Source organism: Hyaena hyaena, unplaced genomic scaffold (genome assembly GCF_003009895.1).
Source record: "Hyaena hyaena isolate Hyena2069 unplaced genomic scaffold, ASM300989v1 scaffold_413, whole genome shotgun sequence".
NCBI lineage: Eukaryota > Metazoa > Chordata > Mammalia > Carnivora > Hyaenidae > Hyaena > Hyaena hyaena.
The window spans coordinates 608,371-680,459 of record NW_024081047.1 but is presented as its reverse complement, the minus strand read 5'-3'; the positions used below and the strand labels follow the sequence as shown (position 1 = coordinate 680,459).

Below are 72,089 nucleotides of genomic sequence, written 5' to 3'. Positions count from 1 at the left end.
CTTGTGGTGTAATATCTCAGTTCTTGACAAGGTGCATGGAAGAGGGGGGGCATTTTTCTGAAAAGCAAAAAAAGGCCCTCTATGAACTGTCAGGAGCCAGAGAGGAGGTAAGTCCAGAGCATAAATATAAAGAAGGGAGAAGGTGGGGATTATAAGCAGGGACTGTGGTGTTTTTTTGTTTTGTTTTGTTTTGTTTTAGCCATTTCATTTGTCATCTATGTACAGTTAGGCCCCTCACAACTTCTAAGATCAATGCTGACTGGAGTGTAAGATGCTTAACCCATGCTATCTAAAAAACTCAGGGGAGATTTTAGAAATCTGCTTCCCAGGTAGGGCCCCAAACTGATGAAACGGACCCTCTAGGGGTAATACACAGGCATTAGCATTTTTTTAATGCTCTCCAGATGATTCCATTTGTAGCCAATGTGAAAGCCTAAAATCTTGAGATTGCCAATGACGTTACTATCCTTGTGGGTGGTCAGTGCTTATGGGTCTCCTGACTTATGTTCTGGGATTTAAGTCTTGCTCCTTTTCCTGATATGTACCTGGCTTTGTTCAGCACCCCATGGTTTTTCTAGTTCTATCCTGCTCTTTCTCAGTTTTTCCCTGGGCCCCACAGATCTCTCCAGTTATGTCTCTTGTTTCCATGCGTTTCTGACTTTTGTTTGATTTCTCCCACACTGTGTCAGTCTTCATTGGGAAAGAAATTAATCCTTTGAAGACCCTAAGCACTGAAAAAAAAATGTAAGATCCTTCTGCCCTTTCCACCTACTTATAATAAAAATTAATACTTGTGAAGCACCAACTGAATATTAGGCACTTTTCTAAGAGCTTTACATATATTAATGCAGTGTTTAATTCTCACAAAACATCATTATCTCCATTTTGCAGGTGAGAAAACTGAGGCAATGAGAGTTGAGTAACTTGCCTGAGGTTACTCGGCTAGGACAGGGTATAGCCAGGACTGAGAGACAGGCAGTCAGGCTCCAGAGACCACAGGGAGCCATGCTAAACAGTAAAATGAGTATAGAGAAGTTGAATAGTATGAGTTTTCCCACGGTATTCTTGGTGCTTTTTCTGGAAAATATAAAATTATTTCAAAACCTTTTCTTATTTTTTTTGCCGTCCCTGCTTAGCAGATGCCTATTTCCTCTGTTGGGCGATGTAGCACTGCTGTGTTACCTCATGTCAGACGTCCCTGGTGCTGAGTGTGCACTTTAATGCTGCCTGTGCATTCGGATGTAGAGAATGTACCTGCTGGACAAGTTTTCAGGTGGCGCCCTGGCAGGTACTGCTCCCCCACAGCCCACTCCCCAGCGTGGCTGGGTCTGTTAAATGCTCGTTTCCAGCAGTTAACTGAAGACTGGCTGTCTGTCGTTGTTGTCTTAGCCCAAAGACAGCTTTGTTGTCTTAACCCAAAGACATCCTTCCTTGTGGGATATAACCCAGTACTAAGTTCATCGAGGCAAGTAGATTTACTTGTTTACAATGGTGGTTCTCAAACTGTGTACATCAGAGTGACCTGGAGGGCTTGTCCCTAGAGTTTCTCATCTAGGATGAGGTGTGAGAATTAGCATTGCTGACAAGTTCCCAGGTGGTGCCCGTGCTACTGGTGCCATTACCACACTCTGAGAACCACGGCCTTACCCTCGTACTGCTGTCTGGAGGTGCCAGACCAGGGGGACCCGTGTCACCTGGCGGCTTGCTGAAAACGCACAATTCCAAGCCACAGCCCAGACCTATCAAATCAGAATCTGTGTTCAACAAGTTTCTCAAGATGTGGTTTGTGTGTACATTTAAGTATGAGAAATGTTAGCTTAGATCATGTGTTTTGATCCCATTTAGGAACCTCACGGTCAAACAAAGATAAACCTTGATATGTCCAAAGTAACCAGTACATTATACTATATTCTGGCCAAATGAGACCAAATAAGATTTTATGGGTGATTTAGGGCAAATCTATCACAACTCACTCCAGATGACTCAACATTATGTCCTCCTAACAAAGAGAAGGTAACGTCTTCAAATTGATAGCAATTTAAAAGATTGTTAATACCCATATGCTCAATGCAGCCTGGTGCCACAGGGGAAAAATGAGCTTTCATACCCCTTCTTTTTCAGTAAAACAATGGATGACATAAAATATACACTCATTTTAAAGGTTATTTAGAGTTTGAATACTGTGAAAATCAGTCAGTTAGAAATAAAAACTGTTAGTTCTGGGTCACTGATGGTCAGAGATTTGCTATTTTCACAGCTACTTGTGATACAGAGGATGCTATTTTCACAGTTACTCGTACATGTTGGGAAAAAAAGGATAGGCCGACAAGATAAAGTACATCAAGTTTGCTTTCTAAAAAGTGGGAAAGAATTATCGAGATTATTATTATTTTCCCCAAGTCTTGGTGAAGGTTTTTGAATCCTGAAAGTCAAAGGAAGATCAGATAAGTGTCCAAGCACAGCAAGAGAAAATCATTTGTACTTGTCAATAAATCCTGATAAGCTGCATGAGAATAATCCGGCAATACCGACAAAGCTGCTACTTCAAACCAAAACTATGCAAAATGGAAGCATATAGTAAATGTCTCTGAAGTATAACATCTATATGCTACAAAAGTTTGAAACTTAATAATCAAGATAGCTATCTTTCTGGTGTGTTTATTACAGGCTAGGAACCGTGCAAAGTGCTTGATCTATGTTCTACACAGTCTCATTAACCCTTGCCAAAAGCTTATGGTTCCGTGGTTGTCTGTGTTTTGCAGATGAGGAAACCAGAGCCCATGGAGTGAAAAGTACGTATGCCTATTTATGTACCTGTGCTGTAATTATGGGCACTCTGCAAGAACCTCTTGAAATAATGATTAGCTTCTTTTGCCTGAATGTTGCCGGTAGGAGGACAAAGTGGAAAACCTTCACAGATTTACTTAATTTGCTTTTTATTAAGCTGAAGAATTCTTTCTGTGACCAACTCTCTTGGTTTAACTAGGATGAGTCATTTCATTGCTAAACCCAAGAAATTCCCAGGCAAACTGGGATGTTGGTTAGTCTATGGGAAATTCAGGGCAGTGGATGAACTGAAGCTAAGGCTTTAAAAGCAGTTGGGTCCAGTTTTTCTCTAGTTTCAGTAAACAAGTAGTTCTTAGTGAGAAAAGGGAATGAAAAGCTCTGAAGTGCCTTAAGGTCTAGTCTTAATGGATTAACAAATGCTGAACCTGCTGTCACTGGAACCAGCTTTTTTGTGTTGCTTTCCCCACTTAGTAGTGGTGCTGGATTTGTATGAGATGGTTGGCGAGACAAGAATACAGTCTGAAGTCATAGAACTGGGTACTTGATTTGCCTCCCTAAAGGAACACAGCCAACTAATCTGCTTTGAGCATCTCTGGATGTGTTTCAAAGACTTTTTGCCCTTTGACTTTTTTTTTTTTAATGTTTATTTATTTTTGAGACAGAGTCAGAGCATGAGCAGGGGAGAGGCAGAGAGAGAAGGAGACCCAGAATCTGAAACAGGCTCTGAGCTGTCGGCACAGAGCCCGACACGGGGCTCGAACCCACGGACTGTGAGATCATGACCTGAGCCGAAGTCGGACACTTAAATGACTGAGCCACTCAGGTGCCCTGCTGTTTGACTTTTCTAACTGGTGAGCGAAAGGGCCAGTCTTCCTTGCTGTATACAAGTAACCCCCATGTTTTGTAATTTTGGGTTGTGAGCTCATCTTTAGTGAGGTTTTGTCTGTGGACCTCCACAGTGGCTTGAATTGAGTGTGAGACCTCTCCCCACCCAGAGCAGGTTTTATTTCCTTTTGCTGGGAATTCTGGGGTATCATGGTCTTGGCAGGGGGAGGGAGAAAAGGGAAGGGTGGGAGCATTTTTTTATGCTAAGTGAATTCTAAATCCATGGAAGAGCAGACCTATGATTGTTAATTCTTTTTTTTATTTTTTATTTTTATTTATTTATTTTTAAAATTTAAATCCAAGTTAGTTAACATATCGTGTATTAATAATTTCAGGAATAGAATTTAGTGATTCATCACTTACGTGTAACACTCAATGCTCATACCAACAAGTGTCCTCCTTAATGCCCATCACCCATTTACACCATCCCCCTACCCAATACCACACCAGCAACACTCAATTTGTTCTCTGTATTTAAGAGACTCTTATGGTTTGTCTCTCTCTCTGTTTTTCTCTTTTTTTTTTGCTTCCCTTCCCCTAAGTTCATCTGTTATGTTTCTTAAATAACACATATGAGTGAAATCATATATTTGTCTTTCTCTGACTGACTTATTTCACTTAGCATAATACACTCCAGTTCCATCCACATTGTTGCAAATGGCAAGATTTCAGTTGTTTTGATGGTGGACTAATAGTCCATTGGAGGTAGATAGATAGATAGATAGATAGATAGATAGATATCTCACATCTTCTTTACCCATTCATCAGTCGATGGTCATTTGGTCTCTTTCCCTACTTTGGCTCTTGTCAATACCACTGCTATAAACATTGAGGTGCAGTTGCCCCTTTGAATCAGCATACCTGTATCCTTTAGATAAATTCCTAGTAATGCAGTTGCTGGTCATAGGGTAGTTCTATTTTTAATTTTGGGTGGAAGCTCCATACTCTTTTCCAGGGTGGCTGCACCAGTTTGTATTCCCACCATCAATGCAAAAAGGGATTATCTTTCTCCACATTCTTACCAACATCTGTTGTTGCCTGAGTCATTAATTTTAGCCATTCTGGATTGTTAATTCTTGCAGGGGATACTTTCCTGGCCCAATTCAGAGGCCACATGGAGATAGGCAAACATTCTTGTTGACTCCCTATACTGGTGGGTAATTTTTCTGGTGTATCTAGGGTTGTCAGGTAAAATACAGGGCTCCCAGTTAAATCTGAGTTTCAATAGACAACAAATAATTTTCTAATGTAAGTGTGTCCCAAATAACTATACTGGACATACCTATATTAAAATTTTATTTGTTGTTCGTTCACATTATACCGATTTAACTGGATGTCCTATATTATTATTTGTTACATATGTCAATCCTGGGCATAGCTTTTTCTTAGGCTGAGGTCTTTTGGGGAGTCAAGCTTTATTTGGGGTCTCAGTTGTAACTTCTCAACTTGACTGGGGTATTCTCCTTCCATGAAGACTTTAAAATTTCAACCCTGTGTTTGTGAGGCTGGTATCAACTGGAAACTCCCATTAACCATATGATTGCTACATTCTTGGCTCTTTGGCTTCCTGTTGTAGTTTTCAGTTTTATTCTCATTTTTGGCCCTTGGAGTTTCTTATTTTCTCCCAAGCTCAGACATGTCTTTAAGAGAATGTTTGTTATATTTAGTCCAGGATTTTCAGGTGTTTTAAAGTGGAAGGGTTTCAGGTTATTTGAGCTATCCTATTATAGAACGTGGAAACTCTGATATCAACTCAGTAAAAGTCAACTAAGGTCTCTGAAACTATAGCGGTGTTGGGAAAAGTTAGTATGCAGCTCTCTAGACTTCTGGAGCTGTTTGAAAGAGGGAGATATTCTGCATGGTGAAGTATATTTGACCTAAATATAAACAAATCAACGGTATAGTGAGATACTTTGAAATCAAGCTATTATAAAACAAGCAAGTTTAAAATGTGCCAAAGGCTAAATATACATGGGCAGGAATAATTAAACAGCCCCTAGCTAATTTGAGAAAATGTGATTTGTAAGTCTAGATGAATTAATTTTCTAGAATAGCATTATAGATGGTATTACCAATCACCAAATTCCCTTACTGTAAGAGCCCTCCCTGGCCATGTGATTGGAGTTTGGCTACTCAAGAGGAAGTGCTAGCAAGTGATTTGTGGCTTCTCATATCTCTTTTCTTTGTCATGATGATCTTCCAGTGGATATGAAGCAGAGAACACCCATAGCTGATTGCTATGGGTATGTAGAGTAAGCAAGAAAAAAACCACTTTGTTCTTAGGGGTTTTCAGGCTCTATGTTCATGCTGCACAATTTGGTCTATCTTGACTGATACAGGTATGAAAGGCCCTCAGGCATGATGCCAGGGACTGAAGATACCTCAGTGAGCAGATAAAATGGAGTCTTTCCCCTCATGAAACTGAGATTCTGATATAGGGTACAGGGATTAGTCAAGCAGAAAAATTAACATAAAACTAAAACTGAGATAGAAGTTTTTAAGGAAACTGATTTTTGGTAAAATTAAAGTGCATTTCTTTAAAATGATACCCCACCTATATCTAGAAAAGCCGGAGGCTGTTTACAAAATCAAACACAATGCACCATTTAGACCAGAGATACATTAATATAGCAGAGGAATCAATGTTACAGGGCCCTTGAGGTAAATCAATTACTGCAGTAGAGCACAATAATTTTTACTTTTCTGGAGCTGAGGCAAAAAGGGAAACAGTTGAGTAATGCAATTCACATTGCTTTACAGGAAGATGCAGACTAGCTCTTAGAGGAACTGAAGTTTTTCTCTCCCTGAATCAAGAAGCAGTTTATCAACTGGGTTTTCCATGAGGGACAGTTCATAACTTAATGGGCAGTGACTCTAATTTTGGAAAAATCACAGGGACATTGTTTAAGTGGATATTTCTTGTATATTCTTGTATACACCATCTATAAAAACTGAAGAGAAGAAAAATCTTGATTAAGGGAAGCCATTTCTGCAGGGAGCTTAGGTAGTACAAACCAGATTGGTTTCTTTGTGCTGTCTAACCCACTGGTGGCTGGGGAGTGCTCCAGGAAGGGGAAGAGATAGTGGAGCATTACATGAGCCTCAGGGCCCTAAATGTCAGAGGCCTCACAGTATCCTTTGGAAAGGGCTGGTTTTATTTATTTGTTTATTTGTTTGTTTTCTATTCAGTTAGTTAACATATAGTTTAATGATGGTTTAGGAGTAGAATTTAGTGATTCATCACTTACATATAACACTCAGTGGTCATCCCAACAAGTGTCCTCCTTAATGCCCATCACCCCACCCAACACCCCGTCAGCAACCCTCAGTTTGTTCTCTATTTAGGAGACTTATAGTTTGCCTCCCTCTTTGTTTTTATTTTATTTTCCCTTCCCTTTCCCCTTTGTTCATCTATTTTGTTTCTTTAATTACACATATGAGTGAGATCATATGTTATTTGTCTTTCTCTGACTTACTTTACTTAGCATAATACATTCTAGTTCCAACCACGTTGTTGCAAATGGCAAGATTTCATTCTTTTTGATCACAGAGTAACTTTCCATTGTATACATATACTACATCTTCTTTATCCATTTGGAAAGGGTGGTTTTAAATTGGTTTGTGGTTGGGTTTTTCAACTTGGACCTTAACTTATGTTCTGTGTTGTTGGCAGAAGAATCCATCTATTTACTTTAGAGCCCAGAAGGAGGTAGAATTGCCAACATGTTGAAATTGAAGAGCCTGATTTCTGTCTTTTGTCATGTAAGTCACACAGGGTCCTGTGGGAAGAATCAATATTTTCCTTAAAAAAGAGCATTAAACTTCCTCAGATACTTTAATAGGTTAGTTAAGATCAGAATTTAGCATCATAATCATATGAAAGATTATTTAGGTCTGAAAAATTTAAGGCTTTTGTTTCTAATGCACTACTTTGGCCAAACAGGAACCTGCCAGGCCATACCTGGCTCATTAAATGTAGGGATTGTAAACACTCGGGTCTAGGTCCCTGCTGGTTCTAGGAGAAAAGGTCTACTGCAGTCAAGGTCATGCCACTTACTTCTTGGAATGCTGACAAGACTGTAGATGTGAGCACAAGACTGTGTGACTTTAGCAGGACGTTCATCAGAGCCTCCTATGATTTGTGTAGCAGGCACAGATCTCTACCCAGAAACACAGATTTAAAAGTGTATCTTTTGTAGAATTTTTGTAACTGAATATAGTTGATGTCTTTTCTTGTTGACTCTCTAATCTGCTGAATGGTAGAGTTAAGTCTCAGCTGGCCCCAGGATCTCCCTCTCCATCATCATCCTGCATATTGTGGGGAGGAGGAGGTACTTATGTTGTCTCGGTGTACTGGCTGGGGGAACACATATCCAATATCGGGGCCAGATTGTCATTGTCCATCTAAACTGGCTTTGGCAGAGATATCTTTGTTCCTTCTAGGCTCCCGTCTCTGGTCCACCTAAGCCTAGGGATCTGCTGTACAACATTTGTGCCTGTAGTTAACAAAACAGTACTGTGCACTTACACATTGGTTAACAGAGGAGAGGTCTCGTTAAGTATTCTTACTGTATACACACACTCACACACATGGATACAAGGAAACTTTTGGAGGTGATGGACATTTCTATTACTTCAATTGCGGTGATGTTTTCATGTGTGTAGGCATATGTACAAACTCACCAAATTATATATATAAAATATGTGCAGGTTTTTGCACATTAACCTGTCATGAGTGTGCTAGGAAGGCGCACACACGAGTTGTGTCTTTCCACGATGTCAGTCATAAAGCAAAGTGAATCAGTTTAAAGCAGATTCAGGATTCCAAACTCAATGACATTTCACCATGTGATCACACTTGGCTTCTTACACAAAACTCAGAGCAGGATGTAAGCGAACCACACAACAAACAAGGTAACAGAAGGGTGTAGGAAGTTAACGAACCAAACGCTAAGTCAGTCTGTGGGGAGCAGTTGAGATGAGGCTTCAGTTGGGTCTGTGTCAGCTCTCGGCACTTACTGCTTGTTATGTTGAAGCAGTGAAGGATATCAGTTCTGTTGGTAAATCAATAGGCCAGAGCCTCTGGTGGCAGTTGCCTTTTTTAAGTGGTCAGACACAGAGAGGTCATGTCTGAAGAATTCTAATTTGCTGCAAAAATCCTCCTCTTTTTCAAAGGATTTAATCACTTAGGCTCCTGCAGACGTCCTCTGTTTCTGCCTGGCATCACTTCTGGGGTGTCAGCTGATGCTGGTCCTGGTGAGATTGCATAGCTGCAGTACCTTTACATGCTTATGTCGTTGCTTGAAACGGGCCTCTGCTTGACATGAGAGACTCCATCTTACTCTGCAACTATGCCTCAATAAAGCTGTTTATTTATTTATTATTATTTAAAAATTTTTTTCATCTTTTTTTAATGTTTATTTCTGAGAGAGGGAGAGACAGAAACAGAGAGAGAGTCAGGTGTGAGTGGGGGAGGGGCAGAGAGAGAGGGAGACAAAGAATCTGAAGTAGGTTCCAGTCTCTGAGCTGTCGGCACAGAGCCTGATGTGGGGCTTGAACTCATGAACTGTGAGATCGTGACCTGAGCCTAAGTCAGACACTTAAACGACTGAGCTCCCCAAGCTCCCCAATAAAGCTGGGTTTTTTTGTTTGTTTGTTTGTTTGTTTTAGAAAATAACCTCATATGTGGTAGGTCATACATAGCCTAAATGCTTTTTTATATCAACTAACTTCATCATCAGAATAACCCGATGAGATGGGTCCCCGTCAGTATGCCCATTTTACAGATGATGGAACTGAGACAGAGAGTAAAAGATAATGCTCCATTTTACCCAACTAGTAAGTACTGGAACAGTCTGACTTCAGAACCCTTAATCCCAGCACTGTGCTCCCTCCTGAGGTTTCCCTTCTTTGGGTCTGATACCTCATGCTCTCCTGGTCTGCCATGGTTCATCCTTCCCAGCTAGTCCATTTCACCTGGTGCTCCCTGGAGGTCTGCCTAGGCTTTCTTCTTCTCATGCTGAATGCTCTCATAGGGGCTGTTTCTCAGTCTCATGGTCCCCGACCAGCGACAGGGGCAGACTATTTCCAGATCTGTCTCCTGGGCTCATTCTGCTCTCCCAAGCTTCAGGCTCACACATTCAGCTCTCTGAGCACTCTGCCTGGATGTCCCCAGGCACCGGCTGCTCTGTATGAAAATCATAGTCTTCCCCTAACTTGCCTTCACCTGTGTGTCCTCCCTGTCTCACTTGGGGCCCGGTCATGCTGGGAAGCCAGGAGCCATCTCCTCTCATCCTCTGGTCTATCTAATCACCAGGCTTGGGGAATTTCATTTTCCCCAGAACTATTGCTCTGGTTGGGACCCCTACCATTTCTTCCTTTGACTACAGAATAGGCCTCCTAAGTGGACTCTCTGCTTCCAGTCTCATTCTCTTAATTGCATCCTCCTTTAAACCACAAAAGTGTTCTCTCTAAAACACAACTCTCTGTTATTTGTTTGTATAAATTCCTCAAGGGCTTCCCATCATTTATAGAAGTGTTTCTTTAAAATGTGGTTCTTGGGCAAATGCATTGCCGCTACCTGAGCATTTGTTAAAATGGCAGATTTCTGGCCCTTGCCCAGACCTACTAACTAAATCGGGGGGGTGTATTTTTATGATGCTACCAGGGTGATTCTAATATGCCATCTGAATGAAATATAAGCATCCTAAAGGGACGGGAATGTTCTAATCTCTACTCTTCTTATCTTACCTGCCTTATCTCTTGTCAATCTCTGAGTTCCCCCAAACACCCAAGTGCTCGTAGGTTCTTCCCCAAGCGCAGCACGCCTAACTCACGGGCCTTTCCACTGTGGCTGCTGCCCAGAGTGCCCTCGCCTTCCTTGGCGTCAACTGCACCTTGCATGTCATCCTGGGCACCCCCTAAGGCATCTCCACCCTGTCCCCTCCCCTCCCCAGGCTCCCCTTGCTTCCCTAACTCTTCCCTGGCACATCCCCGTCCATCCTTAGTGTATCATCCTGGAATCACGTTTCTGTCCTCTCTCCGGCTGGCCAGCTTTGTGACAGCAGACCCCACGCACCACACATCTTTCTGTTTCCAGGCTGGACACAGTGTCTGATCCAGAGCAGCTGATCGATAACTATTTGTTGAAGAAATACATGAGCAAATATAGAGCATTACTGCTGTGCAACAGAAGGCATCGATGGAGCACTGAGGTCCCACTGATGCGGGTGTTACAGATTCTGCTTGGAGGCCTGAAGTGGGTGTCTTGGGGGCAGGGGTGACATTTCATGAAGGCCATATGGAAAAGGATGAATAGAGATTTTCCAGGGAGAGCAAAGAGGAAAGGGCATTGCTGGTGGCGGGAAACTTCAGGGAGAGGCCGGTGACTGGAGGGGAGTGGCAGGGAGGACTTGAGAGGCAGCAAGACAAAGGGTCCCTGTCGCCTGTGCTCCTTAGGGAAGGCTCTGAGTGGCCAAGAGACCCCAGCTGAGAAACCCAAGGGAGACAGTGCCACCTGCTGTGGCAAATTGGTTTCTCAGCCCCTTGCATGGGGGAGAAGCCAGTAAGTCACTCATTTTCTATCCAACCCAATGGGAGTTTTAAGCTGAAATCTCTCAGAGAATTAGAAAATCCACACATGTGACATAAGCAACACACTCAACAAATAATGAGCATGGTCCTGACTTGTGACATTTTCTTGCCATCAAGTGTTTACAAAAGTTAATTATTTGATGGAATGTGCCTCACTTGCTTTCATGGTTTCCCTGTTGTCCTTCTTGATGTTTTCATTCTAAAGTGAGGCTTCATTGCTGCTGCTCCTTTTAATAACTTCCATTCACTGTTCAGATTTTTATTTCCATATAACAGCAACATACCAAGAATTATACCACAACTATTGGTAAAGTTAATTGGAACCCAGCTCTTGCAATGTTTCTTGTTTGATCAGGAATGCCCACAGTTGTAACTGTTGCAGTCTGTATAGCATCTGACCCAGTTCCCAGCACCTAGTGGGTGCTGTAGTGTGTAGAAGGAGAGCAATGCTTTCAGTCAGTTGGATCCTGCGATCCACAGTGCTATTTCAGTTAAAGGCTACTTCTTCCTTCACAATTTCAGAGTTAAATCCTTAAGACTCTTCTGGAGGGAAGAACAGGCAACTGTGCAGCCTAATTCACTGTTCGAGTCTTTCCACAGAATCAAAAGCTATGGTGGCTCAGAGGAACTCCAGACGGAGGCACTGGCTCCTCTGTGCTCAGACCCCCAAGCTTATGGGGATCCCTGTCACCTTCCCTTACACAGGTAAGAAGGTGGGAGTGGGTGCCGCAAACATGCTTAAACAATTTTTTTATAGCTCTATGCAGGGAATTGCAAAAAAACCAGATTCTCCCTCATTGTGCCTACTCCCAAATCTTTCGCTCTCACAAGGAGACGGGTTGACATTACTCTAAAGCCAAGCACTCGATCACTTTATTCTTGCATTTCTCCTGCTTTTCCACACAGAGGTAGGTCACATGGTTAAATCAAGTTCAGGAAAGCCCACAACAGCAGTTTAGGAGCATCCCACACTTTGGGGAAGTGTTGTCATGGGAACAGAGGAGGTCAGCCGGGTGGGATGTGGAGCCGTGCTCCTTAAACGTTAGGGAACATTAGACTCACCTAGAGAGTTGTTAAAATGCAGATTGTAGGCCCCATCTCCAGACTTTCAGTAGTGATGAGGTTGTGGAGTGATGGTGGGGCTCGGGGGGTTTGGAGCTGATGGACAAGAAAGAATTCTTGAAGACATTTTTGGTGCAAACAGGTGATTTTATTAAATCACAGGGGCAGGACCCGTGGACAGGAAGGGCTGCACTGGGGTTGTGGCTCATCATATACTATGAAGTTGGGGAAGGTAAAGTCAAAAGGGAGGCCTCCAGTGGGACTTTGATATGCCAAAGAGGTCTCCTAAGATACCTGAGGCCTTGCTGTTGTCAAGATGAGGTTATTTTTTCCTCTAGCCAGGCATTAACAGTAGGGCAGTAGGGGTTCCTGGAGAAATGTTGTGCTCTGTATTTGCTTCAAGTATTCGCCAATGGGCTGCAGGTTATGAGGAAATGTAATTTTAGCTGCCATTTCCTTCTCGCCTTTGTTCCCCACATCACTATGGAGGGTGATGTGGGGACTCCAGGCAACTAATCACCAGGTTACTGGAGATAAGGCGTTTTATAAGATTGCCTTTTCCTTGTAATTTACTGATATTTGTACACTGATGGAGACTCTATCAGCTTAACCATTTGTTTTCTGTCCTTTCCTTTGTCCTTGGGCAGCCAGGAGTGCCTGAGGAATATCACACACATCCCACCTGGGTGGGGGAGGGGGTGCTAGCTTGTATTTGGCCCTCAGCCTGCCCCATGCTCCCTCATTAAATAGGACTCTGACAGAGACTGCTAATTTGCATTTAGGACTGTAAGATTTAGCAAATTAAAAAAAAAGCAAGATGTCTAATTAAATTTGAATTTCAGAGAAACAACATTTTTTAAAGGATAAGTATGCCCCCAAATTACATGGGACATACTCACCCTAAATATTTTTTATTTTTATCATAAAATTCATTCATTGCCAAAATTCCAGCTGAACTGGGTATTTTTAATTCTATCTTGCAACATAATTTGCATTTCTTTTTAAAAGTTTTTTAATGTTTATTTATTTTTGAGAGAGAGAGAGAGCAAGCGGGGAAGGGACACAGAGAGAGGGAGACACAGAATCTGAAGCAGGCTCCAGGCTCTGAGTTGTCAGCGCAGAGCCCAACGAGGGGCTCGAACTCACGAGTCACAAGATAGTGACCTGAACAGAGAAGTCAGATGATTAACTAACTGAGACACCCAGGTGCCCCTCTTTTTTTATGTTTATTTTTGTGAGAAAGAGAGCATGTGTGCACAGGATCCCAACCAGGCTCTGTGCTTACAGCAGAGAGAATGAAGCAGAGCTCAATCCCATGAACCTTGAGGTCATGACCTGAGCTGGAATCAAGAGTTCCACGTTCAACCGACCAAACCATCCTGGCGCCCCCATAACTGGCATTTCTAACAAGGCCCACTGGGGATAAGGATGTTCCTAGTCTGGATACCACAGTTGGAGCCACAGGTATAGACAGGGATGAAGGCGGAGCCCTAGGGAACACCAAGATTTAACGAGAGAAAAAAAAATCTGAGCAGGAATGTAAGCAAGGCAACAGAATCAGGAGTGTATTCTCAAAACCCAAAGGAGGAAAAAGTTTTAAAGACACGGACTGATCAACAGGGTCACATGTCAGAGTTTGGCGGACGCTGAGGGTTGAAAACAAGAAATCACGTTTGGCAACAAAGAGTGCTGTGCCCGATTCACGAGTCCCCTGAGACCACCAAGGAGCCGGCACCGATGCAAGTACAAAAGGGTCTTTATTACAAGCTTGAGCAGGGGCTCACCTGCCTACCAGTGCAGCAGCAGAAGGTGAAGCCCCGAACAGTAGTGAGCAGGGTTTTTAAGGGGTAAGGGACGGGGGTGTTACAGTGCACACGTTGTACATATACCATCATCACATAAGCACCAATTACAATTATACGGCACCCATGGTAACAGCTTTGACCATTCAGTATCTGTGAGGTGTTCATTACTTTTGGTGGGACCCAATCATGACTTTTGAAAATCCTTTGAAAATGACCAATTATGGGGTGAGTTCAAAGGGCCCACGTGGGGTTCAGGCAAGTGGTGAGAAACTGGCTAGTTTGTGCAGAATAACTGTCTACAGTTCCCAGCCTTGACTCAGACCATAGGAATGTTTTTTTGATTAGCTGATCTGAGGGCGGTCCGAGGATGGCTTTAGCCTTGAGCAATCTGAGGAACTGGGCTACATGCTCTTAATGGAGGACTTAATTTCAAAATGACGTTACTTAGGCTCTTCAGGAGGACTTCAGGGATCTTCGTGAAAGCATTTTCAGAGCAGGGATGGGGCAGAGGCCAGCATGGGTGGCAAACCGTGGGGGCATCATGGTGGAGATGACAGCTTGCCTATGATTATTTAGAGGGCCTTTTTGTGAGGCAAAATAAAGGGGAGTTGCAGGGGCACTAGAAGGTGTTTTTGTTAAGGGAGAGGGCGACTGGGGTACCTGAGTGGCTCATTCGGTTCAGTGTCCCACTGTGGCTCAAGTGAAGATCTGATGGTTCCTGAGTTTGAGCCCCGCATTGGACTCTTTGCTGTCAGTGTGGAGCGCGCTTTGGATCCTCTGTCTGCCTCTGTCTGCCTCTCTCTCTGCTCTTCTCCCTGCTCACATGCCCTCTCTCTCTTTCTTAAAAATAAATAAGCATTAAAAATTAATTTTTTGAGGGGTGCCTGGGTGGCTTAGTTGGTTAAGCGTCCGACTTTCGCTTAGGTCATGATCTCACGGTTCGTGGGTTCGAGCCCCGTGTCAGGCTCTGTGCTGACTGCCAGCTCAGAGCCTGGAGCCTATTTCAGTCTGTGACTCCCTCTCTCTCTGACCCTCCCCTGCTCACGCTGTCTCTCTCTCTGTCTCCTAGAAATAAATAAACATAAAGAAAAAAAATTAATTTTTTGAAAAAGGGAGATGGTGACTATAGTTTAAGGCCATAGAAAAAGTTAGTAGAAGGAACACCTGAGATTACAGATTCTAGAGAATAGCAAATAGGGCACAGGTCTGAGAGATCTCCAGCTGTGGAAGCAGAAAGAAGATGCAAGTAGGGGAAAAAAGCAGGGTGGGGGTAGTGGCTGGACTGGCTGCAGACTCAGCATCTCCGCCTGGGGCAAGGAATCATGTCAATTTGACAATATGGCCCTTAAAGGAGAAAGAACATCTACTTAGAGAAATCTCTGCTGATATCGATGGTTACCATTGCAAAGCATCTGTGTGTGTGTGTGTGTGTGTGTGTGTAGGGGTGTTGAGCAGTATATTAAAAAATTCCTTGTGCTTAAAAGAATTACTTTTGCAGTAATTTATTCATTGAACCCCCCTTTTGTATTCATGGGGCCATTTTCACAATTTGCCCAAATTGTTTTTTCTTCCTCGGGACTTGCTTTCTCTTAGGGAATAAGCCGTTTTAATTTGCATTTTGGAGCTTCAGGTTCTGACTTAGTTTGTACCTCATGCATTTCTTCCCAGGACCATACTTCACTGGCTGTGCTTTATCCGTGAGCGTCCCCACCAGCCGCACTGGATCGCCTCTGATGCCTTTCGTCTCGGCCTCCCCACTTACTTCAGTGTTAACTAAGTAGCAGAAAAAATAGGCATTATACATTTAATAACCTGACCCCACCATCAAGGCATTGTTTTACTCTATTGTGTTAAAACCATCTCAGGTTCAGTTTGCTTAAAAGGCCAGATTTTGTCACATTGCTGTCTTGGGAGCATCTGGCCCACAGTGCTGACTGTCCGGGAGCATCGGGGAGCTAGCCGATGTCTTCTGAGCCAGAGAGAACCATCTTGAGAAATCCCAGAAGGAATGGGGGGGAGGGGCTCTGAGGCAGAGCCACCAAACTTCTCCTCTGTTTACTGGTTTGCTTTTTCTCTTCTGGGCTCAACATGGACTATATATCTCTTGGCCCAGAGAACGTGGAGGTGGGTCTGTGACAAAAAGAGCTAGAACCCAGAAAAGGGGAGGAGGTGCCCCTGGGAGACTTCTAGGCAACTTGTCTAACACCCTTCCCCATTCCCCATACCACGGTGGAAAATGTTAGGTTTACAGTGAACACATATATGTCTTATCCTCACTGTTGCAAATGTTAACTCCAGAATACACCCTCTTTATTCTTTTTCCATTTGCATTGACTTAACTGTTTATATTTAACACGTTGGAAATTGGAAGCTTAATTTTAAAATTGAATACATCATCATTTAATAACATTTATTCAGGGCATATTTCTATTATATTTTTAATAAGTATTATGTAATGCATGACATTCATGAAGTATTATTTAGTAAATAATCCTGAGATTAACATTTATTAAAAGTTATTTAATAAATAACATTCAATTTCTATGAATATGAATTTAAAATCTAGAAATGACTTAATTTTGAAATGTACAATCCATGATCCATGTTTTCTTCACAATGAAGTAAACAAGTATTGCACTTGAGAATGTCCATACATTAACACTGTGCTTGTCATGGCCAGTGTCCTGGATCTTTATTGTGAATGTGTGAGCAGAGGGTCATGCCTTCTGGGCCTACCACAGTCTAGTGAGCATGAACATTTTCTGTTTCTGCCTCCTCCCCAGCTTAATTGATGAGGTATTTGGGGAAACCAAGTGTCAGAATTACATAAAATCATAACTACTACTACTACCTGCATCTCTCTGCCCTCTTCTGGAAATGTCCCACTGGTGCTCACTCTGTAATGGGTGAATTTGCACAGACCCAAAAGTAGAAAGGCACTACAAGTTGCCTGTACAGAAAGATCTGATGATAGAGTTGCCTGGACGGTAAGATCTGATGGTAATTTGATGTCCTTTGTTACAGAGGGAGGTTACATAATGAATGCATTGAATGAATATTCCATTATCAGATTTTTGAGACAGTGTGTTTTCAACTATCTGTTGAAATATAGTCTCAAAAGAATTTCCAGGATGGGGTTTTTGTGTGCCCCCTACCCCTTGCTCTTGGTTAACCTAGCCTGCTTATTCTAAAGAAGGTGAGAATTCTTTGTTCATATGCCTCCACGGGATAGATGGAGCACTTGAACATTGATAAAATGTTGGGCCTTATGCCTCCAAACTAATGTTGAGCACAAGAAAAAGAAACCCTAACAATCTTTCTGTCCATTAAAGATAACTGAAAGATTATTTCTCACTTTTAAGAAATTTTTTTCAATTTCTGTTCCTAAGTCACCCAGTTTATTACTGAGTGAACAATGGCTTGATTTTGGCTCACACCTGGTAAAGCTCACCAGTGTGCGAGGAGATGGTTCATTCATGGCCAGACTTTTCAGGCCAGAACTGTGGCCTGATGTTGATACCGGGTTGGGGCACCTGAGAGCAGAGAACAGCGTAAGTAAGGTTCTTTCTCTTTGCATCTCAGAAGTAGCACAGGAAGTACAGATCTCTCCATCTCAAAACAGTTCAACAAAGCAAGTTCTGTAGTTACTTATTATACTTAATTTTTTTTAGAAAGATAAATCAAGGTCACTGAGCTCCACAGGTATGTCAAAAGTAAAGAAATACTTTTGGGTGCAAACGTATTTTGCAAAATTAAACAAATAAAGACATAGGTATGTCAAAAGTAAAAAATAGTACAGAAAAAGTAAAGAAAGGGCTCCATTGGTATGTCAAAAGTATGTCAAATAGTAAAGAAAAGAAAAAATACCCAATTATATCTGTATAATTGTCATAGTAATGGATAAACTTATAGTAACTAATAAAGTTAAACAAAATTTTAAAAAAATATTTATTTTGAGAGAGAGAGAGACAGAAACAGAGTGGGGATGGGGAGAACTTGAGTTGGGGAAGGGGAGAGAGAGAATCCCAAGCAGGCTCCATACTGTCAACGCAGAGCCTGATAAGGGGCTTGATTTCATGAACTCTGAGATCATGACCTGAGCTAAAAGCAAAAGTCAGACACTCAAATGACTGAGCCACCCAGGAATCCCAAAGTTAAAATTTAATAAAACTAAAATGTCTGCAAAAATTAGGCACCTATTAAATTGACCATTGATGTGATGTCTCATTTTCTGAATTTGTTCATTAGTTGAGAAATAACTAACAATTGAACAAGAAGAAAGGGGCACTTGGCTGGCTCAGTCGGCGGAGCACGTGACTCTTGATCTCAAGGTCATGAGGTCGCTTCACGTTGGGCATAGAGCCTACTTTAAAAAAAGAAGACAATATTTAAAAATTTTAAATCATCACAAAATGAAATATTTCATGTATAAGTTAGAATTCGCAGTTACCAAAAAAATCAAAAATACTCCTCACAGTTTGCTCTCTCTTTGGTTGTTTTTTAAAAATTTTTTTTTAACATTTATTTATTTTGAGAGACAGACAGAGCATGAGTGGGGGGCAGGGGCAGAGAGGGAGGGAGACACAGAATCCAAAGCAGGCTCCAGGCTCTAAACTGTCAGCACTGAACCCAAGGTGAGCCAAACTCACAAGCCTCGAGATGAGATTCGGATGCTCAACTGACTGAGCCACTCAGGTGCCCCTCTCTTTTGTTGTTTTAAATTTAAACACAACCTAACAACTCTAAGTGGTTACAAAGAATGAAAGGATTGAGGCAATTCTGTTGAGGGAGGATGGCAGGACTGAAGACAAAGTGCAAGCTATCACCCCTCCCCTCACCCCCAGCAGGTGGCATATGTGTGATATTCCTCAGGCACTCCTGGCTGCCCAAGGGCAAAGGAAAAGAGGAAAACAAGTGGCCAACTGAGAGATCAGCCATACAGGACTTGGGTCTCCATCAGTTTACAAATATCAGTAAACTGCAAGAAAAGGCAATCTTTTCTTGTCAATAGTCTAATCTCCAGTAAACTGTAGACTCAGTCTCCTGGAGCCCCAACATCACCCTCCATAGTGATGTGGGGAACAAGGGCGAGAAGGAAATGGCAGGTAAAATTACATTTCCTCATAACCTGCAGCCCATTGACAAATACAGGGTATGGCATTTCTCTAAGAACGCCATACCGTCCTAATGTTAATAACTTACTAGAGGAAAAACAATCTTAGCTTGATAACAGCAAGGTCTCAGGTATCTTAGGAATCCTCTTTGGCATATCAAAGTCGCCTCTGGCGGCCTCCTTTTTGACTTTAGCTCCCCAACTTCGTAGTATATAATAAGCCACTCTTCACAACCCCAGTGCAGCTTTTCATGCCCATGGGTCCTGTCCCCAGGCTTTAATAAAATCACCTGTTTGCACCAAAGACGTCTTCAAGAATTCTTTCTTGGTTGTTGGCTCTGGAGTCCCCACCATCACCCCAAAACCTCATCAATTCCATCTCTGTGTCTTTCCTGTACTGTCATAGTTTATTTGGAATCTAATGTTTCAGTGTAGGGATATGACTTCCAAATGGAACTGGAGGCACAAACTGTGCCTGGGGTGGGGGGTACGTGGAAGATTCTAGACCGTTATGAACATACTCTTGAAATAGGTGGTTTCTCCTGTGCTGGGAGGTGAATGGGGAGTTCTTTGAGTTAACTCCCAAGTAGAATACCATGTTATTAGAGGATGAGTAATAAAACTGTGCTAATTTGAAACTTCCACATATATTATTAAAACTCCACCATAATCACACCAATTGTTTAGAAATTAGACCACCACAAATGTTTTTTGAGGAGAAGTATTCTATCACTGGATTGCTTAGAATTGCTGGTGAATGGTGACAGTAAAAAGCAGACTGACTTTAAATTTGTTTCATTGCTTCTTAATAACTCTTTTACAGATGATGTGTGTCCTTATTGCCAGAGTCTGAGGCTAAAGAGATTTCAGTGAACATGTAGGACTCCTGTAAAGCCAACTTACAGGCAGCTGAACCAGTTAGGAGGACTACAACTACAACAACTACTACTTTCTTGATCTATTTCTTTCCTCCTTTCTGTAGGGTGTTAGATGGATATGATGGGTAGATCTCTACCACCTTCTTGGACCATGAGGGGGACTTGAGGATGGAAGCTAGTAAAAGGATAGAGCAGAAAAACTGGGGACCCAGGTCCCTGATTGTATGGACAACACCAAGGTAACCCCCAATGAATCACACCCTTGTAAGAATCCCCTCTCGTTGGGTTTGGATGGAACCCATGATGTGCTTCTTCTAATCAATAGAATGTGGTAAAGGAGAGGAGATATCGCTCCGCGATTATGCTTCATTAAATAGCAAGGGTGAAGGACTTCTGTAGATGTAATTAAGGTCCCTAATCAGTTGACTTTGAGCTCATCAAAAGGGAGATTATTCCGGGTAGGTTTTCCCTAATCAGGCTTGCCTTTAAAAGAGGTCCTGCGCTTTCCCTGAATTCAGACACTCTCAAGCAGCAGAGACTCTTCTTCTCTGTTGCTGGCCTTGGAACAGTAATGCTCCAGGAATTTTACAGCCACAAAGAAATTAATGCTGAGGGAGCTTGGAAGTAGATTTTCCCCCTAGTCTCCCAATGAGAATATAGCCCAGCCCACACCTTGATTTCAGCCTTGTGAGGCCAACCAGCTAAGCCATAGCCAGATACTTTGCTTGCAGAAACTGAGAGATAATAAAAATGTGTTGTTTTAAACTGTTAAGTTTTTGCTAACCTGTTATGTAGCATAGAACACAAATACGTTGATGTCTGTGTTGTTATTGCTGTAAAACCCTGGGAATGACTCCCTCTAGACTTCTTTTACATAAGCGAGAATTATATTTCTCACTTCTTTAAACCATTATAATTTTAGATTTTCATCTACAGGCAGCTGACCCTTACTGATTCATGGAATAATGAGGAAGGATTTATAGAAGATGAATCATTTGTGGCTGATCTTAAAAGTGGCTGATCTCACAATTTCAGAAGGTGGAAACTGGGGTATCTGGAGGTAGAAAGTAATTTTCATGGGGCAGAGTGAATAAGGGTCAATAGTAGGTGTTTTGAAGAAATAAAGAATTATTCAGTTTCACTAGAAACTGAGTGAGATGAGACTGGAAAGGTAGATTAGGCAAATCATAAAGCCAAATGAACTTGGAGATGATTTTTCAAGCAATGGAGATTTTCTGACCAGCACGGCAGCATGCACAGAGCTAAGCCTTATTTTAGAAATGCAGTATGAGTCACTTCTCTTTAGGTTGCAGAAGCATATCTCAAAGTAGATTTTGTCTCAAAGAGATTTATGGGAAGAGAAACTGGTGAAGAGAAGCAGGAACTTAAAACAGGAGCCCCGGACCTCAGCAACCAGAACAGGAGACTCCTGCTGTAAGGGCTATTTGTCCTCTCTGTTATTTGACTTCATTCTCTGTTGCAATAAGCTTCTTGTGCTGGGGCACGGCCCCTACAGCTGGCCACCTTAGGGGAGAGAAGGGACTTCCCTTCCAGCTCTGCTTTACGATATCTCTGCTGGAAGCCGCACTTAGTTCGGACAATCTTGGAACAATCCCAAAGGCCAAGGGGAGGGATATGATGATTGGCCTCTGTGTGTGTGTGTGTGTGTGTGTGTGTGTGTGTGTGTGTGTGAGAGAGAGAGAGAGAGAGAGAGAGAAAGAGAGAGAGAGAGAGAGAGATTCCTGCTATTAGAAAAAGTAGCCTTTGGGTTCTGGGCGGTGCGGTCAGTTAAGTGTCTGATAGTTTGTGAGTTCAAGCCCTGTGTCAGGCTCTGTGCTGACAGCTCAGAGCTGAAGCCTGCTTCAGATTCTGTGTCTCCTCTTTCTGCCCCTCTCCTGTTCACACTCTGTCTCTCTGTCTCTGTCTCTCTCTCTTCTCTCTCTCAAAAATTAATAAAAATATTTTTAAAAATTAAAAAAAAAAGAAAAAAAGTAGCCGGGGGAATCAAAATAAAATGGTTATATAAATGCAATTTGAATTTCATGATTCTGTCTTTTCCTATCAGAGACTCAAGGACAAATGACATACTCATATGATTACACTGATGGAATAAAATTTCAGTTGAATTTACATTTAATTTAGGAATCAATGCTTATACAAATGATTATTCATAATTTTACCAATGATTTCTCCCTACCTCTGTCAATGTCAACCAAATGATAAGCTATATAATTAAAATTAGTTTCCATTATAAAAGTTTTTAAATGCTCAATTTTTAACTTATTGTATATGCAAAGGGTGTAAAATACTGTTGTGCTTATCCGTCACTGAAGAAAAGAGAATTTCAGAGTAGCTATTTAAATGTACTTTCAAATAATCATTAGTTCTTCAAATAATCTCAATGAAATACTTCTTTCCTGTTTAAGCAGGTAGTACTCTTTTGCTCAGATGTACTAGTGGACATAGATGGATAATTATTAAATAAAATCTCAGGTCACACAAGAAAAACACTATTTTAACCTGCACCTTTTACCATTCTTACTTTAGGTGCCTGTGAAATGTTTGGAAAGTTGAGGGTCTTTTTCTAAATTCTTGGAAATGTTGATCATCTCTGCATTTTATCTGGAGATACTCAAGCATGTAAAGTTGACTCAAATCTATAATTGACATGATAAACACCCATCTGACGAATCGAAGATGCCAGCATTTAAAATACCTGAAATGCAAAATGGATTTTTAGGGGCACCTGGGTGGCTCATTCTGTTGAGCATCTGGCTCTTCCTTTCAGCTCAGGTCATGATTTCCCTGTTTCTGAAAGCCTGCTTGGGATTCTTTCTCTTTTTCTCTCTGTGCCCCTCCTCCACTTGCGCGCTCTCTGTCTCTGTCTCTCTCTCTCTCAAAATAAATGAATAAACTGGAAAAAAAAAAGGCATTTTAAAAAATGTGGCTGAACTTTCTGGAACACTTGGTCAGCTCCTTGGTGAGTGCAGCTGATACTTTTTACCACTAGGTGCTGCTCTTCCTCCACCACATGCATTTCTATCTTCAGGCTCAAAAAACAAGCTGGTCCCAAAACTAACTTAGTTCATCTCCTACTATTTAAATACAAGCTAAACCTCCACCTTGCATGTTTACTCATCACTGTAACAATACAATATTTTGAAAGTGGTTGGCTAAGCATTCAACATTTTATAGAAAGTGAAACTTCTACCTGCTTTCTGTGGTATCATCCCACACCACCTTTTAGAAAACTAGACTATCAGTATGTTGCTATTAATTTATATTAATGGAAAGAAACTACAGGTTTATCATTTCATTTAAAAGACGGTTGACATGCCTGTGATTTCTCCTCGAAAATGTGACATATTACTCGAGAGACCATAAAAAACACAAAATTTTAAGTTATTGGTTATTTAATACAAATCACCCAAAGGCATTATTATTATAAATATGCTACGTATCCATGAAGGAGGAAAATGTATGGAATCTGTTTATGGTCTCATGCTAAATGTCTTGAGAGAGATGGGAAGCAGCTGATAGGAACCCCTGTTTGTGTAGCTTTCCCGGAAGGATTTTTCCTACCCAGTGTGTGATAAACACATAGTAAACATTTTTGAAGATAAAGAGGACATAAAGCACCCTCATATTTATGTCTACTGGACCTTTTTGAGAAACAATTTTACCAAGGCATTTGATTTAAAATTTAGCAATTCTAAATATTAAAATTTAAAAATGTTCTCTCCTCAATGGATAAAAAATATGAGGCAGGAGACAATTAAAAGCTAAATAAATTATAATTTTATTTTTTATTTATTTTTAAAAATTCTTATTAATGTTTTATTTATTTCTGAGAGAGAGAGGCAGCATGAGCAGGGGAGGGTCAGAGAGAGAGGGAGATACAGAATCCGAAACAGGCTCCAGGCTCTGAGCTAGCTGTCAGCACAGAGCCCGACGCAGGGCTCGAACCCACAAACTGTGAGATAGTGACCTGAGCTGAAGTCAGCCGCTTAACTGACTGAGCCACCCAGGTGCCCCAATAAATTATAATTTTAAAAAACAAAATAAGCCAATTGGACAAATTAGACACTTGGAACATATTTATTCACTTCTTCCCTCAGATTCACCCATCCAGTTCAGTTGTTCATTCGCTGACTCATCCATTCACTGAACAAACTTTTATTGAGCAAGCTTAGGTATTTCGTGTATTGGAAATGAAATGGGATGACCTCTATGTTGTGAAGGCTTAAAGTTTAGGGTGAAGTGGGGCTGGTAAGGAAGAGGAGGAGAGTCAGATGTAAACAGAATCAGCATAGTGATGGCTCATGGGATCATCTTTCATTTGAGCATGATGGCAGATATGAATAGAAGGACCTTTTGGTGACTTTAACATACCTTGAGACTAAGCGGACAAAAATGTCCCCTGTCTGGATAGATGTGTTCTTGAACCTGTTGGTGGCTTGCTGTCCATTGCCTGGTGGTCCTCTGGGTAGATTCTTGTTCGGCCACTGCGGTGGATGTGGCTGCCTGATTGGGTTTTGGCCCAAGAGACTGATGTGAAAATGTTGGGTGGGACATCTGGGACAGGTGAGTTGCCAGGTGCTGTCTGCCTTCCTCTGGGTCACCAGCACATGTCACCATCAGAGGTGGTGATGTCACTCCTCATTGTAACTGGGTCATTGGAAATATAATCAACACTGGTTTCTGTTTTACTCCTATCTCTGAAGTCTAGCTTCCCTGTTAAGGAACTATTTGGTTATAGGAACAAGAGCCTGCTTTTTGTTCTAACTTTGGAGATAGGATATTAGTGTTTAGTGAGACAGAAATAGACAGAAATAACAGGTTGAGCAAATCCAGCAGTTCAACCCCTTTCACACAAGCGAGAATGTAAGTCACTCCCAAAGGTTACGTTTGAAGGTCAAAAGAATTTAAGTGAAAGGAATATTGATTAATCCAGGGGAAGCTGAAAAGGCTCTGTTCCTATGGTTGACTCGAAGCTGTAGGATCCAGACGTGTAGTGTTAATAAAGGAGGCTAGAGACACACTGAGAGACAGTAAAGGCGGGAGGTGGGGAATGATCTCTCCATTATTCTCTCTTGGTTGGAAACCTCACTATATGCTTTATTGGCTCCCTGAACTCCTCCTTTGAGGAGAAAAGAATATTGAAGCATAATCCCGTGTCTTTAAGTGCTATTTTGAGAAGGCTCCACTCATGTCCTCGTTTCCCTCCTCAAACGGCTTAAATTTGTTTCATCATTTCATCACTCTCGTGCCTACACCTTCAACTCCCTCCCTGGGTAAATCCAACTCTTAGCTTCACCTGAGTAGCTGAAAATAGGTGGGGGACAAACCAACCAACCAACCAACCAACCAACCAACCAACCAACCAACCAACATATGCCTTTTGATGTTCTTGTAGGGGTTGCACTGTTATTGCCTTATCCTGCTGACAGAACAAAAAGAGAGAGTTCCCTCACTACTTCTCTGGACTGAACATCCAGAGAACATTTAAATACCTAATGCATGTATTTAGCTTTCCTAAAGTCCTCTGACCAAGCACTCAGAATAACATCTGGTCGGTTGCAGCTGCTAACTAAGGAAAAAAAAATTATTCTTAAATAAAAAAAAAAGGGGGGGCTTCTTTGAAACTTATAACATCAAATAAGTGATTATACCAATGTTTTAAAGATATTAAGTTTCAGCAGTTTGGAAATACATACATTATTCTGTGTATGCTATTGTTTTAATTTCTTAGTAAGGGCTTTCTAGGTAGTAGGGAGGAAAAGTTTAATGGAATCCAAGTTACTTTCTTAATCAGTTGAATTCATTCCTTAATTCAGTCAATATTTCTTGCCTGAACCCTATGAATGTGGTAAACATAGGGTTGTTTATTTATTGTAAAATTCATTTATTGTTTGCGTTCTTCGCTGAGGCTAGGAACATTGCCTGCCTTCTACACAGCTGTGTCCCCATTACCCACCACAGTGGCTTGCACGTGATAGGCACACAATGACTGGCCAGAGATATTTGCACTGCCCCAAACAACACAAATACTTGAGGCAGTTTGGGATGGGTTGATATAACATCTAGCGTGAGGTCTAGAAGAGTTAGAAGGGTGATGGAGAGTCTGCCATGGAAACAGACTGGAGAGTTCAAATACATATGAAATTCATGAAATAACTCTTCCACTGTTCTTGTATTAAAGCACCTTGTCCTGTGTTAAGCTGGGTAGTGTAAGTCTAAGCTTCCAGATTGTGATTATGTCATACACTGGGAAATTCCTGAGGTAAATGAAAGCTTTCTATCTTTAGTATCTCTATACTTCTCTGGGTGAGATATTTGCAAACAGTGGTAAGTGCAGGGCAATAGATCCTTATGGGGCATGGCTCAAGGGTAAATAATCGAAGATCTGATGAAAGTTTGCTTCAATTTTTTTTTAAGTCAATAGACTCCATTTCTTAGAGCAGCTTTAGGTTTACAGAAAAACTGAATAGAAAGTACAGGAAGTTCCCATATATAGTAAAACTTAGACGGCAAGTAATTTGTTCTGCGAATGTTCTGCAAGACGAGCAAACATTTCTAATAAATTTTAACTTGATAAACGAGCAAAGTCTTGCAATATGAGTGGTATGTGACACCGGACATCACATGATCACTGAGCCAATGGTTCTTCTCTCTCTCTCTCCCTCTCTCTCTCTCTCTCACACACACACACACACACACACACACTGCTGGATTATGGGTGACGGTCTCCCACACTCAGATGCTCTGTCTCCGGCTGCGTTGGGCAGAAATCAGTGCTCTTCAACATTGGAAGATGCCCACAACTGGCACTAGTGTATTTTTTGTCACTTCAAAGCACCTGTGGACAGTCCTTTGCTTTTCCATAAAAGAGTAAGCTTAGGATCACTTTGCTTCATTCTAGATCAGGTTGCCTGCAGATATAGAGTTAGACTCAATTATTGCCAGTTACACTAGAGTATATGACAAGAGTTTATTAATACTGTACTGTAGCCAACATCTGTGTAGGCATATAGAATGGCGTCCATGCAGAAGAAGATTCCAATGAGCCAACAGATACCAGTGATTCCATTAGTGATAGTGAAAGTTATCCTGCATAATAATCCTCCTTTCTCCTCTCCCTCACACCAGCCACAAAACTTTTCAAAGGTAAGTTTAGGTTAACTTGTTTATTTTCCTTTATATTTTGTATTTTCTTCATTATTTTGTATTTTATTACAATATTGTAATCCTTTTTATATGAATATTTTTGGATGGTGGAACCAATAATCTGAGTTTCCATTTCCCCCCTTCTGGGGAAATTCGCTTTGCTTTACAAGTGCTTTGGATTACAAGCATGTTTCTGGAATGAGTTATGCTCGCAAACCAAGGTTTCACTGTACTCCCTACCTGCAGTTTCTTCTGTGTCTCCAATTAGTGTAGTGCATTTGTTAACTGATGAAGCGATCCGGATACATTATTTTAAACTGAAGTCCATATTTTACATTAGGATTTATTCTGCATTATACAGTTCTATAGAGTTTGCCAAATGCATAATGACTGCCTCAATTTTTATCCAGCAGAAGGGCTCAATAATATAAGATTTTCGTAGAATGAACAGGTGAAAAACAAATATAATTAGAAAATCAACTTATGGAATAAAATGATTTAAATTATATAAATTGGTGCTGTATTATTTAATAGATTTTTACTTCCTCTGTAATGAGTAAAAAGTAGATTTATTAGTAAATGTTCACTTGTTATACTTGTGTGGTTGGATTTATTTAAATAAATGAACAAAACTGATTATATAAAACACTTTGGAAATATTCGATAATAATGAGAGTATTGCCCTCACATTTAGTCAATGGTTTAACACCAAGAAGAAAATTATGCCATTTTTTCCCCCAAATCTGGTAATCACTGGATATTCGGACATTTAAGGCATCATTGGTCTACTGTTTGCCATGTATCCTGGAACACAGGGAATGTATAAGACATATTTGCTATTGATTATGATTGTTAAGTTCTCTAATATCAGAGGTGTGACATCAGGTTTCGATCCCTGAAAATGGGAGAGATTAGAAAAAAACCTGTTTGTTTTTGCATAAGAAGTCAATGAGGCGAATTGTTCTCTGAAATTATAGAATCTTAGAAATATAAAGGAAGTGGATCATCTCATGCAGCTTCTTAACACAGATTATAAATATCTTTCATGTTACTTGTCTTCGGTGGGCCTGCAACTTAGATCTATAGCAGGGACGGGCCCACGGCTCTTAAAATGGCTTCGGTTGGTCCAAAGGTGTTCACAGGCTAAGTCCACACTTTTCCTTTTTAGCTTCTACCTGTAGGCCCTCACTTTGCTGTTTGGTGTTGGAAAGAATACAGCTGCCATGGTGCCTCAAACTGTACTCCCTTCTAGGCTATTCTATTACATTCCAGGCTAAACTAAAAAAAAAAACTCTTTGACATTGTATTTTTGAATTCCTCAAAATCTTGCTCATACATCTTGACCTAACCTTTGCCAATCAAAATAACTCTTTTTTCTTTCTTTATTGTTGTTATTATTATTTGTGATAACACTTAACATAAGACCTATTCTCTTAGCAAAATTTGAGTACACAGTACGGGATTGGTAGCTATGGGCACTATGCTGTCCTGTAGATCTCTAGGACTTACTCATCTTGTATAATGAACTATTGTGCCTTTGACTAATGCCTCTCTGTTTCTCCCTACTCCCAGCCTCTAGCAACCATGATTCTGCTCCTTGTTTCTATGAGTCTGACTGTCTTAGATTCCTTATGTAAGTGACATCATGTAGTATTTTGTGTCTAGCTTACTTCACTTAGCATGCCTCACCCATGTCCCACATGACATGATTTCCTTCTTTTCTTACAGCTGAATAACATTCCATTTTATTATATACCACACTTTATTTGTCCATTGATGGCTATTTAGACAATAACAACAAAATAGACAATTAGGACTCCATCAAACTAAAAAGCCTCTGCACAGAAAAGGAAACAATCGCAAAATGAAAAGGCAACCTATGGAATGGGTGAAAATATTTGTAAATCATATATCTCATAAAGGATTAATATCCAAAACACCATGAGCAACTTGTTTACCCTAATAGCAAAAACAAACAAACAAACAAACAAAAAACAACCTGACTAAAAAATGGGCAAACGAATTGAATGGACATTTCTCCAAGATGTCTGGATGTCTATCCAGACGGCCAACAGGTATATGAAAAAGTGCTCAACACCAGGGAAATGCAAATCAGGACCACAATACAAATAACTCAAGATTGTGATGTTTATAATAAGACATAAATACCAGCTTTACTATCAGTTATTGTGTTTCTATGATTGTCGCTCAGCTTTTCTCTGTAAAGTGAGGGATTTGACTTGAATTATTTGTGAGGTCCTTTCCAACATTTAAAAGCTGTTGTATTTTGCACGTGTGTTACAGACATTCCATCTTATTGGTTTCTTGAACTTGTAATTGATGGAGGGCAGAGCCCCAGATAAGTTTTCGCATGAACTTCTGCTAAGCTGCATCTTAAGCAACTTTACATTTATGCTCACTACATTCTCTCTTGCTTGTTTCTTTTTGTTACTGAAGCCTATGTGGATGATTTTGAATGTTAATTCCATATCTGTTGGATTAGTTAGCCCAGCAAGATATGTGTCCTCCATAAATTTTGTTAACATGATTCTCACATTTTCATTTAATTTCCTGATAAAAGCTGGGTAGAAAAGAGCGAAAACAACCTGGTCCTGCCCCCTTTCTCTTCAGTTTGACATTGTTCCATTCGTCAACAATCTTGAAAAGACCTGTATTATCAACAACGTGCCCATCTAATTGATATTATAACCCAGCATCACTTTTCCTAAAGTGTCCAAAAAGATATTATGATTGAGCTGTCCAACACTTTATAAAAATATAATACACTGTGATACAGTATTACTATATTGCATGACATTAGCAAAGCAGCCCAAGCAGGAAAAGGGTTTTGTTAGAGGTGACGTACTTGAGGTGAGCTCCTATTGTTTCCAGAGGTCAGTTCTCTCCCTCACTAAAAAGTCCATAAACAACCTATTTAATAATCCCTTCTGGAAGTTTTTGGAGGAGGAGTGTCTTTATTTTCTGGGAACTATTTTCTCTCTCTCCTTGGAAAGCAGAACAGCATTAGTTTGTCTCTCATTCGTGGGCAGAAAAGGTCAGTTCTTTAACACTTTGTTCATAGACAGCCCAGAGACTGAAGATCTAGCAAGGTACATAGGTGGGTGTGAAATGTGATTTTTGGAGGACACTGGGTATTGTCAGTTTAGTTATGAAATTCTTTCTTCCTCTATGATCTTCTCATGCCTCCTTAATAGAGTCATGAATAAATTATACATAATAGATTAATTAATAATAGAGAACATCTTCATTAATAAATGCAGTGTGTCCACACAGCTAGTTTCCCTGGGTCTATGGTACTGTAAATACAGTAGAGGGCCTCCACGTCACGAAGCTGAGAGTGAGACTACCTGCTCCTCTATTCACAAACAGCTTGGACTGTCTGAAGAGCATTTGATCATAAGAACGAATGACGAAGTGGGGCTAAACTTGTAATTGCAGATGCTCTTACACTAGCATGAATGGATGAATGAATATCAGTTCTTTATAGTTTGTGAAGCTATGGCTTCTTGTTGATGGACAGCCATATTTCCCCCAAAGAAGCTCAGTTTCACCTCTCATAGGACACTGTTTGGAAACTATGATGGTTAATTTTTTGTCAACTTGGCTAGCCTGTGGTGCCCAACTGTTCAGTCACACACAGGTCCAGATGTTGCTTTGATGGTTATTTTGAAGATATGATTAACATTTACAACTATTTGGTTTTATGTAAAGGAAGTTACCTTCCATAATGTGGATGGGCCTAGTCCAATCAAGGGAAAGCCAAAAGAACAAAAAACAGGTTTCCCAGAAAAGAAGGAATTCCATCTCAAGACTGTAACAGAAACCTCTTTTGGGTTTCCAGCTTGCCGGACCTACAGATTTAGACTCAAGATGGAGACTTCAAATCTTTTCTGCATTTCCAGTCAACTGGCTTACCCTACAGATTTCAGACTTACCAGCCCCCACAATCACATGAACTAATTCATTAAAATCAGTCAATCTCTGTCTTTATCTATCAATGGATACACATTTTGGTGTAGATATACATACATACAGATACCCATACTATTGGTTCTTTTCCTTTGGAGAACCCTGACTGACACAGAAGGTAACCTCCCTCCCTGTCATGATCCTATGTGACATATGGAACTCTTGATGGCCCCACTGGTGGCCATTCACTCTGATATTATGCAGATTCTCATGGCCATGGACCTATAGAGCCATCATGACTTCTGGCAAGATCAGGCACATAGCAGGCGCTTCATAAATATTTAAAGGGATGTTGAATACAATGTAAAGAGGAGATAACCTTCTCATATTGTTGATTCCTCTTCCAGTAATATCTGCTACAAAGATGTAAAACTTCTGTTTCCTTTGCAGTGTACTTACGAGTTCTTCCTCTTGTGGATCCCCTGTAGCATGGGAGCTACATGGGAAACATCACAGTTGTCATTTGGGTTGGTGCTCTTGAGGCTCTGTCCTCTTTAGGCTCGTTTCTTCATCATTTCCTGACTTGGGCTCCTGGGTTGGGCACAGAGAGGAAGTCACTTTCTTCAGATTTTAAGGACACCTAGATTTTCTTTAGATTCCCTTTATTCCCCCTTACCTCTACACCACCAGCTAGACTTTCCCTCCCAGATGTTGCCAATGGCTGAACTTATAATTCTGAGTCAAACTAAGCTGCTTTATTAATTGTCACTTGAGTGCAAGGTCTAGGATTACAAATAAGCTCTAAAACTAAGACTTCCAAACGGTCTAGATTTTGACCAAATCTTTTAACCAGAGAGCAAATTTGTGTTGGAAATGACTGACTTCTGGGAAGAAGAGGGAATAGCAGATGAAATGCATTTGCCTTGCCCATTTTAGATACTACGGACACTACTAGAGATGTCATCCAAGAGAAAAAGTGATAAAATTCTCAAGGTAAGTGTATTTGGCAGGGAACTACTGGGTTTATAGAAGCCCAGTGGAGACAGGAAGGGGAAGGTGGTGGTAGAAACTTATGTTTATGATGTGCTCATTAGATGGCAGATACTGTGAAATGAAATGCTTAATATCATTCACTTAATCTCTCAAGGGTCTGATGAGGTGGGTGTTTTTACTCCATTTTAAGATAAGGAACTGAAATTCAGAATATTTTAAGTAACTTTGCCTCAAACTTTAGATTTCATTTTATTTTTGAAACATTTTTATTTATTTCTAGAAGAGAGAGAGAGAGAGAGAGAGAGACAGCGTGAGCAGGGGAGGGTCAGAGAGAGAGGGAGTCACAGACTCTGAAACAGGCTCCAGGCTCTGAGCTGGCAGTCAGCAGAGAGCCTGACGCGGGGCTCGAACCCACGAACTGTGAGATCATGACCTAAGCAAAAGTCGGACGCTTAACCGACTAAGCCACCCAGGCGCCCCTCAAACCTTAGATTTTAAATAACAAAGCCAGGAGAAGAATACAGGTTCATCCAACCCTAAAGTGTATGATTTTTCTCATCTATACTTTAGGAGAAAACCACTTATTTTCTAAAACTAAATCATATTAGGTGATATAAATTTAAAGTTTAGCAGAGTTTGAAGCCATTTCCCTACTGTGAAATATCATGCATATTTCTGCGGTAACTGGAAAGCAAATTAGGGAAAGGTCCCTCCCTCCACTTAATTATATCAAACAAATGATCTTACAATTACATAAGAGGCCGCCCATTACAGTCTAGCCAGTGGCTTGGCTTCTTGTCCAAACCTCACAGTGAAATATGCAGACTTTCTGGAACCACATATTAAAATCTCTGCGGTTGAATCAGCCTTTCTTTCTGCATAACCTAAACTCAATACTATTCAGCATATTAGAGAGCTGCAGGGATGAGATCCTTAAAGCCCAATGTCAAAAGGTGAATACCTGATAATCATCACCTAAGTTTCACACTCATGAAAACTGGCTCTGTCCTCATTTATTCTCGGACATCTGGGCCTGTCCTGCAGTGAGGTCCCTCGTTCTATAGTCTTGTAAAGAGATCGATCCCACATTTGGCATAATTATAAAGTAATGCAGTGATGTTCCTGCGTAAGCTGGCTCTGAAGGAAATTCCTAAACAGATATGCCAACAATGGTGAGTGATTCTGACATTTCTCAAATAAGCACACAGTCTCCAAGGTGATTATTTTGAATGACAACCCTCGTGTGGGGCCTTAAATTGAGCAGATTTGACAGGGCTGCTGAAGAGCTGGAAGACCACTGAGTGTCAGGACACAGGAGGCCTCTGTTTGCAGCCCTGCACTGCATCCAGTTACCTGACAGGCATGTTTGCACTGCGCTGTTACCAGAGGGGCAGTGGAAATCGCCTGCCCTTTCTGAGCGCCTTTCTGCATTTGTGACACTGTTGAATGACACCTCCCGACACCGTTGTGAAAATTAAGTGAAGCTGACAACATGAAAGCCCTCAAATCCATGAGGCACTAGAATAGAATGTGTTAACTCATTCATAGTTAACCTCTAGGCAAAGTACCACAATCTGAAACCAAGGCAGTGATGTTAATAATTAGCCTTGGTGAGAAATTCCAGAATCACTCGTGTGTGTGAGGTCCGGCTATTTTTGTGCTCAGCTTGATATGTAAAGCCACAAGGAGAATACATTTGTTCAATTTCACAAGTCCCAGAAGACCAGTAGATACTGCTTGCCTTTGAAAACTAGAGTCTGGATCTCAGCAGTTGCCAGGGAGTCACTTTATCCTTGTCTAGAGTTAATGAGATCAGAATAAAACTAAGTAAACCTACTAAGAACCTGGTGCTTTGCAAACCCTTATGGTATTTTAGAGGGCCAGAAATAAAATCATATTTACCACGTGTAGGACCGGCTTGGGCGAAGAGGAGTCCATTCCGTCTGTGGGCTCAAATATGTCCTTGGAGATTCCTCCTGGAGGCGAGATTGTGCTATCGATAGAAGACAGAAGCCAGAGCCAAGGACTTAACTCCTTCCTAATCCTACTTCTTTGACAGCAGCTACTTTGAGTTTTCAGTCACCAACCCTGTGGCTCACAAGCACAGGATGGTAGAGTGCCGTTTTCTCCCCAAGCAGGGATAAACAGCTGCATCACACTGGTCAGGTTACTCAACCTCTCTTGTCTTGGGTCCTCCATCAGTAAAGTGGGGGAAATTAATAGAACCTGTTTCCTTCATACATCTAAAGCATTTGTAGAAGTGAGAGGCTGGAAAATGCAGCATTTCAAAGCATCAATTTTAAAGAGAGATTGCTGGGTTCAAACCCAGCTCTACCGCTAATTTGCCCATCTGGTCTTCTAACAGTTGGGTAGCAGTAGAACTAACCTCATAGATTAAAGGTGCTAATGCAGGGAGCGATCTAGCAGGGACAGCACCTAGCAAGTGCTCCATGGATGCCTGCTATTATATTATTACTTGTTCCCTGGAAAAGTCTCAGACACTGTATCTAAGGATATGGAAATAAAACATTAACATTTCCAACATTATTAACTTTTATTTCTGTGTTTGGTTCTACTAAGTATAAAAGTCATATCATTGTGATGTTGGGATTTTCTTCATTTTCTTGGCCCAATATTTTGGCCATGTCCCTCATTTAGCATTTTCTGTCTCTCTTTTTAGGATTAGATATTGGGATCTATTTTACCTATTCTTTATTAAGACCATTTTATTCCCTGATTTACTTCAAGTTTGGTATCCAATTCTTTTCTTCATCTGAAAGTGACAAGTCAATGAATTTTAAAGCCCGTGTACAGAAGGGACTCACACGCTGGGAGGATGATAAATGAGCCAAACATTTGTTTGGGACAATATTTGATTCTGTCTCTTCTCCCCTTTCCTCCTAGCATTCATTTCAATGTTTTTGCCATTCATTTATTCCTCCAGTATTTACTGCGTAGGCTTGCCAGGCACTATGACAGGCGGTGGAAAATCACAATTCTGACACTTGAATGGTGTTTTACAGCTTACAGATCGTTTATGTTAAATTCATAGGTTAAATTCATTCAATCCTCCTAGGCGCTCATTTCATTTCACCCAGTTCTTCCTTCCCTTTTAACTTTATATTATTCTTTTAAACTTTCTCATTTCTTGCTCAAATCTTTAGTGTGCAGAATATTTATCAAGTGCATGGGGTGGGGTGGGAAGTTGACTAGAAGAGAAGGTAGTGGAGGGGGGAGGAGATACAAATCAGATGAGAATGTAGGTCAGAGGTGTTTCCAATGCCCGGCACTTGAGGATAAAAGGAGAGCACTGTCTCTTATTGGAAAAGTACAGAGTCGCTTGCAAAGGAACAATGATCAATTTATCCATCACTAGAAACTGGATTGAGACTAGACAGGGCTGGCAATTTCCAGACTCCTCCCTTACCTCATGCATATTTAACATACGGAAGAAGCCAGAGTTATGGCCCTCCCTTCCCCCATAAAATCAGGCCTTAAGTCCCAACACTGAAGTTCCCCCAATTACACTTCCTCTTGAATTTTGTGACACCAGTCAGTAGATGAGGAAGAGAACATACCAAATTGACCAGAATATCATTCTTTCAGTCTCAGGTCCCGTTTCATTCATTATGATGACCCTCATGCACAACCTAGACTTCTATAAGAAAATACCAATGGCTTCCTGCGGTGGAATAGCTTGTAGTGGGTGAACAGGTTGTGACAGCTGGTAGAGAATGGTTCTCTTTCCTGTTATTCAGCTCAAATGTCACCAGCACGGAGAGGCCCTCCCACTCAGTTTATATAAAGTAGTATCCCCGTGCGCCGCCCTCTGTCTCATTTCACAATTCTATTTACTTCACGGCATTTATCTCTACCTAAACTGGACTTACGTATCTATATATTTATTATCTGTCTTCCTCACAAGACTGAGCTCCAAGAAGGCAGACATTATTTTCTAACACACTGCCTGGAACACAGTAGCAGGCACTTTATATTGGTGGAATAAGCGAGTGAGCAATAGAGACTTATGGAATGCCGATTACATGTGAGGACTGTTCTAGGCACGGGGGATGTGGTAATGAATCAAGCAGACAAACTCCATGAACTCTTGGAGATTACATTCTAATGCAGGGAAACAGAAAACAAAGCGGAGAAGGGGAAGCAGCTTGGGTGAGGCTGTGCTATATTAAATAAAGTGATCAAGGGAAGGTCTTGCGGCAGAGTCCCGAAGAAGAAGGCAAGGAAGATAAGGCAGGGAAAGGTAAGTGTTTTAGAAAGGGGATAGGAAGTGCAAAGGTTTTGAGAAAACAGTAGGAGGGGGGGCTAAGGTGGCTCAAGCCAGCAAGCTCTTGGGTAAGTGGCAGCAGAGAGGTGGGGGGGGAGGCGCCAGTGGGGCGGCTCCAATCCTGTGGAGTCTTGTAGGCCAATGAAAGGAGTTTGGTTTTTACTCTTTTGTGAAATGGGAAACCACTGGGAGGCTTTGAGCAGAGTGGCATGATTTGATTTAGGTTATAACAGGATCCCTCTCTTTGTTGTGGTGATGAAAGATTGTAGGGGGCAAAGGTGAATGCAGTTAGAAGACGGATGCAATAATCCAGTAAGGGATAATGGGTGGCTTGGTCCAGTGTGGGGGCAGGGAGGTGGTGAAGCGCGTTAATTGTCAGGAAATATTTTGAAGGCAGAACTGAAAGGATTTGCTGGTACCATGAACAAAGTAATGATATAAAACGATATATAGAAAGAAGGCTTTTCTTTGATTTATAGAAAAGAGACTGGTTTTGTCAGGCTTGTGACACGGATACACCAAATAGTAGCATCACCACCTAGAAATTCAGCATTGCCAAACTGGGAACTTTTGTGTCATTTATTATTTCTCCCAAAGAACAAATGGAGTGGTCAAATATATACAGTATCAGAATCTGTACTTGCAATTAAGTGAGCTGGTTTCGGGCCACTCTGACATGAATGACACAATTGTTCAGCCAACATAAACATTTCAAAATAATAATGACATTTATCCCTGAGGAGACTGTGAAGCCCATTGGGCAGTTACAGGGAAGGGTAAACATCAAGAACATAGATCTCTGCTAATTTGTCCTGCATGAGGGTCTGTTCTTCAGACTGATCGGTTAACTGCTCAGACTTCTGCCCCTCTGCATAGTGGGCTCCATGGAAAGCACTTTGGGTCGTTGTACTTCACTTTGCATTCATCGAGGTCTGGCCCTGGCAACAGCAGTGCAAAACGAATGTTCATTGGCATGGTGGTTTCTTTCTCATTTCTCTTCACTTTTGAAAGAGAGAGAGCATGAGCACTGGAGGTGCAAGAGGGGGGACAGAGGATCCAAAGCGGTCCCTGGCTGACAGCAGAGAGCCCGATGTGGGGCTCGAACTCACACACCTGAGATCACGACCTGAATCTAAGTTGGAGGCTCAACTGACTGGGCCACACAGGCGTCCCGCGTGGTGATTTCTTAACACTCTTCACCTCCCTCTCTTTGTTTTATTTACCCAAGCCAGGATCAGATAATCACTCACAAATGTGAAATTTCAGCATGTACTGGGCTTCGTGAGGCGGGCACGTGGCGGGTCAATCCGGAGAGCTCTTCGGCCCGGAAAGCCCGTGGAGGCTTGCGGGTGGTGATGGAGAAGTTTTCCGGGCTGCACTGCGCCAGATGAATGCAACGTGGAGGGAGGAGTTACCGCACCACGTGGGATCTAGAAGCGCCTTCAAAAGTACAACGGCCCTGACAGAAGACGGAACCTGGGGAGAACCGTCTGGACGACCGAGGTGCGCGGGAGACCACGGGCACCTGCGCTTCTGGGAGCGTAAACACACAGGGTCTGAAAGGTGGTTTTTACTCATTATTGGTTTCTGGCGCGGTTCAGCGGACGTTGAAAGGGAGGCGGGGCAGTTGCTTCGGCCTCCCTGTGTCCCCTGCAGCCTGGCCTCGAAGGCGCTGTGCCCGGAGGCCGCGTCCTCCACGCTGCTGGGAAGGCGCCAGAAGTCACTCCTTCAGTGCCCCCAAGTTCTCTGTCGCCACCGCAGCACATTCCCTCCTACTTTCAGTCCTCTCAACCAGTGAGTTTGCCTCTTCACCCATAAAAGAAACTATCAGTGACAGTTCTACGGCCGGATACTGAGGTTAGTTTTTTTTTTTTTTTCCTCTCGGCCTTTTTCGAGGCTACTTGTTACCGGCAACAAGTCCGGAGGCGGCCCCCTGGACCTCAGGTGTTTTTGTGTGTCTTAAAACGTTCAGCAGCACGACGACCGGCCAGGGCAGCGCCACAGCTCCAGTGTTTAAAGCGGCCAGTTCTGGCGGCGGCCGCGCACTTCTGCCCGGGCGGGGGCGAGCCGGAAAGTTTACGTTCTCCTCGCGGACGGCGTTAGGAGGGGAGAGGGCGCCGTGACTGCCCTTCCAAAGGAGGCTCGTCTTCCGAAGCGGCCCGTCCCAGGCTCTGTCCGCCTTGGAGGGGAAGACAGTTGGGCGGGAGCGGGCAGCGTTCGAGCGCGGGCCCGGCGTGGCGGAGGGGGGCGGAGGGTGCAGTCGGGTCGTCCCCGACGCGCGCGAGCCGGGGTGGAGCCAGCAGTCGGGCGCGGCGTCAGCGTTCAGGATGCAAATCGATTCCCCGCTCTGCCGTCCCCCCCCCCCACTCCCCTCCCCCTCCCCCTCCCCCTCCCCCTCCCGCCCGGGGAGCAAGGCTCCGCCGCTCCGCAGCCGCCCACGCCTCCTGCGCGCCGCGGCGCCGGAGCGGGCGGCTCTACTTAAGCCGCGCGCCGACCGAGACCCGGCACTCGCCTGGAGCGCGCGGGTGAGGCGGGCGGAGCGCACCGCGGCTCTCGGGGGCGCAGAGCAGCGCGCTCGCACCGCGCGACTCGCGGCGGCGGCGGCGGCCAGGCGCAGGGCTGAGCCAGCGTCCGGGAAAGGCGGCTGCCACCACCCCAGACCGGCCACCTCTTCGCCATGGCTCTGGCGGACAGCACACGTGGATTACCCAACGGGGGCGGCGGCGGGGGAGGCAGCGGCTCCTCGTCGTCCTCGGCCGATCCGCCGCTCTTCCCCGACATCGTGGAGCTGAACGTGGGGGGCCAGGTGTATGTGACCCGGCGCTGCACCGTGGTGTCGGTGCCCGACTCGCTGCTCTGGCGCATGTTCACGCAGCAGCAGCCGCAGGAGCTGGCCCGGGACAGCAAAGGCCGCTTCTTTCTGGACCGAGACGGTTTCCTCTTCCGCTACATCCTGGATTACCTGCGGGACTTGCAGCTAGTGCTGCCCGACTACTTCCCCGAGCGCAGCCGGCTGCAGCGCGAGGCGGAGTACTTCGAGCTGCCCGAGCTCGTGCGCCGCCTCGGGGCTCCCCAGCAGCCCGGCCCCGGGCCGCCGCCGCCGCACTCGCGGCGCGGGGTGCAGAAGGAGGGCTCGCTGGGCGACGAGCTGCTGCCGCTCGGCTACGCGGAGCCCGAGCAGCAGGAGGGCTCGTCGGCCGGGGCGCCGTCGCCCACGCTGGAGCTGGCTAGCCGCAGCCCGTCCGGGGGCGCGGCGGGCCCGCTGCTCACGCCGTCCCAGTCGTTGGACGGCAGCCGGCGCTCGGGGTACATCACCATCGGCTACCGCGGCTCCTACACTATCGGGCGCGACGCGCAGGCGGACGCCAAGTTCCGGCGAGTGGCACGCATCACCGTGTGCGGCAAGACGTCGCTGGCCAAGGAGGTGTTCGGCGACACCCTGAACGAGAGCCGGGACCCGGACCGTCCTCCGGAGCGCTACACGTCGCGCTATTACCTCAAGTTCAACTTCCTAGAGCAGGCCTTCGACAAGCTGTCCGAGTCGGGCTTCCACATGGTGGCGTGCAGTTCCACGGGCACCTGCGCCTTCGCCAGCAGCACCGACCAGAGCGAGGACAAGATCTGGACCAGCTACACGGAGTACGTCTTCTGCCGGGAGTGAGCTCCCCAGACCCCCTCGCGACTTCAGCGCGCCCATCCCCCGTCCTTCCTGTTAGGGAGAGGATTCTCCATCTCCCCTCCTACGCCACGCCCCCCCCCATTCCCTTGTCTCCCACCTTTAGTAGCTGGACCAGACCCACTCACCCCCTACTTGGGAACCTGCAGCCGCAAATCCTCTCGGCTTCTTCGCCTTTTTTGGACCCCGCCAACCGAGAGAGCCCAAGGTGTATCCCCTCCAGGGCTTCCTCTGTCCCCTGACTCTAACCACCCCTCCCCCGGATTGCCCTTTCAGTCTGGATCTAGTGGGACAGTGTGGCCACAAAGTCACCAAATAACTGGTGGTGATTGAATTGTTCAGAACCTGATTGGACTCTGTCCAGTGTGTAGACGATTCCTTGAAATCCCAAGCCCCTTTCTCTCATTAGCTGTTTAAGAGATCAGATTGATAACACTGTCTGGGAATAGTTAGTGTCCTAAAAGGTCGTTATGTAGCCTTTTGACCCTCTTTAAAGGGAGAGTTTTTTAGAGGGCTGGATGGAAGACTCCGGACCTGGAAGGAGGATCCCATGGAGGCAGTTCAGTGACCACAAATGAATAAAGTTTTAAGAAGTTACGTGTAGACATAGGAAAAGAATCCAGTGCTGGCACAATGAAGGATTGTATCTTTTCCACGCGCAATGAAAGGTCATCGCCTGTGGCTTAAACTTGTAGAAAGTTACCCTCCTGCCCGAGGAGGCATCCTTTCTCCTTGGCTCACTGCCGGAAGCCCTTAGTTCGATGGGTTGACATGGCCGCCGTTATTGGCAAGAGGGAGAAAGCGTGCCGACGCCGACCAGGGCGAGACAGCCCAGGTCGCCAGGCGCTGTGCGAAGTCACCTGGCAGTGACTGTAAACGGAGCTGGGTAGTAATGCACGTCTTGGGTATTAGGAGAGCCCGTCTTCTCGCAGTGAATGGCAGTAGGACCTTAGCTCTTAAGACTTGGGGGGAGGGGTGGGGAGGGAGGAAGGAGGGATGAGGGGGTGGGAAGGGAGGAGCAGACACACTCACTTATTATTTGAAAGTTGGAAGTTTGTGCCATCCGTTTGAGTACACGCACATTTAAGAAGTAGTACACGAAAATGTGCAAAGCATTTTATAAAGATTAATAGCAGATTACTCTTATCGGGCAGTTTATTGAACTGTTTTGAGTCCTAAACTTAGAAGTTACTGATATATAACCTAACCAAAGAGTGACCCAGTAGTTTTTGAACTTTAGTTTTTTTGAACTTTGTTTTCTCGTTGGTTATAAATCCTGACTGTAAAACCTATTAATGAGCAAACTGTGTTTGATTTTGGTTACTTAAACTTAAGATCGCTTCTTAAAAATCCTTATTTTCTTTAAGCCCAGCCAGTGCTGACTCCTGGGCAAACCTGAGAACCTGGAAATGCCACTTCTCACATGCAGATGGTTTGAAATTAAGGTGGAATCTTTTTGAGCGCCAGTTGCAGAGAAAGAGACACACCAAGGGCTGCCTACATCTACAGATGCAGATAGCTATACAATGAAATATTTTTAAACGAAGGCAAAAAAAAAAAAATCACAGGTGGGTTGAGCAATAAAATAGTGTTTTAGGTGAATGCAAGAACAGGAGACCCGATTGCCTTATACCTTTACTCTAATGAGGAATAAATTCCCACTACATATCCTGTCTACACCATAGGTGAAGGGCAGAGAATCCTTGTCTTTCATGCTTGTGAGGCTCCTTTGGATATTCTGTGACGACGGAGAAGCCTTTTCCTTTTCATTTGTTTTAGCAGTTTTCTCTAAAGTGTTTTTTTAAAAGATTTTGTAAGAGTTGTTCTCAGTGTTCAAATTAGTGCTATTTTTTCTTTTTAAAAACGAATCTTGTACTGTATCTTACTATGTCCAGAATAGATATTAAGAATTGAAACAGTTTTTTTCTTAGACTCATGTGATCCAATCTTTATATACCATATATAAACATTTTACACGAATCATTTAGTTTTTTAATTCATTTACTAATGCTAAAAAATTTCCTATATTTACCCCCAGTAATGTGCATCAGATGGTGTATATACTAAAGCAACATGTTTTAATGAATTTCTCATATTATTGTCTATGGGGACATTGGGTCCAGGAAAAAAATACTACAAAACTGAGTTTGCTCCATATTGTTTTCTCTTGGATATTAGTTGTGTACTAATAATATGTTGATTAACTGTCCTCTTAAAATGAAGGTACCTGTATTTTTAACCCACAAATTCTTTTTTTTACCTGGCAAAGAGAAATATTTGAAATCTTTACATTGGAGTTACAATTTTAGAAAGGCAAACTTAGTTTTATTTACAAAGATCGTAATTGTAAGGGAAATGGAAGCAGAAATCCAGGAAGTTGTGTTTGCTTAAATGTTGGGCATGTTCTCAGAACTTATCTGTTTCAATCTTGAAATGATTTAGCAAAGTCGCTTTTTGGACAAAAGAGTGCCACAGAGATTTCTCCTCCCTGTATGGTGTTCTGTTAGAATGTACAACAAAAAACACATCATTTAAGACATCTTAGGACAGATTACGACCACTGACAGATGGCAAGACTGTAAGAGTCTGATTTTTCCTTGTGAAATCTGCACAACTCTGGGAGTCACAGGAAACTACTTGTAAAACTTTGAGTTGAACTCTCACTTTTTTTGCATATACAGATCTTATTTTCCCCACCCACTCTGGCTGCCCCGCAATGCTCACCCCGCCCTTTTCATTATTTGAAGACTGGGAATTTTAAATGGTTAGATGCCATAAACTGATTTCTTTTTCTAGGGATGACTTTCCTCTCTAAAGTTGGCAGTTGAAAAATGACAACATTCTACTTTTAGCCCAAAGTAAAGGCTGGGTAGGAAACTCATTCTACCCTGTGTAGGTCATATAACTGTGGCAAGGTGACTTCTCGTGGGCACTTTCGGGTTTCTTCTTCTCCATGTGCTGTGGGGCCACGGAAGGACCCTTAGTGGTCTACAAAGTGGACTAGAGTGTTGGTGTTACCTCCGAGCTTGGATGGGATATTGAGGGTCCATAGGAGTAAGCCCTCCAAAGATCCCATTCAGATAACCTCGGAGACTGCCATGAGTTATTTAGGTAATTATGACTTTATTCACCTGCCTCAGTGTAGCATGCATTTACATATGTCATAACTTTAATTACCATTTGGTTCACAAGTGAGTGAAATGAGATTTAACAACAAGTTTAATTTAAAAAAAAAAAAGAATTGTGGACAGTGGAGTTTAAAAAAACAGGTACCATGTTCAATGCTTTTGCACCAGATGTTTGAGAAGTTCTGTTTTTAATACATGTAGACCATGAACCAAATTCAGTCTAATTTTTCAAATTGTATGATGTGGAAAATATTCCTTGAAGGTGTGAGACCTAGAAATTTTTTTCCCTTTGGTACTGTTTTTATTCTTGTGTTTCTTCTTCTTCTTCTTCTTCTTTTTTTTGCATTGATAGCAAATTTGTAATACTAGCCAAACCAGTCTTCTCTTTCAAACCAGATCCATACCTGGGGCCTGTTGCTTCTCTGAGGAAATGTATAATCTGAATTCTCAGACAAAATGGGCGACTGGCAATGCTCATAACATGTTCCAATTTTTATTGGACTTTTCAATGGAATGTTATTACATTGAAGCCATGTAAGGTGAAGCTTTGATAATTTTTTACTTTTTAAATTATGGTAAGTTCTAATCTAATATTCAAAACATTTTTGTATTCCACATAAAACATGCTAAAGTACAGTGCAAGTATTTAGAAAAGCATTGACTTGAGGGGTTGAATTCTGTAAGAATTTCTTTTATAGTCTCAATCATAAGTACTTTACTCAACTTAAATTTCTAAAATAATAAACTGAACATTTCTTATTGTAAACTTAGCAGAGTAAATCCTTTGGAATTTTTTGTTTGTTTTTTTCCTTACTATAACTCATTTAAAAACTGAATTAGTTTTCTTAGATGACCTAAGTCTGTCTCTTGAGAATAAATAACATACTCTTGTGTATTGAGTAGCTATAGTACCTGAAATAGGGTTTCTTAGAACCAGAAACAAGTTATGTTGAAATTTTTTCTTTTCACAATTTTGGACAATAATAATCTAGAAGTATTAATGTTTGAAGACTTAGAATCTCTACTGGGGCCCTTGAAACTTAGATGGAAGAAATCCAAGCAGAACATCTACATTAGACTAGAATCTTGTGTGGTAGAAAGATAAATCGTTGACCAAGAATTTGTGTCACCTTATACATTTTGTGGTTTTTTTTTTCTCCCAGATCAAGTTCTTTTTTTTTTTTGGTATTTTAAATGTGTTTTGAAGTATGTGAACATTAATTGTAATGTCAACTGTTATACAACTGTCCTTGTGACTACAGGCAGGTGAATTTTGCTCTTACTATTGAATACAAATGATGACTTCATTTACGACCACTCAGATATCATTCGTGACATTTAATGACAAAAGTTTAAGATGTCCATTGTGGATGTTGATTGTGAAGACATAAATCGTATGTTATCAAATTTTTCCACAGTATAAGATGCCCACAGAGCTCTCTGGGATTATGCAGTTGTGAAAAACATTATATGCTAAGTGATATATACCATGAAGCCGTTTTCTCAAAATAGAAGGAGAATGGAAAAATCATAATGATTATCAGACTTTTTCTAATGCAAAAAAGCCAAGAAAAAAAAATCCTCTATATTTTAAAAAAGACATTTCAGACATGCCCAAACTTTAAGTGAGAATTTCTTCAACCATCTAAACACCCCCAGAGATTCTTGCTCCCCCTGTTCACAACTGGTTGTATGATAGACATACTCGATAACTGTTTTCCTCCCTGTGTGTGAAGTAACGAATCATTGATTATGTGACTTGTTATGTATTCTATTAAACGCTAAAGAATAAAACATTCACTCCTTTAATTATTCCTTTTGGCTTCTGGGTATGGATTGGCTTGAACACTGGTCTGACTTTATTTAAGGGGTGCTGTGAGTACTGGGAACGCTTACCAAGTTGTAGGGCTGATGATGAGCATTATGCCATCGGAAGAACTTCTCACTGTGTGATTGACCAGTTGGGTCAGAGGCTAACAGGCTCTTTCTCCAGAGTCTATTGTCAAGGTGGTTTGGTATTCAATGTGGAGGAAAAGTCCTTCACATTTGCTTTGACCTCAGTCTTAGCAGCATATGCAGATTCTTTTGAATGTGGGGAATGTAGGTAGGGAGGACCTTTTGAAGTTTGTAGGGAAAATGAATCTTTGAGACAAGCCTTTGTTAAAAGTCTAATTCATGAAGATGGAACTCTAAAGAATGTTGGGAGAAGATCTGCATTTTTATTCTAGGGTCTCTTTCCAGAATCTCCTCCATCATTGGTGTCCCTCCTCTGGAAGGAGAACACAGGGCCTTCCAGGCTGAGAAATCACCCACGCAGAAGGCAGTGACGCCAGCCTGGTCTGGGCTGTGGCACCGGAAGCCAGGAGTGGTGTGGAGAGACTGAGCCAGGCTTCGCCCTTCCTCTTTGCTTTTGCTTGTGCTTCCCCTAGAGAGCTTTTGTTTTCAAAGTGTGTGTATTTATACATATACGATTTGTTTTTTGAAAAGTTTATGTGAAAAATTTAAGCAATACAATTTTCATATGTAATAAGTAAACCTCCCTCCTCCAGTAACCCTTGTCTTTTCCCCCGGGAACCGCTGGTGTGTCATTACAGAGACATCCTGTACATACATAAATATATATATGGGTGTGTGTGGGGGTGTGTGTATATATACATATCCATATATGTATGTATATATTTTTTCCTCTCTCTTTTCTGTTCAGTAGGAATTGATACCTGTCCTGTGCCCTTCTTTCTTCTTTTAACCACATGTCCTGGAGCTCCTGCAGTACATGAGTGAACGGGTAGCAATGATCTACCTCGCTTTATTTGATGGCTAGGTGATCTTGTGGATGATGGGTCGTCTAGATGTGCAGTCATTTATTTTACCTGTCCTTTCTTGACGGGCACTTAGGTGTTCAAGTTTTTGGCTTCTATTCCAAAGAGTGCTGTATTGAGTGTCTGTCACATATATGCAAATAATATATCAGTCTTTTGTATGAAGTAACACCAAGACAGAAATCACCTGTAAGTACTGTTTTCTTCTACAGTGGCTACGGAAATAGTAGGGTTCATTGGGAGCTCTCAAGGGTATGCAGATGGTGGTAGATGAAGTAATTCTAGAATCATTAGACACACAAATACGAGGTTTTATGTAGCTTTCATATTGAGGACAAGCTTCCCCTCCTCCCACTCTTTTTCTATTTCCGAAGGTCATCCTTACTCCATTTTGTTCTAGGGCTTCCTCCCTCCCCCACCCCCCAGTGAATATAGCTGACACTTGGTTTTTAGGAATGTAGTGTAGAAAGGAGCTATAATGTATTCTCTGGGGAGGGTGTTGAAAAAGGATGGGAAGCTATAGAATAAATATGGAGTACATTCCTGGAATATCAGTTTGACTACCTGGAATGTGTGTATGTCAGTTGGGTAAGAAAGTCATTTAACTGGCAGGTAATTTACAAAAAAAGTCTGTTTCATTTTATGGAAAGAATGAGAAATCTCTGAGAATTTCAAAGACAAAACCCTAATCATTAAAGATATTCTTAACTGGTGGAATCTTAGGGACAGTTCACCCTCCTCAGCCATTAACAACTTGGCAGAGGGGTTGAAAACCTCTGCTGGTATGTCCTGGGCTTGTTTCTTGATGAAAAGAGTTTAACATTTTCTCTAAACTAAAGTTCTCAGCTTTATTCTGCACACATAAGAAGTTTCAAGGTCAATGTCCCTTTTGGGCTAGAATGTACCTGTCTTTTCAATCACAGATACCCCTAAGAGTAGCATATGGGACTAGGTAGAAAGGAGGCATTCAGAGGTCACTTTAAGCCATTAATTCTTTCTTTTTTTTTCCTTATGTTTATTTGACAGAGACACAGAGAATGCAACAAGTGGGGGAGGGGGAGAGAGAGAGAGAGAGAGAGAGAGAGAGAGAGAATCCCAAGCCGACTCCATGCTGTCAGCACAGAGCCTGATGTGGGACTTGATCTCATTACTGTGACATCATGACCTGAACTGAAATCAAGAGTCAGATACTTAACCCAGTGAGCCTACCCAGGTGCCCCTAGACCATTAATTTTTGGCTGCTGCAACATTTCCCCATGTAAGCCATTCAGCATTCATTCATTCAGAATCTCTTGAGTACCTACTATGTGCCAGGCTGTGCCAATCTGATGAGTAATGTGCCAGAGTGAGTAAGCACTGATGGTCACTAAATCATAACAAAATAACTTGGAAGTGCAGTGCTAGGATAGTCTGAGTACTTGCTGGAGAAAGAAAGGGAGATGTCTAACTCAGCCTTAGGTTTCTGAAGGAGGAGATGCTAAAACTGAGGCTTAAAGGTAAAGAAGAGGAAGGGGAGGGGCCTTCTAAGCCTAGGCCAGCTTCATAAGGAGAGACCTGGATACAGTGAGAACCAGAACCTCATGAGGAAAAGAAAGCCCTCCCCCACCCAAACAAACAACACAGACAACCAGCCAACCAGCTGATCAATGAAACAGCTAGAGAGGCAGCAAGAGCCAGATCAGGTGAATCTCCTCTTACAGTGTGAAAAGATGCGATAGTTAATTCTTAGGGCTTACTGAAGAATTTTAAGCAACATGTGTAATAATCAAAAATTCCATTTGTAACTAATTTTTTAAAAAGTTTGAGAGTAAGAGAGAGTGAGAAAGTGAGTGTGAGCTGGGGAGGGGCAGAGAGAGAATCCCAAGCAGCCTCTGTGCTGTCAGTGCAAAGGCCAATCTGAGTCAAAGTCAAGAGTCAGACGCTTAACCAACTGAGCCACTCAGGTGCCCTGATTCCATTTTTCAAAGATCACTGGGAGCTCTGTGGAGGTTGGTTTGGTGGCATAAGGAGTCAGAAGCCAGTTGGGCAGCTGTGTATGGGGTAAGGTGTCTGTATATTAAGCCACTTGCAGAGCACCCAGCTGCAAGGCTGGGGAAGGTTATGTTCACGTTTCTTCTCCCTTTGAAGCTCTCAGGCTCTACACAGTTTTATATGAGGTTTGCTTGCAATTATATTGGGAGCACCATGTTTGAATGAGGAACTCTTCTGTTAATCTCTAGATCTGAGAATCAAGAGGCTTTATGGAGTCTTTACAGGGACCTAATATTTATTTAGTAGGCACTTTATTGAGCACCTATTATCGTACATCAAGAACTCTGAAACACCAACACATACTTTCAGCTTCAACAATCATTTGTTGAATCTCTGATTTTTTTTGAGACAAAACAATCTCCTTTGAGGTATGTTTTCTTTACTGTCAGCAATGGGGAGCAAAATGGTAGACTGGTCAGGTGAAGGGTCTTCACTTCGGACACTACCAGACATCACAGAGAACTTACCAGTGTTGGGCCTTATACTCTGCACGTTTGAAGTTTTATGAATAGGACCTTCGCCTCAATTCTTTTTTTTTTTTTTAAAGTTTATTTATGTTTGAAAGAGAGACAGAGCATGAGCAGGGAGGGGCAGAGAGAGGGAGACAGAGAATTGGAACAGGCTCCAGGCTCTGAGCTGTCAGCACAGAGCCTGACTTGAGGCTTGAACTCACGAACCATGAGATCATGACTTGAGCTGAAGTCATATGCTTAACCAACTGAGCCACCCAGGCACCCCTCAACAATTCTTTTAAATACATTTTTAATAGCTACTAACAATTATTCTCCACCCCCACCCCCCAATTTTTCCTAGGTGAAAAAGATGAAGCATGGGATTGCTGAGGAGAAGGCAGTGTGGGAGGGAGGAGAGGAGGCCCAAGGTGGGTGGTGTCAACCTTGGGCACTGAGGGGTTTGGAGTGAGAGATGTCCTGGATCGAGTGGTAGTCCCATTCCTTTGAACTTTCCTTGACATGGGTGAGGAGGAGAGTATTAAACCCCTTTAGACGTTGTTACTTTGTGTGACTGTTGCTTTTTATGATAACGAAGAAATGATGACCATTACAACCTGAATGAATACGTGTTGTCTTTTTATTCATTTATATGCAAAACTATAATGCAAATAAAATAAAAGCACAGAACAAGAACAAAACGATGAAGCACAGTAATGGCAGATTCTAAAATTAGTTATTTGGACTTCCCTCAAGTTAGTAACAAATTGTTCATCATTAATTCATTGTCTTTCTCCATTCTGTTAATTTCCAGGTGGGAGAGGGAAAGAATCTAAGGTTAGAGCAAGCCCTAATTTCTGTATTTAGAAGGAAAAGGGCAGTAGAAGTATCTTCTTGTTCAGCCTTTTATCTGTCTTCTTTGAAAAGCATTGAATAAAAGCACACAGTTTAGAGGAAGAGGAATGTGAAGGAAATTGACCTGGCGTTTAGGCTCCCTGATGACTTAGGCTGCTTGCTTCTACTTTATGGTAAGGGTTTAATCTTCACTCATCCTTGACATTGATTTTCCCATTTAAGTGGGGAGGGGCGCAGTGATCATTTATTTCTTTATATTTGCCTCAGGGCTCAACATAGTACCCAACACATAATAAATCATCAATAAAAGTTGTTGAAATGAATGCTTGTGTTAACTCATTCTTTTTTATGTGTTAGGGAGAAAAAGAACTAGCTTAAAATTTACCTTTTACTTTTTTTGGTAACACTACTAAGGATCATTAGTCCCTCTTTATACATATGTATTTTTTGAGAAATTATAACCATGGTTTCATAAATAAATACATAGAAATGAGTATCCTTCTGTGTGACTTGAAAATCACAGAGATTACAACAAGACCTAAACTACTTGGGGTATTTTTTTCTGAATAGTTATTAGGTGGCAGCTACCTCAAAACCCAAAATCTTGACAAATGTTTCCGTTTTATGATGGAAGTCAAGTTCACTGAGAGCCATATTATAGGCTTTCATCCAGGGCTATTATTTATTACAAAGTTTTGAAAATCTTAACTGGGAAGTTTCAAGAGGTGCCTCTTAAGAGACGTAGGAAAGAAATTTGACCTTCCTGGAACACTGGAGTGAGTATACTATTCCAAATATTCTGCTGATGAGGGTTGTGGGTTTTTAAAATGACAGTTGCAAGGACTTAAAAAAAATAATAAATGATCCGTGCAATGATGCTCTGACCTTACAATAGCAGGGATGTTTTTCTTTCTGCTCAGAACTATGTGTGTTCTAAGTGTAAGTACTTTCCATGGGTCAAAGTTTTGCCTGCTCGATCTGTGAATGTTAACTTTTAAAATATAAGTAAGAAACAACAACAGTCCTATAGACTGGATGTTTGCATCCCCCCAAAATTTGTATGTTGAAATCCTATCCCCCAGTGTTACGGTGTTTAGAGGTGGGGCCTTTGGGAATAGTTCATGGGGGTGCTGCCCTTAAGAATGGGATCAGTGCCTTATACAAGAGATCCCAGAGAGCAGCCTTTTCTTTTCCTTTTTTAAATAAAGATTATTTATTTTTGAGAGAGAGAGAGAGAGAGAGAGGGAAAGGGAGACAGAGAGAATCCCAAGCAGGCTCTGCACTGTCAGCATGGAGCCCAACATGGGGCTCAAACTCATGAACCATGGTATCATGACCTGAGCCAAAATCAAGAGTCAGATGCTTATGTGACTGAGCCACGCAGGTGCTCCAACCTTGTCTTTTCCACCTTGTGAAGACACAACTAGAAGCTGGTTGTCTGTAAACCAGAAAGCGGCCGCTCACCAGACACTAAATCTGCCAGCACCTTGCTCTTGGACTTCCCAACCTCCAGAACTGTGAGAAGTAAAGGTTTGTTGTTTGAGGCCCTGGTCTATGGTATTTTTGTTACGGGAGCCCAAACTATGACAAATAACAGTGAACCTTTATTATATTGTTGCTTTATTTCTCCGCTGGAATGTGTAGTCTCCCTCTCCCAGCATCTTAGAAGAATTCTCCAAAAAAGCTTCATGTTGTTATCATCGTGTAGTTTAATTCTAGGTTTGAGTCAGTTTGGGGAAAACTAAGACAAATCGATGCATTGTTTTCACTTTTGTATCTAACATGAAGAAAGTCTTTGGGGTGTGAATCCTCTGACACGTGTCTTTGATCCACTCTACTTTATGACACAGTTGACAAATCCGCCAGCGACTTCCCAGTGACGAGGCCGGCATTAACTCTTATTTAGTTATAGCAGCTAAAACAAAAATGATCACTAGCTAAGAAAGAACAAAGAGAAGGAAGTCAATTCTTTCACAGTGTTGAAGTTAAAATGCCACGTGCTGTAGTGACAAACTAGGGGAAACTCGCTCTTTTAATTGTGATACGCAGTTTCCTTATCCACCAGTTTTAAAACAAGGGCTAGACTGCAATGGGGATTATTGTTGGCTGTTCTGTGAGAGACATGGAACTGGGAGATGTGGCGTGATTATCAGTGCCATCCACTTCAGTCTTTGCCTCTCAGAAAATGAGATTCTGCACTTACAGTATGAAAAAACAATGTAGAAATGTTTTCCTCAAACTGAAGTTTGGAGTTTTGTGTAAGTTGGGTAGTATTTTATGTTCTAAAGAAGTTGCCATAGTCCTCACAAGAGATGTAGAGCTAAGATAAACTTTATTAATAAAGCTTTAGGGAACATCTCTCTTCCTTAGTAATTAACACTTTGCACCTGTTAAACCAAAACTGGTTTAGGCTAAAAGCTTAAAATACAGCCGCCCCCTAAAAAGAAAAACAAGACCCCAATGAGCATGCTTTTATTTTAGTATCCTATAAGCTATGTCCATACTATTTTTTAAGCAAAATGAAGTATGTTTGTTAAAAACAACTTTTCAGTTTGCAGATACAAAAACATGTCTAGTCAACAAAAGCATACTTGTCTATTCGACAACCCTGTACCCTGTACTCTGTGTACTGCTCTAAGCGACCGGAAGCTCTTGCACATGTTAATTTCTCCTGGCAGTGGAAGGGGAGATGGTGGGAGGATGGGGTTAGCTGCCTTGGGTAGTGGGGATGCAGGAACTGTAATTATGAAAAGCCAAGAATTCTCTTCGTATAGGAAAGTCGAATGAATAAAACTATATAAATCCTGGTTTTGGAATAAAAATTCTTAATATAAACCTATCAAGACAACACTGATCTTGAAATCACCTCTGATTGAAATCACCTCTGATTACAACGAAGAACCATGGAAAGTTGCTCTCTGGTTGTCTTATGCCAGTACCATGGTGCTCAAACATATTTGCAGCTCCTCAGTTGGAAGAGTTATGAATCATGCAATGAAATCAGCCTCATAACTTTTGGTAACCTTTTGATTTCTGAAAATTTGAGAAAACACGTTTGTTTCCGCATAAGTTTACGTCTGTATTATATGAATATTCAGTTTTTGGTGCTTTGTCCATCTCCATTAGCTCAAGTAATTAAGAGTTGGTACTCAAATGGAAATGAAATTCCACCCAATGTGGAATTTCAAAGGGCTTTTCGGGAACATTACAATTCCCATTCCACAAGTCAGAGGCAGGAATAAATAATTATTCCGAGGATAAGACTGTTTAGAGTCAGATATCAGCTTGGCATTTCCAGTGTTAAGAAAGGTCCTGGTCTCGTCTGGGGCACCTGGCTGGCTCAGTCAGTGGAACCTGTAACTCTTGATCTCGGGGTTTTATTTTGAGTTGGGTGTAGAGATTACTTAAAATCTGGGGGGAAAAAAAAAGAAAGATCCTGGTCTTTGTTCTATTAACACTCTCATTACATAAATTCATTTAGTGTTTAGTGTCTATAGGGCATATAGCATAAGGCCAGTCTTTATGCAACAAAGCTATGTAATGGAAAATCAGGGAAGTGGGATTTTTTTAAGTTTATTTATTTATCTTGAGACAGAGAGAGAGAGAGAAAGTAATTGAGAGTGAGTTGGGGAGGGCTGGAGTGAGAGGGGAGAGAGAATCCAAAGCAGGCTCCATACTATCAGCACAAAGCCCGACTCGGGGCTCGATCTCAGGAATACATGAGATCATGACCTGAGCCGAAATCAAGAGGTGGACGCTCAACTGACAGTCCCCCGAGGCGCCCCCACGGTAGTGATTTTAAGGAGATTTCAGAATAACTGCATGGATTGGAACTCTACCCTGGGATACATTTCACAGAATGTTCCCAAAGGTCATCTGCAACAGGAGGGTTAAGAATGAACAGAGGATGTGAGAATCCGCTTTGGGATTGGCATCATTTGGGAAGTGAATCAAAGCTGAAGGTTCTCAGTTCGGGAGGAAGAAGATGCTTCAGAATCATAGATTGTAAACTTGGGTGAAAATTAATACTGGGAAGACTCTATGCACCAGATGGCAGAGGGAGCACGGTGGCTGACGTAGGTTGGGAGATTAGACACCCAGATAGAGCAGTGGTTCTCAATGAGGCAGAGGATGGGGTAATTCTTCCCCTCACCAGGATCACTGGGGCGTGTCTGGAGACATTTTTGTTGTCACGAGTTGGGGAAAAGGTGCTACTTGGCATCTGGTGAGGAGAGACCAAAGGTGCTATTGAACATCTTAATAACACACAGGATAGCTTCCCACACCAAAAACTATTTGGCCCTCCATGGCGTTAGTTCTGAATGCATAGGTAGGCAAGGGAATAGGCGTGCTAAGGTGCTTGGTTCAAATGTGGACCAAGGTATTGAATGATATGGAGTTCCAAGAGGAAAGGATGATGTGACCTGTCAGATTTGGGACAGGCCAACTTGAAGGAGGGAACAGCCGGTGGGAAGGCAGACTCTTGCTAAGGTGTTTTTGTGATCCTGGTGCGTGTCCCATTGGGACAGGCCAGGGGAAGCCGAGACCCAGGAAAGAACAGAAAGAAATCTTGCCAGGCAGTGTGTCAAGTCTGGAGAAGAGTATGACAGTGAGATAGCTTCAGGCAGCAAAACGAAGTTTGAATGGCCCTAGAAAGGTGGGAAAAAGTGGATAAATATGGTGGGCCAGTGTCGGCGAATGTGGAAGAGAGCCTGGGAAGACATAGTTGGTAAAAATAGCAGAGGCCAGCAGGTAGATGGATGAGCCTCAAACCTGCTTGCGCATTAGAATCACTTAGGGAAGTAAAAAAGATACTGATGCCGGGCGCCACCTCAGGCTGCTTCAATCTGTGCTTGGGGGAGGGTTTGGGACTTCAATTATGGTCATAGATGTTCCCCAGATGTTTCTCCTGGGCAGTGAGGGCTGAGAACTGCTGTCTTCATAGGCCAATAAAGTCAAGGAGGAATAACCAGGGTGATTAGAACAGGGCTGAGATAACTGACGGCTCCTCCTGTCCTGGAGTTTTGCTGCCTGTCCTTCCTTCGCAGGGATGTGTGAGGGTTGCTGCCGGCTGGTGTCTGTGCCAGGAGCTCGAGGCTGGGTTTTGCTTACAGTCTGATGATAGGGACACGGGGATGGGCAGGCAGAGGCTCACTTCTTACTAGTGACCAATGACTGACCTTTGGGTTTAAACTTCCGGAAAGACATCAAATTACCTTCTGATGAAAAGTAATCACTTAGGAGGAAAAATAAAATATTAAGTTTCATGGGCAGTTAAAAATGAGTTCATATCTTATAATAAGAAAGAGAAGTATGACATTAGAAGACATGAAAAGCTGTCAAACTTATCCTGGGGCAAGTGCCTCATTTTCTCCACAGGGGGCAGATAAAAGCTGCCTGTTTCCTCACCTTGATGCCCGAGGAAGGATGACAAACTGGCCAGAAGGATGCCTCTCAGGGCCTTCTTTTCAGAGGGGCATCCCTTATCTGCTCTTTCCAGCTAGGAAACATTCCAGAGGAAACATTCCTTTCTAGCAGAAAGGGAGTATGTGCGAAAGCGTTCTTTGTCTGCCGGGGACGTTTTCCAAGAGGTTGAGTAAGTGACCGGTGGTGGGAATCTGCTCCGACTTCAACTGTCTCTGGAAGGGCCTGGTGGCAATTTAATATTCTTTATTATTATTTTACACGCAACTTCCTTCCTAGCTTATGATTCCTGTCAGGACTGTGTGTTATTACCCATTAGTCATTTTTCTTGGGTTGGTCTATAATGCTTCAACGGAGGGCCAGCCTGTTTCAGTAATTTTGCTTACAATTTGATTTGTGTTCTCTTCTTTAGAATCCCAATTTAGTTTCCTCCGCAACGCCAAGTGCAGCAGCTGGGCCCCCGGGCAAGAGATCATTTACATACATTAGCAGCTGAAAGGTAAGCACCAGCGACCGGGTGCTGACCTGACGCTTTCCCGGGGCTAACATTTTTGGATGTAAACTCTGCCTCCCTATTTGTAACTCTGTCAGTGACAATACTCTGTGAATGACTTACAAAAATTGTTGGTCTCCAGGCACATTTTAAGGTAAAACACTTTGTGGAAAAGCATTGACGGGTAATCCAAGAACATGTTCTATCCTACTTCAGGGTCAGATAAGAATATCACCCTTCCTTACATAAGGTTATACATGGGAATCAGCTTCTCAGTTGGTCAATGGTGGCCTGGATGCAGATAATCTATTCACATCATTGTGACTGAGTCCAAGAGACTCACATTCTCCAAACAGCTGACAGTCACGACTTGAGAAAGGTGTGGTGTGAGGCTTGTGGGAAACTCAAGTTTCTCTTCACCATTTTCTTGGCTTATGTTTACATCCTTGAACAGTCTTGGCTTGTGTGGTAGAGCTCTGGAGGGAATGTGGTCCTGCCAATATCTGAATTTCGGTCCAGTGAAACTAATTTTGGACATCTGGCTGTTGGATTGTGAGAGAATACATTCCCTTTTCTTTTCTTTTCTTCTTTTTTTTTTTTTTAATGTTTATTTATTTATCTTTGGGGGGGTGCGCAGAGAAACAGGAGAGAGAGAGAATCCCAGGTAGGCTCTGGGTTGTCAGTGCAGAGCCCAAGGCAGGGCTAGAACTCATGAACCGTGAGATCATGACCAGAGCCGAAATCAAGAATCTGACGGTCAACCAACTGAGCCATCCAGGTGCCCAGGCATGCTGTTTCAGCGTTTGTGGTAGTTTGTCATGGCAAACTTCTTATGGCAGCCTTAAGAAACTATACTGTCTGTAAGAGTGTATTCTATGGATCTTCAAGTCACTTACTTATTCTAGTATATCAAAATCAGTGGTTTTCTTTTCTGGAAACTGTTAATTTACTTGATATTTTTCATTTGATATCTCATTTATGATCTACTTATTCTGTTGAGTCCTTTCTGTTCGGGCAAGTAGGGCCAGTAGGGAAGATGGTGTGCTGAAGAGATCCCCAGACATGGGACAAAACATTTGTGAACAAGTAACCTAGAAGATTCACTGTTCCAGGAAAGAGAGGGAACATTCTCTGCTATATATTGAACATTTATCATTTCACTGTTTTACTTACAGTTTCTATGAGGTAGCTAGACCTACTGTATTTTATCAGCATAAGATAGTGTACAAGATATCGTAGAATTGGAATAACCCTCTATGGAATGGATGTTGGTATGAGTTACAGATTATTATGATTCTAGAATGAAATGGGGGAAATATAATCAGGAAGTCCTTTTCCTCTTTAGTCAATAGCAGAACATTCTGACTTCACCTTCTTTTGCTGTTATTTGACCATGATTCACAGGACTCGCTCCTGAGTTATGGGACACTGTGGTATAGGTATCACTGAGGGTAATGTGGGCCCTTGGGGGATCTATTTCAATACAAGTTGTGATGCCCAGTGAAATGTTTCGAGAAAAGGTAATGGATTTTGGTTTTAGAAATGGGTGAAATAAACTAGAGATTTTTTAAAATTTTCTTCATAAAAGCACTTCACAAATTTTTCTATTAAAAACCAGAGAAACATAATTCTTTTTATAATCATCAACCCCCTCATATGACAATAACTGCTTCGTAAAGGGGATAGAACATAAGTCAGAAAGCTGAATGACTTCCTTTTGCAAAGAATTTCAGTACGTGCTATATGTGTCCGTGTGTTTGTGAAAATATATTGACAAGCACATATTTTTTGAAAACTTTTACTTTTACAATAAAATTATAAAGTAAACTTTCAATTAAATGTAAAAGATTCCGTTTTCCCAAGTACCTTCCCAATGGAAATGGGAGAACTCTTCAAAATAGGCTTGAGTCATTGGTACAGGAAATCTATATTTAAAGCTTAATTTTGTTTGTGGGTGTAAGGGAGCAAATTTTGCCACCCCAAGATATGCCTCTTTGGCATATTGACTATTCTAAGCTGGTTATTTTTAAACTGCAGAGGCAAGAGAAACTCTGAAAACTGAGTGGAAGTTACCGGAAGTAAGAGACATTTACACGTGTAAGAAAAATCTCCACTTTTAGGATTGTCTTCCTTAGTATCAGGAAGAAGAGTAGACCAACAGAGAAGGCACTCCCCAACCTAATAACTTCTTTTACCTTTAACTGGAGATGATATTTAAGATGATGGTGTCAGCCATTTTGGTGAGTTACTGAATTTTCCTTGGTCATTCTCTTGTGTACAGAGGCATACAAGTTATTAGACTTTGATTTTTTTTTCCGTGTTAATCTGTGTCCTGTCAATTTGATTCATAGGACAGCCAGAAGAAGGTTGGAAAGTTGAGTTAAATTCTTTTCTCCCCTCCATGGGCAAGGACGTACTTGTTTATAGTTTCCATATGTTCTCTCCCTTCCTTCCACGGTTTATTCCAGGACACTGTGGTAGATATCCATTGAGGCAAATAAGACAATATCTTTACTACTAAATGTTTTATTACAGCCCTTAAAAATTTTGGAGATACAAAGCAATTATGAGCAAGGTGGACCTGAGATCAGACTGAGTGGGAAGAATCTGTTCACTTGAGAATGGATCCCCAAAATGTCTAACAGAACCCAAGAACAAGTTAAAATTCACAATACTGGGAGATGGGTTATGTGTATAGCTTTTATTTGTAAAACAAACTTTTGATAATGAAAATGCTGAAGAATGATTATAGGCTTTGCTCTGAAGGGTCAATCTGAGAATTAACCAGGGAGATGGTGTATGAATTATGAATTTTCTTTTCTAGTGAAATGTCTTTTATCACAATTCCCTAAGAAATTTTGTACTGTGCATATTGAAGACAATGTGAACTAATTTAATTATTTACCCTATTGTTCATTTATTTATTTTTGTCTGAAAGAAATTCCCTTGTTTCCTTGTACAATGAATTTAATACAATGACCATATGACCAGTCAAAATAGTGTGTCAGAATAGCATGCTACAGATATGTACTTTGTATAATCAGTATTTCTAAACAGGTGTAAATACAATTGTGTTCATGGGAAGTTTAATGAAAGAAGAAGGAATTTTTTTGTTATTCAAAATGTTCTAATCTAGAGAGAGTGTGTGTGTGTGTGTGTTATCTCTTTACCTGAGGCAATATGTATTGACTTACTTACTTAATATACTAAAAATACAAGAAGATGGATAGTGAAATAATCTCATCTAAAGTTTGCTAAGCTTAAGTAATTAAATAGTTGATTGGGTTGTGAAAAGAGATTTAAAAGGAAATAGCAAAGCAGTTTCTTCGAATTTTGAGTTAAAATGGCTTTTATGTTCAGAGAGAGAATGTGAGTACGAGGTCTGTGTGTGGAGGAGAGGGAGAGGGGTTGTGAGAAAAGTGAGAAATCGCAGGGTTTTTACAATCAGGAGTAAGTGTCTCCTTACGACTGTCCTGTGGTCCTGCCTTTGCTACATGCTGTGACTTCTCTTCACTTCTGATTTCACAGGTTCTGGATTGTTGACACTGGCCCCTCCCAGCTCCCAGGCTCTGAGAACCCGGCTGCTGGAGCCGAGATGCTCCTCTGTCAGCCACAGAAGGTGTGACAGAGTGAAAAACCTGGGATTGCCACACGGGAGACCTAGTTTTGAATCCTGGCAGCTAATGCTTAATAAATCTGTGACCTTGGTAAGTCATTTATTTACCTTCTTTGTGCTCCAGTTTTCGCACTATAAAATACAAGTACTTCACAGTTTTGTTTTGAATGCTGCATGAAATAGCATATGTAAAAGCAGCTAAAGGTGATTTCTAAGTGGTAGGGGTTCAGTTCTATTGTTTGTTTTGTTTTTGTTCCTGTTTTTTTTTTTTTTCTTTTTCCGTCCCATTGTTGGAACACCACCTCTTGGTGGCAGGGTAGATTCTAATGGTTCTCTGGAGATATTTTACACATATTTTATTATTTTGAAATAATAACAATGAACAGCAGAATTGTCAGGATTTTGTACATGCATCTGCCTGTATATATGTATCTTTTTTGGAGCAGGGGGGGGTGTACATCTTATCTTTTCCTTCCCTCTTTTTTCCATATTTTTTCTCAGACTGGACTAACCTGGGCTGAGGTAGTGAGATTAGGTCATATTTGGATGTTGGCACATGGCTGCCAACATGGGCCTCAGACAGAGTTTCAGATTCTGTTTTGGTAGCAACTGTTTGGTGCACCTTCGTGGGTCAGCTCCACTCTTGTTTTTTATTATTCCCCAGGCGCATGTCCAGGGATGGCCAGCATATCGTGCTGCTTGTGGCAGCTGACCAAGCCAGAGGTCTCAATCCATTTGTCAAGAGCTAGGACAGGAATTAGCTTTACAATCCTTAGGAGGAATTTCTCTAGAAAGAGGAGTGGGTTAGCCCAATTAGGAGGATAAGCAAGGATGGGGAAAGGCCTTCTCTAGTTGTTCTCTTCCTCCCAACAGCTATCTCTTCCGGGATTTGCAGGTGGGGCCAAGACTTTGCAGATAATAGGTTGCAGATGTGATTTATGTGACTGGCAGAGAATTAGAAAAATGAATCAGTTGCCATGTTTTCAAACTCAGTAGATTTCCCACCCAAATCTAGATTCAGGTGTCTCCTGAAAATGGTCTGGCAACATTTCAACAGGGGAAGGATTGATAGATGATAAATAGCTGCCTTCTAGGGCAAGTGATCCCTAGTCTGGCCAGTTCCCTCCTACCTTGTGTAATCACCTAAATTGGCTGTTTGGACCTTGTAGGCATTTGGATTTGCCACATCCTCCCTACACTTAGTGTTGCATACCCACTACCACCTCTCCTGGCCGCATCTTCCCTCTTACTGCCCTGGCATCCACCCACACATATATCTTTTCCCAACAGAGCCCATGAGCTCAGTAAAAACAAGAACTGGTTTTCAGGGGAAAAAACAGAGTTTATCATGGCAAACCAATGATATTCAAAACCACAAACCATAATACCAGACATACCAGTTCGGTTTCTTGTTTCTTTTGAGAAGCGAATAATCTTATTTTGGAAGGCAAAACTATAATTAGAACACTACAGTGATAGTAGTTTTATGGAATCATTTAAAAGGCAGTGGATGTTGCAAGGAAAGTTTGGATATGGCAAAGAAAGATTGGATTAAATAATTGAAAAAGGTAAATAAGTCAAATTCTTACCAAGAGAAAATTTACGCACTTATATTAATTTATAAAAAAAATAGACTCGAAGGCCAAAGTGAAGGTAAAGGAAACATATTCAGTTGCCTTAAAGGATGTAACAAATTAGGATGCTCCAAATAACACAGTTTCACAATATATAAAGCAAAATTTACAGAACTGTGAAAGGAAATAAACAATTCCCCAGTTATAGTGGGAGATTTTGACACATCTTTCTCAGTAAGTAATGGAAATAGTTAACAAGAAAATAAATAAGGATGAGGCACCTGGCTGGCTCAGTTGGTTGAGCATGTGACTCCTGATCTTGGGGTCCGGAGTTCAAGTCCCACTTTGAATGTAGAGCTTACTTAAAAAAAAAAAATCAATAAGTAGAGTGAAAATTTTGAGCATTGTATTAACAAATTTGATCTAATGGTCACATATAGGACATCTAAGAATTGAAAAAGTACGTTTCTTTTTAAAAAATATTTAATGTTTATTTTATTTTATTAAAAAAATTTTTAATGCTTATTTATTCTTGAGGGAGAGAGAGAAAGAGTGTGAGTGGAGGAGGGGCAGAGAGAGAGAGATACACAGAATTTGAAATAGGCTCCAGGCTCTGAGGGGTCATCATAGAGCCTGAGGCAGAGCTCGAACTCATTAGTTGGGAGATCATGACCTGAACCGAAGTTGGACGCTTAACTGACTGGGCCACCCAGGTGCCCCATTGTTTATTTTATTTTTGAGAGAGAGAAAGAGAGGCAGAGTAGGAGCAGGGGAGGGGTAGAGAGGGAGGGAGACACAGAATCCGAAATAGGCCCCTGGCTCTGAGCTGTCAGCACAGAGCCCGACACAGGATTTGAACTCATGAACCACAAGATCATGACCTGAGCTGAAGTCAGCACTTAATCAACTGAGCCACCCAGGTGCCCTGGAAAAAGTGCATTTCTTTTTAAGAACAGATGGGTTATTTATAAAACTTGATGTATCCCATGCCATAATGGAAGTAGACAAATTTAAGATGCCAGAGTCATACACACATGTTTTATAACCGCAATTGCAGTTCAGTTAGAAATCACCAATAAAAAGACGTCTAGAAAAATAATCAGTATATATGAAAATTAAAAAAAGAAAGTCCTAAGTAATCCATGGCTCAAAGAGGAAATTGTAATATAAATTAGAAGATATTTAGAATCATACCTAAATAAAGATACCACATATAAAAACTTACAGAGAACAACCAAAGATGAACAGAGAGGAATTTTTAGCCTTAAATTTATATTTTATTTTTATTTTTTATTTTTAAAGTTTATTTTGAGAGAGAGAGATAGCAGGGGAGGGGCAGAGAGAGACGGAGAGAGGGAGAGTCCCAAGCAGGCTCAGCACTCAATGCAGAGCCAGATTCAGGGCTCGGCTCATGAACCGTGAGATCATGACCTGAGACGAAGTCAAGAGTAGGATGCTTTACCGACTGAGCCACCCAGGTGCCCCAAGCCTTATATTTTAGAAAACTTAAACTAATACATTTGAACATGGAGATGAGTTCTGAAAAATATAACTTCCTGAAACTAACTCAAGAAGAAATAAAAAGACCTCCTAGAAAGAACATTTCAGGTCCAGATACACTTACCAGAAGTTTTACAAAATTGTTAAGAAACAGCTATCCATACTATATGAACTTAGAGAATAGAAAGACTAGTGTCTAGAATAAAACACTCCTTAAAAACAATATGAAAAAGATAATCCCATAGAAAAAGAAAGGCAAAAGACTTGAACATTTTCATAAGAGAGAACTATTTTTTTGCTATTTTTATATTATTAAGATAGCTTTATTGAAGTATAGTTGATGTACCAAAACAAAATACACACACACACACACACACACACACACACACACACACACAATCCCTGAACATATTTATTGTATACAGTTTGATGAATTTGGAGATATACAGACACCTGTGAAACCATCACCACAGCCAAAGTAATAAAATATCCATTAACTCCAGAAGTTTCCTCCTGCTCACCCCTCCCTTCTTTGTGTATATGTGTGTGTATGTGTGTGGTAAGAACACTTAGCATTGAGACCTATTCTCTTCACAAATTTTTAAATATACAATACTGATTTGTTAACTATAGACACTATGTTGTGCCATAAATCTCATAAAACGACCTCAGTCCCCTCTCCTCCCCTGTCTTCCCCTCTCTCTTGCCCAGACCTCAGTGTTCTTATTCATCAGCATATTCCCAAAGCTTTAGAAAATGGAACAGAATCCGGCTCATAGTAGACTCTCAGTAAATACTGACGTGAACTATAAATAAATGCACATAGTTGAAATCATCCAAGCGGGAGAGAGAAAGCACAAGGAGAGAGTGAATGGAATAACAAGGAAGCCAAAGGTGAAACTCTCTCGAGCAATGGCATGCACGGTGTGGTAGAATTCAGGAGAGGGCATGAAGGATAGACTGGAATGTAGAAGTGAGGCAGGAAGGAGAGTATATCAGCATCGATTGGGATATCTTTGGCTGCAAGGAACTGAACACCTAACTAAGAGTGGTTTAAATAATGGGTTTTTATAATCTCACATAATAGTCTGAGGGTAGGTAGTTCAGGGCCAGTCAGTGCAGTATTTCTTCCATGTCAAATCTCTATATTAGCTTTTGCTGATTCTCCTGATTTTCCTCAGAGGGTCACAAAAAAGTGTCACAGTATCAAATATTAAAAACTGAGTTCAAAGGCAGGAATTGTGTGTGGTAAGAACTTATCCTCAGGTCCTCATGTCCAGAGCATGGATCCTGGACTCCCTAGCATGGGGCTCGATCTCACAAACCAGTGAGATCATGACCTGAGCCGAAATTAAGAGTCAGACATTTAACCTGCTGAGCCACCCAGGCACCTCTATTTTATTTTTAATCTACTATCTAAGAAGTTTGGTATACGGATTTGAGAAAAAGCTACAGCAATATTTATGGCTGATGTTTTCCAAGACAGGTATCTTCATAAATTTGGGGTCAGTAAATCTTAAGCCTTTAGTTTTTTTCACCCTCAGGCCAAATATTTCAGGTTCAGAGGTAATGCATTGGCCAAAGAATGTGTTCTAGAATATATTCATTTCACTCTTCGGTGAGTGTCTCTAGTTAGTGCATTCAGTTGGAATCTCTTATATTTGATTAAATCACTAGGATGGATGTGGGTAGTTCTTAAACTATTTATTTCCCAAAGGGCTTTCCCCACCTCTAAGCTACTTTAGTTTCTATTATATATTAAGCCATAGGACTAAACAAAGCTATAATTGGCTTTAAATAAAAATAATGCTTAGATCTGTGAAAAACCACTGATCCCAAATGTAATCTTTAGGTCTTCTGGAATCTCTCAGAACAGAAGAAAGCAATCTTTTAAATTTGCTAAATACCAAAGGATTTTTGATAGCTAGTAAAGTGATCTTTAGCTTTGCTAGCATTTGACTTTTTCACTTTCTGCCCCGAGGCTCCGTTCCAGTGGGTGGAATGTTCTGGCCCATGGATTTGTTTTAGTGTGGCAGTCATGGAGCCTGGAGTCCTAACCTTGCATAATAATGTTCTTGGGATCCGAGAATAATCTTTGGGGGAATAGAGTCAAGTTAGTTTACCTGGCTTTATTATGTATCAGAAACAGCTCCTACTGAATTTCTGGTTACTAACTAGAATTTTCGATATTATTTTTTCATATAGAAGATTCTTTTCAATATATGCTTATTTTATTATTTAATAGGCTTTGCAAAAAAGCTTATTTTCAATATATTTTTAACAGATAGGCTTATTTTCTTTTATGATACAATATAAAATTTAAATAATTAGAATCATTATTATGGGATTTGCTCTTCAGAACTTTTATTTCTGTGTCTCTGCAAACGGTTTTGCGGTGATCTGCTGAAGCTAGCTCATACTGGCTCATGAGGGCTAATTGTTAAATTTTCACAAATTGGTTGATGTCATGTTGGTAGCGTGAAGTCATCCATGGTGGGAGTATGATAGCACAGAAATAAGCAAACACTGCCACCCCCAAAGCCAGTTGGTAAATATGTACCAACTGCTGCTTTTCAGATATTTTTAAATGCACTAAAAATTTTAACCTATCAGACTAAGTTCCATATAATATATTTGCGGTAGAATAAAATGGGGGTAGTATCAGGTAGTGCCCATTCCACCAGTGGCAGTTTGTGAAATGATATCATTTACTCAAAAATAGTCATTTAGAACATGACAGACAAATTGAACGTGGGGAGAAAGGGAACCATAAATAGGAGACATGTATTATAGTAAATGTAGAGAAAAAGACAACAGAGGTTAAAAAAAAAATAGGAAGCCAAAAGAAAAAAATCTTGAAGAATGAAGGACAGGAAGAAGACTGTGCTAAGCAAAATTGACACCAAAATTGAATTTGAAAAGTACAGAGAGGCTAAAAAAAGGCATCACAATGAAATAGTTTTGAAAATGGTCAACAATGCCAACTTGGTGAAGTAATGTCTTCAATCTAAGGTGACATTTGCTGAGATGGGAAATGGCACTAAATAACCACCAGGCCCTGAAAACAACGCATTTTGCCCTTGACATTTTGGAACACATTTAGAGAATAGCTTTAGGGGTAGATAACCAAATATTTATTGTCCAAATTAAGACTTCTGAGAGTGAAAGGGGGCTCTATTAATAATTACACCTGAATAACAACATAAACCAGAGCCATTGAGGCAAACCACACAAATGATAGGCTATGCTATCCAACAGGTTTCCAATCCAACAGGTTAAAAGAACTTGACTGATAAAGTCCACAATGAAAAAGATTAAAATAAATATTCCTAGAATCTATAATTATAGTTAATTAGATATTTGCCCATTATGAAGGTAAAAGAGTAAAAGGAGGTGATTCACCATATTGTTGAATAATCAGCAAAAAACTTGTAAAGACCTAGTCTTAAGTCATCACAGAATAGTCTTCTTGTCATGCTTCACCTTGGTGGGGTCAAGCGTCAACTACTCTATAACCGTTGATGCTGGAAATTATAGGCACTGAAGCGGTCCAACTTCTGGTGAATTATCAAGTTGTCTTCTATATAGTTTTTCCTCTACTATTTCTAGTACAGGAAATTTTCTTTGTCCTGCTTATGTGATGACAGTTCTCACAGCTCCCAACACCTGGGCAGGAGCCTTCAGTACCAGGTGAGAACATGGCCACCTTCAAGAGAAGGACCTGGGTGGCTCAGTCTGTTACACATCCGGCTTGGGCTCAGGTCACGATCTCATGGTTTGTGAGTTTGAGCCCCGTTTTGGGCTCCCTGCTGTCAGCACAGGACCTGCTTCGGATCCTCTGCACACCACCCTCCCCCCAATAAATAAATTAAAAAACTTGAAAAGAGAGAAGGTCTTGTAAAGTCTCTACTGAATTCCAGAGTTTTCCTTCCTCAGACTTGCCATTCCTCATTTTAGCTTTGTGTTTTAGCTAGCTTTCAGAATTCTTTCTCAAAGATTCATGCAAAATTTCTCTGGAGAAAACACCAATTATCTGATTTTTGTTGCTCCTATAAGGGCCTTGTTAAATTATTCACTTCATTTATGTCCCAATATCTGCATGTGCTTTTTAAAACTTTTAAAAAATTTTTATTTTTTGTTTTTAAAGAGAGGGAGAGCAAGCTGGGGAGAAGGGCAGAGGAGGAGAGAGAGGAAGAGAGAGGGAGATCCTTAAACAGGCTCCACGCTTAGTGCAGAGCCCAATGCAGGGCTCGATCCCATGACAGTGAGATCATGACTTGAGCCTAAATCAAGAGTCAGACGCTCAATCCACTGAGCCCCCCAGGCGCCCCTTGGGCATGCCTTTCCTATGATATAATGGGGCTTGGGTCTGCAAGGGTGGTTTCATGCTCTGGTGTTTGGCCACATTTTACAGTGTATTCATTTTACTCTGGGAAATGGGTCAGCTTCTTTAAAAATTCAGTACATAAGGCAAGGTACCAACCATTGTTTTTCCTGGAACTCTCTTCACAAGTAACTTCCTAGAAATTTTAAGGTCATCCTTCTGTCAGAAAAGGTCCGGTAGGCTATGTTTCCATTCCCTTCACTCTGAGCTTCCCAGCAAACACGCCATCCAGGCGCTGTTCACTAGACCTTTCTGTGTGGTGGAGATGCCCTATTTCTGTGCTGTCCATTATACTAGCCATTTGCTGTCTGTGGCTATTGAGCACTTGAAAACTGGCTAATATGACTGAGAAGTAAATTTTTTAAACGTTTATTTATTTTTGAGAGAGAGAGAGAGTGCATGGCAGGGGAAGGACGTGGTGGGGGGAGCACAGGATCTAAAGTAGGCTCCAGGCTCTGAGCTGTCAGCGCAGAACCTGACGTGGGGCTCGAACCCACAAACCATGAAATCATGACCTGAGCCAAAGTTGGTCGCCCAGCCAACTGAGCCACCCAGGCATCCCCCAAGAAGTAAAATTTTAATTTAATTTAGTTTAAATTTACTTATTTATTTAATTAATTTAAAATTTAAATTTATTTAAATGTAAGTAGTCATGTACCACCGGAGGCTCCTGGAGGTACAGCTCCACACCAACCTGGTGCCTATTCAGTGATGCCCTCACCACAGTTCGGTTCAACAATATTTTCCAAGCTATGAGTGATCTGTAAGGTCCCATGTTAATCCCACTGAGGTCATTTAACAGTCTCACTGCAATTTTCCACAACATCAAGAAGCTGAAGTCAAGAGGGTGCAGCTAGTTTATGGTGCAGATGAACATTACAGTAGAATCTGAACTGCTCTTGGTCAAACTCCTTTTCTCCTAAAAATAGTAAAAATTTCTTTCTCTTTCTTTTTTTCTTTTTTTAAAGTAGGCTTCAGACCCAGCATGGAGCCCAACAGGGGGCCTGAGCTCACAAACCGTGAGATCAAGAGCTGAACCGAGATCAAGAGTCAGATGCTTAATTGACTGAGCTGCCGTGGTGCCTCAATCATAAAACTTTCTTAAGGTTCTCCAATCTAATGTAAGAGTAAAAGAATAGAGCTCACAACAGTACTGTGAATACTGTGAATGCAATGTTTATATTATTCATAACAACACTGAGTACCGTCATTATCTGACTTGTCCCACTCATTACCGTAACCAGTGAAAACCCCAAGGCTTCTCTGTCCCTGATAGTGATTGAGCACAGGTCAGAAGTTGTCTGTACTGGAGCCATTGATGAGGCCAGCTGCTTCCTCGCCAAGGGTGGGAGAGAGACCCTGCTCTCATCAGCCTGTGGCTGCTTCCTTTTCAGCCAATGCCTGGTCCCCTTTCGTCAACGTGTCGTCATACACTCACAGCTCCTTCCAGGGGAAGCTTTGTCAGAGTTCTCCGTGAAGAAACGGTCTCAGATGACCATGTATGGCATCCCATGACTTCTCCAGTTGTAGTTCCCTGTCCCAAAGGCAACCGATTCACAGGCTGTCCAGAAACCTGTACTATAATCTGGCCCAAAAAGATGAGTCATGCCAGCTCTGTTCTCTCTGTCAGGAATGTGATCTGGGAGTCGTAATGATAGGGAAGAGGCCAGCCATGGGAGCTGAAACGCAGATCCCTTAGGAGAAAACCGTGGAGTAGTGTTGGTGCTGTGAGATTAGGACAGACTAAGGTCATGAGGAGTCAGAAAAAATGAAAAGGCAGACAGAAACTCTGAATCAGCAGAAGATACGAGGCAGGGAATAGATTGGCAGATTCGCATATAAGCAGTCAGTCTCCAGCTACTGGAGAACGGGAGAGATGAAGGGGGAAGCGGAGCCACACTGATGGCAAAGTCCTAGGAATGGACAAGTACAAGGAAGTGCCTGCTGCCGAGGCCCTTGGTGACTGGGCATCTGAATGGTCCTGGTGTCCGTGAGTCTCAGTCTATCTTTTCTTTTTTGTGTGAAAAAGGTCCGTAGGCTTCTCCTGGGTTTCCTAGTGCGGATCTGTATTAGGCAGGGTTTTCCAGAGAAACAGAACCAATATTACAGACACACACATCTGTATGGATATGCATATATACAGTATATAAAGAGGTATGTATATATATCACGGGGGTAGATATTGATTGATTTTTAGGAACTGGTTCACATCATTGTGGGGACTGGAAAACCTGAAAGTTGTAGGGTTTGAAATTCAGGTAAGAATTGAGGTTGCCATCTTGAGTTTGAATTCCATCTAGGGCAGCAGATTGGAAACTTAGGCGTGGTTTCTATGTTGCAGTTTTGAGAATTTCTTCCTCTTTTGGAAGCCTCAGTCTTTTCTCTTAAAGCCTTCAGCTGATTAGAGGAGGCCCACCCACATTATGGAAGGTAATAATCAGCTTTACTCAGAGTGTACTGATTTAAATGTTAATCACGTCCAAAAAATGCCTTCACAGCAACATCTAGATTGGTGTTTGAAGTACTAATTGGGTACCATAGCTTAGTCAAGCTGATATGTAAAATTAACCATCATAGGATTCTTACTAAAAATCTCCTATTGGGGCAACTGGGTGGCTCCTATTGGGGCAACTCGGTGGCTCAGTTGGTTAAGTGACTCTTGGTTTTGGCTCATGTCACGATCATGAGTTCAAGCCCCACCTTTGGCTCTCTGCTGTCAGTGCAGAACCTGCTTCAGATCCCATGTCTCCCTCTCTCTCTGCCCCTACCCTGCTCATTGTCTCTCTCTCTCTCTCTCTCTGTCAAAAATAAATAAACAACCATTTTTTAAAAAGAATTTGCCTGTGGCAACTTTAATCTCTGTACTTCCCTCAAGTTTTTTCAGCTAGTAAATGTTGAAGAAAAGGATCCAAGACCAGCGATCTGACTCAAAATTTGCAAATTTAACCACTCAGAGCTTACATCATTTTGTTTTGTATCTATCATTTATCTAATTCATTTCTTTATTCGGGAACATTGGCTTGGGGACCTCCTAAATGGTTGGCTTGGTATTATGTTTTGGAGAGACAGAGAGTAAATAATTAAAATACATAATACTATATATTGAATAATTAAATATGATTAAAACAATTTCTTAGATAATGCATACATTAAATATATTTTAAATATAATTAAAGAAAATATTTTATAAAATTTATTTTACATTTATTTATTTTTGTGAGACAGTGAGACAGTGTGTGAGTGGGGGAGGGGGCAGAGAGAGGAGACACAGAATCCAAAGCAGGCCTCAGGCTCTGAGCTGTCAGCACAGAGCACAATGCGGGGATCGAACCCATGAACTGTGAGATCATGACATGAGCTGAAGTCAGATGCTCAACCGACTGAGCCACCAAGGCACGCCCAAAATAAAATATATTAAATGTAAAGTTAGATCTGATGTGATGGTGGATGAGAGTGGAAGGTGTGAGGAGGGACAGCTACTGTGGTTGGGAGGTAGGTTTGGGGAAGGTTCCCACTGGGCACTTCAGACACAGCACTGGATGTCAGATCTGAAGGATGAATCAGCAGTAACTAGTTAGGAGGAGAGAGTGGAGGATGGGAGAAAGAAGGATGTGGGGGGAAGGGCTACTGGAGGCCGAGACCAGTAAATACGGAAGTACATGGCCCAGAGAAAACACATCACTGAAGTATTAGCTGGAAATTTTTTTTATGTTGATTTATTTTGAGAGAGAGAACCGCACATGCATGAGTCAGGGAGGGGCAGAGAGGGAGAGAGATAGAGAATCCCAAGCAGGCTCTGTGCTATTAGTGCAGAGCCTGACTGTGGTGGGGGCTTGATTTCAGGAACCGTAAGGTCAAGACCTGAGCTGAAATCAAGAGTCAGACCCTTAACAGACTGAGCCACCCAGGCTGCCCATTAGCTGGAAATGTTGATTTAAGTTCCTTAAAATAGTGACTTTCATTTCTTTCTTTCTTCCTCAATTCCATTTATCCCCCAGCCACTTAACTGAGGTCTTATATATCCCACTCTCTATTAAAATTATTGAATAAATGAACAAATAACTAATAAGGAATATGCTCTTTATCTTGATAACCAGATTCTTCCATGAGCCTGTTGGCTGCCTTCAGAGACCAAATAACAGAGATCCACAGGTTCACCAGGTATAATACTTCTTGTTCTTCAAATAATCTTCTTTTGATAATGACATTTAAGTTTTTGCATAGATAGTCCCCTTTCTGCATAGACCATCAAGGACTGGTTATGGCCATGAAGCAGGTAGGCCGAAGAAGAGCCGGAACACACTATTGAAACTTATGCCCAAGCTTGCAATGCTGCAATTGACCATGGAGAGCAGCTGCTACAGCAGCGCGGTCTGCAGCCAGCAATTAGGAAAGAGGAATCTTGTTCAGTATGAACAGAGCCAGTGGGCCATCTGGAGGCCAAAAGGGAGGGCGGGTGAGTTTTGATGAATATTGTAAGAAATAGCATGTGTGTACCACACATGTGTGAACATACATGTCATGTATTAGGAAGGCTTCAGGTCGTGAATATTTTTTTATTTAAATGAGTGTTAATTTAGAACAGTGATATTGGTAGGGACTGTTATCTTGGCTTGAATAATAGTGGAAGGCTTTGATCTTTTAATTGTGTTTTCAAATTTAGAAGGAATTGAATAATTGGGTTTAATTCAATTCACTGCTTAGAGACAGTCAGCTAGTAGAAATATGTAAGATTCTTCTCCCTCATATCCCTAAAGCCTTGCACATGTACACACACAGATACATATACAGTATCAGGACTATACAGAATGATGAGAAGTATTAGGCATAACTCACTTCACCTAACTGCAACCTTAAAGAGTGGCCCACAGGTTTATCTGGGATCCAAAATTCTTCTCAAGTTGATATTTTGTAGGCTCTAAGCTTGGAACTGCTATTGACTATTATTTATGGATAAATTCTGTAGTTTTACGGAGCCACAGTTTCTTGATCAGTAGAGTTAGGGGCCAAAGTCATTGATTTTTCCAATTCATAAAATGTGCTCAGCAGAGGAGTTCATATTTAAAAAAGCACTTTGAAAAAGCTAAGATCGCCTACATATATAAGAAGTAGACCTATCTTTCACTCATTTATTTGTTCAATGTCTTGAGCATATTACAGTGATCATATATGTATAATTACATATGTTTGATATATGCTACGCTCATTGCCGAGGTCACACTGTTGAAGATGAGAGATGTTCCTGCTTGTGGGGTCTCCGTGGGGGGGTGTGTGTGTGTGAAGACAATTGGAAGATTCCTGTGGGTGTCTCTGTTACCATTTACTAGGTGAGTGTTTTCAGGCAGGTGTAGAATGGTGTATATAGTACCTTATAGGACCATATCATCGGATGTTTATGAGAATCGAATGTGATAACTGTTGCAAAATATATCAAGCAATGTACAAACTTGGTTCTACTCTGAAATATCAAATAGAGAGAGAAAAGAAACTGGAAGAAATTTGACCCATGGAAACTTTCCCTAACAAAGAATAGGCCTCAAGGGAACAAAAGGGATAAGAGTGGAAAACTGACAAATTGGATGGGTGTGGAAAAATGAGAGGAAGTAACACATAGGAAATATAAACTAGTTGTATTAAAAATA

At 41.6% G+C, this 72,089-nt stretch overlaps 1 protein-coding gene and 1 long non-coding RNA gene across 2 annotated transcripts; one reads left to right on the top strand and one right to left on the bottom strand.

The window, feature by feature from the left end:
• Window positions 1-15,676: 15,676 nt before the first annotated feature.
• Window positions 15,677-34,199, bottom strand: LOC120245398. Its single transcript, XR_005531773.1, has 3 exons — window positions 34,116-34,199; window positions 31,680-31,811; window positions 15,677-15,905 (listed from the first exon to the last, which is right to left on the bottom strand). It is a non-coding gene; the product is annotated as an uncharacterized LOC120245398 (long non-coding RNA).
• A 4,756-nt stretch (window positions 34,200-38,955) lies between these two features.
• On the top strand, window positions 38,956-45,116 carry KCTD12 (potassium channel tetramerization domain containing 12). The gene has a single exon (XM_039252460.1). It carries the CDS (start codon window positions 39,176-39,178, stop codon window positions 40,157-40,159), a length of 984 nt encoding a protein of 327 aa, XP_039108391.1. The 5' UTR covers window positions 38,956-39,175; the 3' UTR covers window positions 40,160-45,116.
• Window positions 45,117-72,089: the final 26,973 nt, after the last annotated feature.

Coding starts and splice junctions, on each gene's coding strand:
- KCTD12 (XM_039252460.1), top strand. CDS start 39,176: ATGGCTCTGGCGGACAGCACACGTGGATTACCCAACGGGGGCGGCGGC.